The 72,089-nt window shown below is 39.9% G+C and overlaps 1 protein-coding gene across 1 annotated transcript; it reads left to right on the top strand.

Moving 5' to 3' along the window:
- Positions 1–14,829: 14,829 nt before the first annotated feature.
- Positions 14,830–54,593, top strand: LOC108436859 (histamine H3 receptor). Its single transcript, XM_017713577.2, has 3 exons — positions 14,830–15,076; positions 28,428–28,594; positions 52,061–54,593. Exons 1-3 carry the CDS (start codon positions 14,830–14,832, stop codon positions 52,838–52,840), a joined length of 1,194 nt encoding a protein of 397 aa, XP_017569066.1. The 3' UTR covers positions 52,841–54,593.
- Positions 54,594–72,089: the final 17,496 nt, after the last annotated feature.

Below are 72,089 nucleotides of genomic sequence, written 5' to 3'. Positions count from 1 at the left end.
TAGGCACATTATCACATATTTAGCGATGACTCTTCATTATGTAAGAAATACGCTAAAGTGCTGGGGCTGCCTTGTTGTTCACAAATTTGATGTTGATTTTACTGTTTATATTTCATTTTGGATGTAAACTCAAAGTGTTATGATCTCTGGTTTGACTATGTATCAAAATTATGTTAGTATATAATGAAAATAGTGTCTAATACTGGTCTGTGGAATAGGCCGGTCATTCCCCTGGAGTCCACCCTGCATAGTTCCAACCCTAATCTAACATGCCTGATCCAGCTAATCAAGAGTTCCAGGAGCACCTAACATATTAGAGCCAGTGTGATTAACGTTGGAGGTAATGCTCTGCAGGGTGGTAGGTGTCTAGAAGCAGGGTTAATCAAGCAGGCCTGCAGTAGGCTACTTTCCATGCAATGTTCAACATCCGGTGTTCTTTTTTCATGAAGCTTTTAATAATTAAAAACATCATGATTTGCAAAAAGTAGGCTGTTCTCCATTATAGAGGTTTTGATTAGAGGACCAAATTACTATATATTCCATAAAGGTCTTCACAGCATATTAGTGATCAAGCCGCATTCAGGAAATCAAGCTCATTCAGAGCCCGCTTCATGCTAATTAGGTTAGCAATTATTATAAGCCGTTACAGTTCTTTAAAGCCGGACTTCAATGTTTAATCCTTTTCAAATGACAAGATAATGGAGGCGAACAGAAATCTCAAAGGAAACTTGGAGATAGAAACCTCAACAGGGACCTTTTAGAGAGACAGACGGCGTGCGGGGCTAGCGGGGGAGCAGACACCATATTAGCCTTTGTCAAAGGCTCCATAAGAGATTTTAGCCTATTCACAACCCATTCACTGCTCTCTAAAGTTAAAGTGAATGGGCAATACAGAGCGGCTACCGTTATCATTAAAGCAGCTGCACCTGAGTACCTTTTCTATGGAAGAGGGGCTTGTTTGTGATGTTCCTGAATGGTTGAATCAGTTCAAATCCTACATGTTTACATGGTTCACGTAGCTTTAAAGTATGACATATTCAACGCGTGGGTTAGGTCTTGCAAAGAAAGTCTGTGAAGCCCAGATAAGGAGAGTGGGTGTGGTCTACTGGCATTAAACGTTGGTCAGGCTCAAGTGAACGAATGGTCTGTGCAAGGGCAGCTACTGTTGTTATTCCAGCAGATGTTCCTGAATATCTTTTCTTTTTTACAACAAAAGGCTTGGTTATTTACGAAGAGATGGCCTTTCTCCCACAGTCCATCAATGCAGGCCCTTACAAAAAACGTGTGACAAAAATGTGATCACACATGAAGATGTGCTTCGGGCATGAAAAAATATGTGAATACATATGAAAATCTGTTTCACATGTGAAAAAATATGTGATCATATGTTTCACACGTGATGAAAAACATATGATTACGTGTAAAAACTTGTGAAAAAAACATGATTACTTGAGTTATTTGTTATGGTTGTGTGTGTTATTTGCACACTTGACATGTGAAACAAATGTGCCTTAGTTCAAAAAGTTGAATTAGCTCAAATCTTACATATTTACATGGTTTGTGGGCCTTTTTGTAATGATGAATGAGGCAGATGGACGCAAGTCTGAAATTTTTCTGGAAAACAAACAAAACACTATGATAAACAAAAGACAAGCAGACCAGGGATCCGTCCAACAAAGTAGCATTTCTTGCTTATTCAGCTAACTGTAAGCTTAGATCTAACCCTGGGTTTTCTGTCTCATGATGGTGTACTGCTTTTACCAGACTACATCACCATAGCAACTTATGCTGCATGCCTCGCCTGCTCAGGAGTGGTTGAGTTCAGGATTTCTAATCATGAACAGCCCTTTGACCGATCAGTGCCGGCTTCTGACCAATCAGCAGCAGCTGTCTGATGGAAGTGGACCTTTCCGGGCCTTCTCCAGTTTTTTTTTTTTGTATTTGTGACATTTATGGTGTCAATCAAATGAAAAATATCATTTTTCAGTGGCAGAAAAAATGTTATTACATAGAATATAAATAAAAAGAATGTAAAGCAAACAAATAGAAGAATATAAATTACTCCAATAAGCACAAACATGGTGGTGGCAACTTCTATTTCACACAACTGGCTGACGTCATAAGCGTCATGTTGCACGCACAAGGATTTTTCATAGCTGAGTATGTAAACCTGGGCTAACAGAGAAAGTTGTTAAATGCCACTGTTTACTGCAGGTGCGTTTGTTTACCTGAATAACTGAAAGAATAAACAGGAATCCAAAACCATGTGGCAAACACAAGACCTGACAAGGCCACAAGGAGAAATAAGCAGCGTCTAATTTGTACTGGAACAAACAAAATCTGGATCCAGCACCTCCCAGATTGGATTCGACACCTATTTCAGTTGTTCTGGCACTGTGTCACGTTGTAAAGACATATTCGTACGAAGATCTGCACAGATGTATCAAGAGAGAGTGTAGTAATATTTTCTATAAGCAGCTCAAAAGTCTTAAAAAATGTGGGAAAATCAATTATAAAGTTGCACCTCATTCCATAGATTGCACACACTTTCACTTTCAGCTCCTGTCTGGGCATGCAGAGATAACAGCCACAAACACACTGTTTATTACTTGCATAAGCGCCACTACTGCTGTGAATGTTCAGCCCTCAAAAGGTTTTAGTTACATTGGGCCTGTTCGCTAACATCTCCCCATGTTCTTCTTTGAATTTGTTCTTAGGCAAGGTCCTGAAGACAAAATCCACGTCTGGTTCATGACGTGTTCTTGAGCTGCAGATTCATTCACACCTTTGTGCTCTTGAGTATGTGTAGATTCTCTTCTTACCTAAAAACTAATTCCAAATGGAAAACCCTGGTGAATGTCAGAATCTTCACAAAAACTGCTTAAGTTGGTTTTAAGAAGAAATTTCTTCTTAAGAACATTTGGTGAAGGAGGCCCATTGAGCTAAACCACTGGTTTGTGAGTAGAAGCACTGGTTCGCTCCAGGAGCTCCCCTGGGCCCATCAACCTGCCAGATCCATCACTATTCAGTGCCACAAGGTTGCGATGGGCTCAACCTTGTATTTCACTCCTGCAATGAAGTAGTAACAACTTGACCATATCTATGAGGTGTGGGCTGTGGGTCAACCTCAGAATGGAATGAAGTGAAACTGAGATGCACAAAATTCAGAACCCAAGTTAAACTCACTTTGAGCCATCAGGTTTGACAGAACTTGTGATGATTTTTCTCTGTTATTCTGGTGTTTCTGTGCTTTCAGAATTGGTTAGCTGTTTGTAGTTGTTGTGTTTCTTGATTTTATGTTGTGTGCTTAGTAAGTTTCATGCTTTGAATAAGGCGTTGTTCCCACGTCCAGTCCATCGGAGGCTGTGATTATGTTGGAAAAGGATTTTTTCTTTGATGAGCTTTTGTCTCACTGCTATGAGGTGTTTGCTGAGCATGAACAACTATCTAGTAGTGATTATTTGTTCAATTTGATGTTTAAATTTGTTCAAATTTAAAACATGTATGAAATATTTTGTGTGTTTTTTGTCTTGATCTTGTAAGATCTACCTGTATAGGGAAACCCTTTCAATTTTCGCTCCAGGACCTCCCCCGGGCCCATCAACCTGCCAGATCCATCACCATTCAGTGGTCCGGGACCTAATCATAAACAAATTATGTGCAGAAAATATGGGTTACTCTTACACACAAACTAACAAGACAGAGGTGAACACACTGACACAACAGAGGGAGGCAGAGCTTGACACTTTGTTATATAAAATACTGAATGTATGTGCTAGATCTCACAAATATGGACTGTAGAGAAGGTATGAAAAGGAGCGGTCTGCTGTTGTTTAAGCTTAAAGCTGGTCAGAAGGAAGATAAAGAATGCTCAGTATAAAAGCAGCTACTGTTATTAGTGAAGCATCTGCGCTGGAGTACCTTTCGTGACTTTGTGCTACTGCTTTCTCCCACCGTCAATCGACAAAGGTAGACAGCAAATGGTTCAACCATTTAACATCTTACACGCACACAAAGTTCATGTGAGTTTAAAGTATAACAAATTGAACGCATAAGGTCTGTGAAGGTCAGATAAAAAGGGTGTGGTCCACTGATGTTTAAGCTGAAAGCTGGTCAGTAAGAACCTGAATATCTTTTAATCAAAAATGCCATGTGACGCTGCTGCTTTCTGAAGAGACCATCTTTCTCCAACCATCCATCAGCGCAGCCATGCAAAGAATGTTCGAACCCTGTCAAATCTTACTCGGCTACACTTTTCATGTGGCTTTATAAAATGAAGTATTTAACATTTCTCCCCCAAAAAGGCCAGATAAAGAGGAGATGGCGTAGTCCACCAGTGTTCAAGCCCAAAGCAGCAGGAGACAGTGACATTTAGTCATCAGAAACGTGCAGAAAACATTGTCATCATGCCCTTAAATCTAATTATGATCAGCTCCTGTAGAATCCCTCGGGAACTGGGCGAAATGTCAGCACCTCAGCCCGCACCGGGTGGTCCCGTGGGTCGACGAGGGCACCACGAAGCCACATCCAACGTAGCTGTGTCTCATTAGCTCATCAAACTGTGATGACTGGAAGGAAGTGGACTCCAGAGGACAGCATCATTTGCTGACATGATAAATTATTGACAAACAGTGTTGCTCCCATGTCAAAACAAGCTAGTCGTCTTCATTTACTGTATATTGTTTTACTTGCTGGTCTTATAGGTCATTCAGTCCTTTTGAATTCATAGGGTACTGTTGATCAAGTGTGGGTAATCAACTAGTGTCGATTGCTTTATGGTGGTCATGTGGCCATTGATGAACAGGGTAATGGAGGGCTAACAAGTATACAGAGCAACAGATGGACTGTGAACAGATGGAAAGTGCATCTATTTGTAGAACTACAAAGTGCATCTATTTACAAAGGGGAGCTGATAAAATGGACAAAGTGTGTAGGTAGTGTAAATCCAAGGAGGTGTACTTAATGAAGTGGCTGGTTGGTGTATTACCAAGGAACATAAACCACTTTTCACTCAGTTTTGTTGTGAGATAGTGATCTACCATGAAGCTAACACAGCATTCAACAATAAGGACATCATACTGACAGTCAAACATGATGGTGGCAGGAGTGGAAACAGGCTGGAACCCTGTTAACTAACTATTAACTTAACTATTTAAGTTAATTGATACTTTTTAATCCCACAAACGGGGAAATTCAACCTCCGCATTTAACCCATCCATGAAGTGAAACACCACATACACACTAGTGAATACACACACACTAGGGGGCAGTGAGCACACTTGCCCGGAGTGGTGGGCAACCTACGTCGCCCGGCGAGCAATTGGGGGTTAGGTGTCTTGCTCAAGGACACCTCAGTCAAGGACTGTTGGCACTGAGAATTGAACCGTCAACCTTCCGTTCACAGGCCAGTTCACTACCTTCCAGCCCACGACTGCCCCTATTATTATAAAGAAACCACATATAGTTGTTTGGCCCGTTCTCTCAACTTCATCCTACAGCCTGTTCAACCAAGGGAACTTCATAATGCTGCAGCAAGATCCAACTACCTTGAGTCCAAGGTGTTGACAGTATTTGGAACGTGGAGGCAGCCTAGAAAGTCTACAATCAGTAATAAACGTGATGTTACGCTTTCGTTGATGGCACTCATTTGGATATAATTAATATCATTTGATGATTTGTGCGTTCGTTGATGAAAATTTCAGTCAGTGGGCTCGTTTTAAAATGTCCTGTATAGTTTAATATGTTCGTAAATGCAACTTGAACGTAAGGTATTATAATGACGGAAACCCAGCTAGCTGACCTGCTGATGTCGGCCACTCACTGTGAGCTATGAATCTTAATAGAAACACATCTAATGGAAAGGTAATAGACAGTGACCGCTTTTGACAGATCACGTCAGCAAAGAGGTAGTTTTTCTCATGCAACAGTGTTTGTTTTGGGAAGTGTTTAATGATTTGCTTTGTAGACTTCCCTAACCTATGCACAGCTCAACAGGTTGCACTGAAGTCCCTATAGTTAGTGAATAATAAGCCTTAGTCTGTATTGTAAGGCTGGGATTTTAAGGGGGTTAATGTATTGGACCGGTCCTACTGAGTGCCATGGCAGGACCTCAAATGGCCAGTTTATGTTCAAAAGTCCTCCAATGTGTCTGAATTTTGCAAAGAATGGGCCAAAAGTCCTACACTGCGATAGGAAAGATGCATCTCCAATGATAAGTGTTTGATTGTAGCTGCTGTAGCTAAAAGAGGCACAAGTTTATAGGTTTGGGGGGGGGGGGGGGGGGGGGTACTTACTTTTTCACATGGACGACATAGGTGTTGCAAATCTTTTTTCTTTCAATAAATGAAAAAAACATCTATTTTGCAATTCCTTGTGTTCTCATTTAATGTAACAAATATGCAAAAATAGAGGAATTCAGGAGGGGGCTACCTGGGAGTTCCACTAATTTTCTATGAATTCCTCAATCTTTGAAAGGTTTTTGGGCCATTTTATACATTTATACTCCTAAGCTATTTTTGCTAGGCTACCTCTGCTTCTACTTGAGTCATGGTTTTATTTAACCCTCCTGTTATGTTCATTTGTCAGGAACAGCAATGGTGCTCCTGGGTCAATTTGGCACGGTGGCGTGGTGGGTAGCGCTGTCGCCTCACAGTGAGGAGGGCCTGGGATCGATTCCCCAGCCGGGTGACCAGGGTTTCCACCGGGTTCTCCGGTTTCCTCCCACAGTCCAGAGACATGCAGTCAGGCCAATTGGACATGCTACATTGCCCCTAGGTGTGAGTGTGTGAGTGACTGTCTGTCTGTCTGCCCTGCGATGGACTGGCGACCTGTCCAGGGTGTATCCTGCCTTCCGGCCGATGACTGCTGGGATAGGCTCCAGCACCCCCTTGCGACCCTCACGGAGAAGTGGCTTAGAAAATGGATGGATGGATGGATGGATGTCTGAAACCAAAAAAATCCAGTGTGAATATTTAATTACTAACTCCACTACTAATTATTCTACCAATATTTAGTGCAATGGTGTTCTTTACCTCTAACAGGTAATTGTTCAATTAGGATAATTCTTTCGTTTTTCATAAAAAAAATACATGTTCAAACTTTTTTTAATGTTTCACTAGTTTATTACTTTTGAAATGTAGTTTTACATGCATGCACTATGAACCAGGAATGAACAAAATCGCAATACAACAAACAAGCAATCGCAATATGAACGTGTGCGTGTGTCTGTACATCTACACAGCACACGAGTGACATGTCATCACACTGTGCTTTGTGCAAATGAATTTTGCACATTTCACACAGGTCATGCTTGTCTTGACATCGTCAGATGGCCTGCAGACCTGGCACCTCTTCCTCCTTCTTTTTCCCTCAGCAGCAACCTAGAAACAAGAGGACCATGGTTACTTTACTATGATGTCTTTTTTGCTGATACCGAGACACACACAACACACTCTCATACACTTATACACACACATGCACACACACCCACACATATACACCACATACACACATACACTGACTTACTTACTTACCTCACGCACTGGTGTAGTACTTGGTGCAGTCCTCTCCTGGATCTCTCTCACCGTGGCTGCAGTGGCTGGGGTCCTCGGCAGGTGCTGCCTCCGTTGGATGTGCGGTGTCACAAGCGACTTCCCCAGCTCTTCAAGAAAGATACGCCTCTTGTACAGCTTTGACAAACACACCTCCCTTCTAGATTTGTCATTTCCAGAATGATTTTTTGTGTTGAATCTGGCATGACCAGCTCAAAAGCTGACTTGATGTCAGTCACACGACTCACTGCCATCCTAGTGGGCCCTGGCACTGTCTTTATTATGTTTTCTGCAGACAGTTTTGCCTGATGCATAATTGGGGATGAAGACCACTGTATTTCACCATTTTTTGACACGAATGTCTTGCTTGGAGGAATGGGAATAGCAATTCCCTCATCTGGTTCAAAATCAGAATCATCAGAATCAGAATTTAGCTCAAGATAGTCTTCGTCTTCAGACACATCCTCCTCTATTTCACTGTCATGATCAATGATGACTTCCAGAGCCTCCTGGACTGTCATCCTTTTGCTTCGGCTGCTCAGTTTGTAAAGGTCTGGTCTGCTTGACAGAGTGTAATGTTGGGAGTACTCCCATGCAGAGGATCTTATATTTTGCCCCTCCCCTGTTCCCAGTGTCCACTGATTGTGGGTGGAGTTTACGCGCAAGAACATGAATGGTTTCTGTAAGTCATAACATCTGCACCTCTCTCTCTCTCTCTCTCGTTCTCTGTGTGTGTGTGATTGGGGTGAAATATGTCTCACAGTTGCAAAGAAAGAAATACTCTGACATTTTTGACACCCTTTTACCTCCAGTTTGACTGCTGGGTCATATTGACCTGAACAGTATCTATGTGATATAAGCATGCAGGGGGTGGTTGCGAATATGTGAGATGAACCATTTTCATATTATATGTTGATTACACTATTTAAGGCAAGCAGAAGAAGTTTCATGCTGAAAAAATACTTTTAACTATTTTTCCTAGATCTTCAAGCTTAGAAACGGGTCAATTTGACCCGAAACATAATAGGAGGGAACTTGAACTGATGATGGATTTAGGCTTCTCTGCCAAACATGGGCAAAGATGCCTTGAACAAATGGCATTACAGAAAGCTGCAGTACGGTCTTCTGAAACCTTCTCTAGGAAAGTAAAGTTACTGCAGCTCCAGATGCACAAACCTCTCAAACAAATGAATAATAATGTGCACAGCTCTCTGTGGTTAGACCAGGATTAGTGTGCAGAATGAATATAAATGAGTAATTCTCACGTAAGTGTTTCTGCACTTGTACAATCTTAGTCCAGAGCTAGCTGGAGAAACATAAGTGAGTTCTGGACCACAGAAGCTTTTGCCTCGTTCCCATGTGCATTAGGGCTGAATGGTATAGTAGCATAGTAATGTCATAGAAGTTAGGAGGCCTAATGCTATTAAATCCTCTTCTATTATTTAGGCAAAGGCCCTCAAAGCTTCTCCCACTTTAGGAAAACAAATCATTGGATGAACTTAATTCAATTATGCCACACATTTCCATTCAATCAAACAGAGTAGACTCAGCACATACAGACTTTGTTGTCTCAGCAAAAACAAAAGTAGTTACAATTAATATTGACATATTTTCCATTTATAAACCAACCCCCGTGATTCATTTTTGAATGCACAGAAACTTCAGAAGCTTTTTGAGCCAGTGGTGATAATTAAATAATGGCATTGTATGTGGCTATGAATCCCAGAACTCACATCCGCTGCTAGGAAGTGTAAACAGTCCTTTCTGTAATCGCTCATACAAGCTAAGAGACGCATGTGATGTTGAGTAGGACTGTTAAAGGCCATTTTAAGCAAGTTTTTCAAAATATCTGCGTAAGTAAATACAACCCCATTTCCAGAAAAGTTGGGACGCTGTGCAAAATGTAAATAAAAACAAAATGTAATGATGTGCAAATCATTTAAACCCTATATTGCACTGAATATAGTATAACGAGAACATACCAAATGTTGAAACTGAGAAATTCTATTGTTTTTTGAAAAATATTTGCACAGTTTGAATTTGATGCCAACAACACATTCCAAAAAAGTCGTTTTCCAAAATCCTTCTGAGTCGCAGGGAGTTAATACTATAATTAAATCTAATTATTACAAACTGAAATCCTTTACCTAATATAATTTATATATCTAGTCACCCAAATATTGTATTCCACTGTTGTTCTGGCTGCTCCCTCAGTGACTGCTATGCTCAAATACGCTAGGCTATCTGCTAATCTGCTAATATATCATAGTATGTTACACCCAAATCCACATATTCTCAGTAACGTGTACTGCCTGTTCTCTTTCTGTAACGCCGTGGAGTGATGACGAGGCGGACGCACATGCTGAGAGAAGGGAGATTTATTAGGGGTAAATCCAGAATCAGGGTCAAAACGATCCAGGGTCAGACAGCCAACATGGATAGATGGAGGGACAAACATAACAAAAAGGAAAACAGGCTAAATGCAAAGACAGAGACTAGGACAAATAACGGAGGCCAGAAGATACTACACCAAACAACACAATACAATACACTACAAAGACCAGCAACCAACTAGGGAAAAACACAGGGCTTAAATACAGAGACAATGAGGGTTAATAAGACACAGGTGATAAACACAGCTGGTATAGTTAAGGGCAGGGTCTGGAAACAAGGGGGCAGGACCAGGAAAAAACAAGGACAAAAGCACATGGAGGACTGGAATCGTGACAGTTTTGTACTTATTGTCAGTCTTTTGTATTTATTGTACTGTGTTGTCTGCACTATGTATATTGTATTGTTTCGGACTTGTATTCCTGTGTTGTTCCATGATCCAGGAGGAATGTTGTTTCATTTTACTGTACATGATAAAACCTCTTGAACTTCTCAATGTTACCTCACAGAAAGTTATTACTTGAAATGAATGCAGAAACACTGCCTGATGACTCAGACACTGTTTTATGACAATTTTGAGAGAAGATTCTGCTCTAAAACATATTTTTAAAATTCATACATAAGAGTACATGCAGGGCATTGAGAGACAAAACAGTCCCACAAAGAAAGTGTATTCATCCAGATTTGCCACTATTTTGCATTCATCAACATTACTAATAAAAACTCATAAAAAAGAGGTGTATATTCACTGGTGGTTGTGGATAGTAAATAAAATGCCTATGTGTGTGTTGTAGACATCACAACCTCTGGTGCCTATCAGCACTACTGTAAAGAAATCTGAAACAGTGAGTTTCTTGACAATGAATCATTTGACATAAAAATAGATCATTCATGTAGATCATTTGGGAAAAAAAGTGGAATTTCCCTTTAAATATTCCCCAACACAAAAAAAAATCACAGCTAACCTGCATGGAATCACTGACCAGTGAATGACAAAGCCTGAGTGCAGTGAGTCATTTCCAAATCTGCAGTCTTCCTATGAAGGTTAATGTTTAGATGATTCAATTCATTAGCTAATTATTAAGCTCTGTGTGATGAATCAGGAATGTAAGAGCAGAGAAACAAAAAACAGTGCATATATAAATATATATACACACACACACACACACACACTCTCTCTCATCGGCCACTTTATTAGGTGCACCTGTTCAGTTGCTTGTTAACACAAATAGCTAATCAGCCAATCACACGGCCACAACTCAGTGCATTTAGACATGTAGAGGTGGTCAAGACAACTTGCTGAAGTGCAGACCGAGCATCAGAACGGGGGAAGAAAGGGGATTTAAGTGACTTTGAACATGGCGTGGTTGTTGGTGCCAGACGGGCTGGTCTGAGTATTTCAGAAACTGCTGATCTACTGGGATTTTCACACTCAACCATCTCTAGGGTTTACAGAGAACGGTCCGAAAAAGAGGAAATATCCAGTGAGCGGTCAGTTGTGTGGACGAAAATGCCTTGTTGATGTGAGAGGTCAGAGGAGAATGGGCAGAGTGGTTTGAGGTCAAATAACCAACCAAAATCTCTGAGGAACGTTTCCAACACCTTGTTGAAAGTCTGCCATGAAGAATTAAGGCAGCTCTGAAGGCAAAAAGGGGTCCAACCTTTTACTTTATTACCTAATAAAGTGGCCAGTGAGTGTGTGTGTGTGCGTGTATATATACATACACAAAACACAACAAAAAGTATGTAGTCGTCTGCCTTCACAAAACATCCCCACACCATAATCCCCCCTCCACCAAACTTTACTCTTGGCACAACGCAGTCAGACAAGTACTGTTCTCCTGGCAACTGCCAAACTCAGACTCGTCCATCAGATTACCAGATGGAGAAGCGTGATTCGTCACTCCAGAGAACACGTTTCCACTGCTCTAGAGTCCAGTGGTGGCGCTTTACACCACTGCTTTTGATGCTTAGCATTGCGCTTGGTGATGTAAGGCTTGGATGCAGCTGCTCGGCCATATAAACTCATTCCATGAAGCTCTCTACACTGTTCTTGAGCTAATGTGAAGACCACATGAAGTTTGGAGGTCTGTTACAATTGACTCTTCAGAAAGTTGGTGACCTCTGCGCACTATGCACCTCAGCATCCGTTGACCCTGCTCTGTCATTTTACATGGCCCACCACTTCGTGGCTGAGTTGCTGTCATTCCCAGTTGCTTCCACTTTGTGGTAAATGTTTGTAGAAGCAGTCTTCAGTAAACTGAAGTGGAATAGAAAAACAAAACAAGCCTGACAAACTAAATGAAAGGGAAATTCCACTGAAGTTCTGCCTACCTCAGTGTTTGAGATGTGAACAAAGTTATTCAGAATGGTTTAATGTTAAATAGTTTACTGTAGAGACACTCATAGACTCAGTTCCTTGGGACTATTTTTCTGCACATTGCCCTGCTTGTATCCCTCCGCAATGGACTTTCTGAAACTTTCGATAAACTACTGTAAAACAGTGTGTCAGGCATCAAGCTGAGTATTCACAACCATTTCATATAATAACTTTTTGTGAGGGAGTTTTGAGAGGCATTAAACTCTTCAGATGTCTGGTTCCCATCATCACCACTGTGAAAAACTCAGACTTGATTTTTTCTCTAGAACAGAGCATTTCACACCAAACCTCTTCAAATGATACGGAGCTCTGCTGGTGAAGTCTTGCTTAAATAAAAATCATAAAAATATAAATGTGTGGGAACAAGAGCCCTACTGGTGACATCCCATATAAATAAAAATAATGTGTGGCCACGCCTTGTTAACACGTGGGAATGAGGTACACTATATTGTTAAAAGTATTTGCTCGCCAATCCAAATAATTGAATTTATGTGTTCATGGTACCGTGATCAGACGCCACCTGTGGAACAAGTCCAGTCGTGATATTTCCTCTTTATTAAATGTTCCACAGTCTACTGTCAGTGGTATTATAACAAAGATTGGGAATGACGGCCACAAATTGGTCGGCCACATGAAATGACAGAGCGGGGTCAGCTGAGGCGCATTGTCTGCAGAGGTCGCCAACTTTCTGCAGAGTCAATCGTTACAGACCACCAAACTTCATGTGGCCTTCAGATTAGCTCAAGAACAGCGTAGAGAGCTTCATGGAATGGGTTTCCATGGCTGAGCAGCTGCATCCAACCCTTACATCACCAAGTGTAATGCAAAGCATCAAATGCAGTGGTGTAAAGCGCCACCACTGGACAGAGCAGTGGAGACGTGTTCTCTGGTGTGACGAATCACGCTTCTCTGTCTGGAAATCCGATGGACGAGTCTGAGTTTGGCAGTTGCCAGGAGACGATACTTGTCTGACTGCGTTGTGCCAAGAGTAAAGTTTGGTGGAGGGGGGATTATGGTGTGGGGATGTTTTTCAGGAGGTGGGCTTAGCCCCTTAGTTATAGTGAAAGGAACTCTTAATGCTTCAGTAGACCAAAAGATATTGGACAATTTCATGCTCCCAACTTTGTGGGAACAGTTTGGGGACGGCCCCTTCCTGTTCCAACATGACTGCGCTCCAGTGCACAAAGCAAGGCCCATAAAGACATGGATGAGCGAGTTTGGTGTGGAAGAACTTGACTGGCCTGCACAGAGTCCTGACCTCAACCTGATAGAACACCTTTGGGATGAATTAGAGTGGAGACTGTGAGCCAGGCCTTCTTGTCCAGCATCAGTGTCTGATCTCACAAATGTGCTTCTGGAAGAACGGTCAAAAATTCCCATAAACACACTCCTAACCTTGTGGAAAGCCTTCCCAGAAGAGAAGAGAGAAGCTGTTATAGCTGCAAAGGGTGGACCAAAATCATATTAAACTCTATGGATTAAGAATGGGATGTCACTCAATTCATATGCGACCACAGATGAGCAAATACTTTTGACAATATAGTGTAATTAAGTCATGGCCACAAATTAGTAAGACGTGGGAACAAAAACATCACATTTTGTAAAGTTATGTTATGTTATATAATTTACAGGCCATACAAGGAAACATTTACTGCCTTAATATACCCAGTCTGGGAGCAGCACAGCATCGCTAGCAGAGCAGCACCTGAGGGCTCAGCTGGGGGGTGAGGTGCTTTGCCTAAGGGCACAATCAGGTATACCTAGTCAGGTCACAGGACTTGAACCCACAACCTTCACAGTTGACGTCTTACTTCTCCTGCCACTAGGCTACCAGCCACCCAAGCTGTGGTTAAGGCTTAATTATCCTGTGACCACGCCATACTGAGACTTACTAAGTCGCATTATTTTTGTTTATGTCACCAGCAGGGATCCATAGAATGACTTAGTTTACATCTTAACCATTTACTCTCCAGAAATTTTGAAAAAATTGGTGGAATTCCCCTTTAACTATGCCAAAAAATATGGCCACTTTGAAAGAACTCCTCAGAACATCCAACCATCCACCTCTCTTTTCCCTCAGAAGTCAAACCGTCAGTCTACAGGGTTTGAGTTTCAAGCTAAAAGTCAGCCACAATATTATTAATGTATTATTTATTTCCCCTAATTTTATTATTCGCCACCTCTATTCCGACAAGCCCCGCCTCCTGATTGGTTAGTAGTCCATGATCGCGGGGAGGCCCCCTACGGGTTGACCAATCGTGGAGCTGGAGGGCGGGGCCTGTCTGAATACGGGTGGGGAATAATAAAATTAGGCGGTATTTTCAGACGAGCTGCTGCTGTGGCTTCAGTTCAGTTGAGCTGTGCGGACGCAGCTCAGAGGAGTTCCTTCAGCTGCTGGAAGCGGCTCTTCAAATCATGAGTGACGCTCCACAGGTTCGGCTGAGAGGCCAGCTTTGCTGTGAACGCAGATAAAGTCGTTACAGTGCAGCCGTTTAGTTAAATGAGCAAATGGGTAACAGTGTGTTGGAGGTCAACATCAGCCGGGACTACGTCCAGAACAGCTCGGCGAAGATCAGGCAGGACTTCGCCTTCACTGCGCCCGTTCTGGCGCTGCTCATCGCCGTCATGGTGGTGCTGATCGGGGTCATCGTACTGGGCAACGCGCTGGTCATCTTCGCCTTCAAGATGGACAGGAGTCTGAGGAGGCAGAGCAACTACTTCTTACTAAACCTGGCCATCTCTGATTTTCTCGTTGGTAAGTGCGGTTTGCTTTAGCTGACCTCCCTCTGCCCCCTCTGGAAAACTGAGCTGTCTCACAGGGTCAGCTATGCTTCCTGTCTGATCTTCTGGGAAAAAAACCAAAACATCAGTTTTAATCATTTTCTGGCTAAAAAGGCGCAGATAAAGGTTGTTTTGCACTTGCTGCCTAAAATATGACTGATCTTGTTCAGGTCACTCAGGAGTTCTCAGCTCTTGTTATTTTGTTATTGTCCAAGCAAATTGGTTCAGTGCAGTCCTGTGTAAAACATAGAGACCACCCTTCCTGTTCAGTCAGTGGTCAAGTACAAGCAATTCATTTTAGTTTAGATATGAAATAATACACTCGCATAAGGAAGAAGAAGGGGAAAGTGAAAAGTTTAAAAAAAAGAGGAGGAATTTCATAAACTGGTGTTTAAAAAGCGATTAAAATCTACAGAGAAAATGAGGCTTCAAACAACCGTGCAAGACCTGGCAGACCCCCAAAACTGTCCCCATCAGGTAAACGGCGCTTACAGCTTTCCGCTCTGAGAGAGGAGAAAATCAAGCTGCTTCAGATCTGAAAACATCCACAGGTGTGTCTGTCCATCCTCCCGATCCTGCGAGAAGACGACTCAGACGCTACGGGTCTGAAAGGACGTGTCGCTGATCAAGAAGAACCTCGCTGAGAAAATGAGAAGCTGCTGCTCTTCTTGGAATAATGGACTGACCACCCCAGAGTCCAGACCTCAGCATCACTGAATGTGTTTGATTATTCGGATCGTGAGAAGCAGAAAACGTTGAACCAGCGGCTAAGACTGAACTTTGGAGTTGTGGAAAAATATCCCTGCAGATTTCCGTGAAAAACGGAAAGTCAACTGAAAAGAATGGAAACTGGAATAAAGGTTAAAAAAAAAAAGTGCACACAACAAATACGGAAAAAAAGAGAAAATATTATCTCCAGCTGTGGAAGCTTCTGTGGGGCTCTCTGTATTTATGTGTTTTCTTAAAAATAAAAACGCGTACTGTGGTTTTGAATAAGATTAACTCAATGAAACGGGATCTCTGACTTTTGCACAGTACAGTATTACCCATGGTATTTTATTATATTAGTAAATCATTGCATTGAGTTAGTTTCATTATATTTAAATGTAAATCTTTCCAGGAAGGAAGCAGCAAAGCAAAGTAAGTTGCCAAAAAAAGTCTTATAATCATATGTGCAAATGTATGCAGGAGTGCCTGTTGTGCCTGGGCTGGGTAATTACACGCCTTTACAGCGTTAAATGTTAGACTGAGTATTTTTGTACCGTGTTTCAGTGTGTCAGGGAGGGGTCCTGCTGTCATTTCCCCCCGGCTCTCTGTTTCATGATTGAATCGACGCTGAGTAATTTACTGCAGCATCCTTGTTCAGGATCTACCGCAGGAGTGGATGAGGGGAGCTGTCAAAGCCTGTCCAGTGTGAAAATTCAAATCGTCCAGTTTAGTGACGTCATTCTTTTTATTTCCATGTTGATGGGTTTATGTGGGAAGCTAATGTTCAAAAATGCGTAGATTGTTATTTTTGTCAAGAGACTGTTGCCCAAAGAAGTGATTTAATCCGTATAGTCAGTAACCCTGGAGGCTTTGGTTCCAGAGTGCTTTCCACTTCATTAATGCTTTCAATTTTCTGTGTTTTCCACACTGAGGAATGTAATGTGGAATTAAACCTCCTCTTGAGAAAACACCGGAAAATGGAACTAAACTGGAATCGCACCATAGAATAGAATAGAATAGAATGGAATGGAATGGAATGGAATGCCTTATTGTCACTGCATAAAATATACAACCAAATTAAGAGTGCTGCTCTTAATCAGTGCAAACCAAGACAAACAAACAAGATAAGAAATAAAAAAAAACATATAGCACTAAAATATATTCATAATATATAAAATTAGCAAAAGGAAAAAAAAAACCCTTTTCCTAATAAACTAAGCCCAACAGGTGCCGGTAGTCCTCATATCTTTTGTGCTGAATCCAGAGTTTACTGCTTTTAGAACTCAGTATGTGTGAAATTTAAAGTTCTGATGGGAAAGAAACCACACTTAAATCTGTTTGCCTGGCTTTTAATGCACTAGTACCATCTGCCAGATGGCAGGAGACTGAACAGTTGGTGTCCAGGATGGTTGGGGTCCATGGTTATTGTCCTGGCTCTGCTGAGGCCCCGGGAGCTGGAGATGTCGTCCAGAGAGGGCAGAGGGCAGCCCATGATTTTTTTGAGCGGTATTAATGACCTTCTGTAGAGTTCTCCGGTCGGCTACTGAGCTGAGCAGCCAGTGTACCACGCTGTACTGCAGTACACCAGTGCACTCTCATAAGGGATGCCAGTGTACGGCAGTACGGTCTCAGAAGAATTCCATGAAATTCCAAAGTAGTATAGAGTGTTTAAGCCGCTCAGACTGATTTGGCACTTTGAGTACAGTTGATGCACAAGCAGTAGTTGGTTAGTTTAGTGGGTAACACCTCTGCCTTCTACATTGTAGACTGGGGTTCAATCCCCCACCTGGGTAAACACCCTACACTACACCAATAAGAGTCCTTGGGCAAGATTCCTAACACCACCTTCGCCTATCAGTGTAAAATGATCAAATTATAAGTCGCTCTGGATAAGAGCGTCAGCCAAATGTAATGTAAATGCAGAGATGTCAAAACTGCTAGTTCTACCTTTAACTATTAAAGAATTCAATTGATCATTCCCTTGAATGCAGTAATATCTGCATCTCTTGAGAAGCTTATGTCAAGCTGTATTCATCACCGTGTGTAGTACATATGGGGATTGTGTGTCAACATTCATACTTTTCATGTGCGTATCTGTTGATACTAATAGATAATATATAATGTAGAAATAGGGAATAAAACCACCTGGCAGAGAATTCCAGAGAAGTATTACGTTTATTTGTAAAGGGTTAAAGTGCAATAAAATGAATACAATGCAGATATTTTAGCATATTAGTCCAGCATCACGTGAACATTCTTCTCTTTCAAAGTAAAATATATATGTTACCAAATATTGGTTTGAAATATAGGTCAAATGTAAACGTCTGTCCGATGCTGATCATTTTTTACGTTATTATCTGCCAATAGCAATACTCTGTTGTTATTGTGCACCATTAGTGTGTAGTGTAAGACGATATGCTATAGCTATTGGTGACCTTAAGCTAAGTTCTTTGTGTAACTTCATAGTTTTATGTTTTTTAATAGAATGGTATGTTTTAGGGTGGCACAGTGGGCAAGAAGGGCCTGGGTTGGATTCCCAGCCAGGTGACCAGAGTCTCCCTATGTCTGCATGGATTTCCTCCTACAGTCCAAAGACTTGCAGTCAGACCAAGTGGGCAGGCGAAATTGCCCCTGAGTGTGAGTGTGTGATTGTATACGTCTGTCTGCCCTGTGATGCACTGGCGACCTGTCCAGGATGTATCCTGCCTTCCGTCCAGTGACTTCTGGGATAGACTCCAGCTCCCCTGTGACCTAGAAGGATAAGCAGCTTAGAAAAGGTGTGTGAAATTTGTTTTAGGGAAAAACACTTTTAACACAACACCAAACTGATGATAGATTCTTTCTGTGGAGCACTGCACTATAGAGTGCTATGATGCTCAGAGGTGGAGGCGTCAAAGACGGGCTCTGGTTTTCTTACATGGGCATCAGTGAGCTTGAGATCATGAACTCAGAAGTGTGCGAAGACGTTTTAATGCAAACCTGTAGAAGATAAACCGATCAGACGACAAAGAACATAGAATAAATGCCTCTTGCTTTAATGCCTCTTTTTGTGGACCAGTGTACCTTCCACTCACAGGCCATTTTGTGAGCCTCACCTACCTTCTAGTTCCACTGTGTGGGTGTGCTAAAATTGACTGACATCCACCTTTTGCCACACAATCCCCCAACCCCCCCATTTATTATATCATATGGGTTGGCTGCTGACCACAGGACAGATGATGTCCAGATATTGTTTGGGTGGCAGATCAATTTCAGCACAGCAGTGACCCTGATATGGCTGTGTGTGTACCAGACACAGTGTGCTTGAAGTGTTCGAGTGTATCAGACACAGCAGTGTTTCTGTTTCTTTACACATCAGTGTCACTTCTAGATTCAGAGGGAACTAGTATCCTAATAATATCTGGACAACAGAGGTCTTGTGGTAAGAAACTGGCCAATGATGAAGGGCCAGAGGTTGGCTAGCACATACCGTGCATCTAAATATACGCTAGCTAGGGGAAATGCAGTACTGTGCAAAAGTCATTTCCAATAAAAGTGGACATTAAGTGTGTTATTCAACATCAAAATTTAAGAGCTTTTTTTCATTTACTACTTCCCTTCTTTTCAGGAGACTTGCTTTCAGTTTTCACAGAAATCTGCAGGGATAGTTTTTCCACGTCTTCAAAGTTCAGTCTTAGAAGTTGGTTGCATTTTCTGCTTCTTGCAATCCAAATAATCCCAAACACATTCAGTGATGTTGAGGTCTGGACTCTGGGGTGGCCACTCCATTGCTGAGAACACCAGCAGCTTCTATGTTTGATTTGAAAAGGTTTTTTTATGTGTTTTTCTCAGTAAAGTCTTTCTGTCAGCTACAAACCCTTTTATATTAATCTCCTCAATAATACCTCCTGATATATGAATAACTAGTACTTGCAATGGAGCTTTTGAGTGGAAATGAAATAAGTGAATTGTGGTCTCTGACACAGTTTTACAAATTACTGCATATATATATATGAAGCTATGGGATGTGATGCTGGGCATCAACTATAATCTAACATGGCAATAAGGAATTATAAACAGTTCTCTTACATAATAAACATGTTTTCTCTTTCATTTTATTTTGTGCATACGCTCCGCTTCAAGGCTACAACTGCTGTAACTATGGCTGTGCTGTCACTGACTGAAGAGGTTATTGTCGGGGGTGGTGTACCTACTGAAGTGCCTGGTCATTGTTTGCTTATGCAATCCAAGTAATTAGCATATGCCCTATTAATATATGTGTTTGCATAAGCTGAATAAAGACACCTAATGAGGGCCTGTTCATGAAGACAGTGAATGGAATCTGACCAGTACAACGCATGCAACAGTATAGTCTCTGTACAGCTGCGGACCAGAAATTGGTGATTTTAATTAAAACCACAAAAGTTGTTGTTATTATGGCACCAAGGGCTAAACAATATTGGGGAAAAGTCACATTGTGATATTTTATGTTTTTGCGATAAATATTGTAGTAAAAACCTAAAAAAAAAAGTCTAAAAACGGAAAGAAAAATAAATAAATAAATAAATAAATAAATTGCGGTTAACCTTCTAATAGACATGTGCCTGTACTGGAAATTCTGCATAATGCCATATTTAACGTGCATGCTAACATTGTGGTAGACCCTTCAAAATAGAGCTGAGAAGGCTGAGCATTTATGAGAACATTTAAACAGCTAGTATGGCTCACGGTGGGAACTTTACTAGTGGAATTGTGTTACAGCCGATTCCATTCCTTTTATGCACATTTCAGCAAGTTTTAATTTATGTCATCTTCACTGGAGTGAATGTTAGTTGTCAAGAACAGCCACATGCTTCATAAGGATGTGTTGCATTGGTTGTTGGGTTTATATGAACTTGTGCACTTTTCAATATGTGTGCATATTGTTTTATCTTGATTGGGGGAAAAAATCCTTGATGCCAAACACTGTGCTTAGTATGCTGCCATAACGGTGCAATAGGCCTCATTACTTAATATCTAGTGCACAGGGACCTGTTATTTGATGATCTGGGTCTGATTTTTAACCAACTGGTTTGGCACCAGAAAACATGAAGTGGTGTCCATCGAGTAGCTGCATGCTTTTTCATCGACAGACATGATGTGTTTTTAGGAGAAGAGAGTTCAGAGGGAGGAAGTCAGGCTGTGGAGTGCAGTGCAGTTTTTTTTAACAAGCAGGTTGCTGGTTCTATTAGAACCAAATAAAAAGTCTGGATAATACAGGGTTACGGTGGATTTTTGAAGCCAAATATTCAGTAGCTTACAGCCGGCAATCAAGAACTTCACAAAGACCAATTGATCACGATGGACTGCTGCACAAAACAAGAACCATGTAGACAACAAGACCGTCTGTTCTTTTCTGTAGTACTGCAAATTAATTACATGTAGTGTAAACAGTGACTTTTGTTTTCCAGATTTGGCTATGATTTGTTTCAAGAATGATAAGGAAATACAGGGAGATTCGCTCAAAATAGGCCCAGAATATTCTTTTGTAACTCCCGTTAGGATGAAGCAATGCGTGACATACCTTGACGTATGTGTAATCAATTGCATTACATGCGATGCTGGAAGTGATCTCCATTTTCTGCCAGACACATGAAGGGAAGTTGCAAATGGAGGTCAAACATCGCAACAACTGTCCAGTGCCTACCTCATCGCTCCGACACAGGGGCATTCTGGCTTGTTCAAAGCTCCATATAGTGAGGAGCCCATTGCATGCTGGTTGGTTCAGATTGCTTCAGAGTTTTGACAGAGTTTTTACAGAATATTCGGGGCCTCTTTCAAGTGAATCTCCCTGTATTTTGTGAGTATATACCACTGGCGACTGAAGAACAAATGTTTGCAGAAAAGTTGGAAATGAAAAAAAAAAAAAACAGATTTGGTTTAGAAATTAAGGCAAACACTCTATATTTACATTTACGGCATTTGGCTGACGCTCTTATCCAGAGCGACTTACAATTTGATCATTTTACACAGGGAGGCGAAGGCGGTGTTGGGAGTCTTGCCCAAGGACTCTTATTGGTGTAGTGTAGGGTGCCGACCCAGGTGGGGATTGAACCCCAGTCTACAGTGTAGAAGGCAGAGGTGTTACCCACTTCATCTCTTCCCTCCTCAATTTATTTATTACCTTCTCTTCACTCTTCTGTTTGCTTTTCTCTCCCTCTCCTTCTGTCCTACAGTGACTTCTCTACAGATTAAGCACAGATAAAGAACGTAATCTCATACATAATTATCCTCATGGCTTAAGATAATCACACATTATTATAATGTTAAAGATTCTACACACTTCAAGTTTCCTTTTGGTAATTATATTTGTCCTTTGAGTAAAATAATGGGATGGTTCATGTGAGCATTAATAATTCTCATAGTTGGGTTTTTCATAGTGTTCACTGTACCATGACTGCTAAACAAATAAAGAATAAAGAATCCATGAAAACAGAAAGGCAAAAAACACAGACTATAAAAGGCTTTGTGCATATAACTATAATTTAGCATTGATTACAAAACACAAATACAAACTCAGTTTTTAAGAAGGTGTGAATTTTCCTGCTCCGCCTTGCAGCAGTTATATACTGGCACCTGAGGTGTTGTAACAATTGCTGCACCATTTAAGGTAGAATGGGAAAATTCAACCAAGCAGCTAGCGAAAAAGAAGATGAGCTCAGCTTCATGAAGAGTTGTACGAGGTGCAAAATGACCAGGTTACTCTGTTTCTGTTTGACAGCTGAGTAACATTTACTTGCTTTTATTGTTTCACAAAACCAGCAGGTCATTATTGTTTTGCTAATGCAGGTCATATCTGTTTGCTAATGTTTATAATTCAATGTTTATAATTCAGAGGAACCAATGATATTCAGAAGAAAAACGTACACAGAACAAAACGTATCGAGTTCTGAACATTTTTATTTGACATAGACATTTGGGATAGAGATGATTCTTTGTAAACCCTGTTCGTTCTGACCATAGAGAAATTGAGCTTAGACCCGGAGTTCCAGTCATTGGTGTTGTCATGTTGAAATAAGCATGGATGTCCCTGAAAAATACGGCATCTAAAAGGCAGCATTTGTTTCTTGTTCAATGTTAACGGTCCTTCACAGATGTTCAGGTTTCCCATGAATACCCCCCCACATCCACCATGACAGATGCTGGCTTTTGAACTTTACACTGGTAACGATCTGCATGGTCCTTTTCTTCTCTGACTCCTGAGAACACAATAGCCATTATTTTCATTAACCGCCTGAAAGGCTAACTCATCTGACTGCAGTACAGGTTTCCACTGTGCATCAGTTTATTTCAATTGAGCTCAAACCCAGAGAAGTCAATGGCGTTTCTGCTGTACTTGGTCCAGTCTTAACTTGTATTTGCTGTTTATTGACAACGGGCTGTCAAAGTATTCCTGAGCCCATGTGGTTCTGGTTTTCTCCCTTGCCCTTTACGTATAGAGATTAATCTGGTTTCCTTGAAACTTCTGAGTTTATTATGTACTGAGTGCATATGAAATACTTAAAATCCTTGCAGTTACACACTGAAGAAAGTTGTTCCTAAACTGCTGGATTTTTTGCTGATGCAGTTTTGGCAAAATGGCAAGCCTCAACCTGTCCTTGCTTTTATACCAGTGCATGATTGCATGACCTGTTTAAGATACATTTCAGAATGGTCCTAGTTTTAGTCTTAGGTGACCAAAAATTGTCTTGGAATGCACCAAGGAAAAATAACAGAATCTTCGTTTACAAAGTACCAGATATACAGGGAATTTTGCTTGGTGCAGGTGTCAAAATGAAATAGAATAAAATAAATATAGAAAAAAGAGTTGCAATCCAAATAGTTATTGAAATACTGAAGCACACATGAAACCAAAATATACCCATGAGCATTAGATGGTAAATCATTAGCTTGATGCTAACTTAACGTGTAAACCATACAGCATCAGTAGAAATCAGCATTAAGATACTGGCAAATGCTACATAGTACAAAAAGAGACCTCTACATTAAGCACTCTTATATAATGGCGTATGTGGCTGTCACCTGTTTATGCTTTGATATTGTTGGTATAATCCATGGTTCACTCGATGTTGAAGCATTTTCACAGCTCTTGGTAAAGGGTTGCAGTGCACTATATCAGGGGCTATTAACTCCAGTCCTAGGCCTATATGATCTTTATACAAACAGCGGGCATAAGTATGTGGAAAGCTTTTATTTACTTTATTTTTAAATGAAAATTTGTTTTACATATTATACGTGTATGGCATGACCTTGGATATAAAATGAGATTATGCCAAATGTGTTGTGCAAATAGGAGAGGAAAAGGTGAACTCACATTGCACAAAAAGCAGTCTTTATGGTAATTTTGATTTCAACACTGCTTCAAGTGTATTGATGGTGTAATATCTGTCTCACTGATTTAAGTGAGCTTTTTCAAAAGCAGCAATTAGGAAGAAGAGTGTAGTGCTACCATAACAGAGTGGATAGCGGGTTACTCTGGGTGATACTGTACTTAAGACGGCTTGGTTCAGATTCTCCCGTAGACCAGGGATCTATAATTAAAGTTTAGTAAGGTCCAGTTAAAGAAAATCTCTTCAAGCAAAGGTCCAGAACATCATAATATATTGCTTGCAATATGATTCAGTACCAAATGCTGTTTACTGAAGTAGCTTAGTAGGTCAAAAACTGAACGTCAAATCAAATCAAATGAAGTACAATTCAGTAATATTTTAACATTTATTGCCAGTTTTCTCTTTTTAGAGCACAACGTAAAATAATCTGGCTCACTTTCTTCTCTGACTGCTGTTTCTCGCCTCGTCCCTCCCCTGTGTGTGCGTCACTCAGTCCAGTCTCAGTGCTCAGTGTAATGGACAGATCTGATTGGCTGAGTAGTGTCATGTGTGATATTTACAGTTTGGTCTGTGAGTCTCCCGGGACACTAAATCTACCGTAATGACTAGAAATGATATGCCGATTAAAATACAGGGAGAAAAAATAAATTATCTGTACTTTATCGGTTGTATTCCAGGTCTGTATAGGACAGCACCTGGGTCTGGACTTGGACCATGGAGCACTTATTAGTAACCTCTGCCTTAGACACTCAACACGGCTGTTCAGCTTAATTAAGTTATTAAGTTAAGTTAAGTGATACTTTTTTGATCCCACAATCGGGGAAATTCCACCTCCGCATTTAACCCATCCATGAAGTGAAACACCACATAAACACCAGTGAACACACACACTAGGGGGCAGTGAGCACACTTGCCCGGAGCGGTGGGCAGCCCTATCCACGGTGCCCGGGGAGCAGTTGGGGGTTAGGTGTCTTGCTCAAGGATACTTCAGTCATGGACTGTCAGCCCTGGGGATCGAACCAGCAACCTTCCGGTTACAGGGCCAGATCCCTAACCTCCAGCCCATGACTGCCCCCTATGCTATACTGCTTTATTCTTCATGAGCATATCAATGGCAAGTAGACATTCAATAATATGGTATGTCATTCAGCTCATAAGACACTGTGAAGACCTGTTACTGTAGAGGTTCCAGATTGTTACTATGTATCAGGAAATGTTGCACTTTCTCCATTTCCAAGGAAGTGATTGAATTCGTACAGACACTAATTTGGAGAGTTTGATCCCAGAATTGAGGTCAGTTAATGAATGCTTTCCATTTCATTAGTGTTATCCATTTCCAGTGTTTCTGACACCAAGAATCTGAAGTGAAATTGGAAAAAGCCCTCAAGGAAACACAGGGGATGGGAACTACACTGGAAGTATGTCTGTATTTAAATGAAATTTCACAGATCTTTTTGAATTCCAGCATATTTCAGTTTCTGAGATGTACACAAAATCATTCAGAGTGGTTTGATGTGTTGGGCAATATTGAGAAATAGGGGTGGGAATCTCTAGGCACCTCAAGATTCGATTAGATTCGATTATGATTCAGAGGGCTGCGATGTGATTATAAAACGATTATCGATGCATCTTGATGCGTCTCTTTTACTGTACAGGATTTCTGTTTTCCTACTGTCTGAGGACTTGGTCCTTTTAAAGCAAAGTATTTGTAATGATCTGTAATGAATTTACTTCTGATATCTTTTATGAATAAAACAGATAGAAGTGATGAGGCAAGTGAACTAGAAGGCTTTCATTCCCTGCTATTGCTTAGAGCACATGAGACGCTGCTGCCGCTCATCTGCGATAAAATGCGCGGTTACAGTGAAATAAGACCCAATGGTGGTGGATGTCCACGCAGCATGTTACAGCCGTCCTGCCTGTTTTCTTTAGTGATTTTATAGCTTAGGTTTTGGTCTCGTTGTAGAGAGTGGGGGTGTCAGTAAAATATCTGCGGAATGGGACGTGAGCAACACAGCGCGAAAGCCCTGTTTCACAACGACTGAGACCCAGACTGAAGGTCACCTAGCAACGAGGCGTGATTCGCGTTCATAAGCGGCGCTGTTGGTTTCCTGGCAAGTTAAATCTGCAACGAGAGACTGTCAAACACTAAAAGGTTGCGAAGAGGAAGTCAGCTTCTCTTTCAAATTTTCCTGTTCCACCTTAAATGGTGCCGCAATTACATTTGCTGCCTCAGTCAGAATTTAAGGTGGAGCGACTTCAAGAAGCGACTTCAGCCTTGTAAAACATTCGAACGTTGAGAGACATTTTACAAGAAACTGATCTACTTTAGAGGAAAAGTTTTGTGGCAGAGACAGGAGGAAAGCGGCTCTAGCTAAAGCTGAAAGCAGAGCAAATTAAATCCGTGTTTTCGTTTATATTTTTAACCTAACTTTTACTAGGACATTATCACACACTGAGACACCAAGATGCACCTCACGGAGTGTCCGGACGCCGCTCTTCCGGGCTTCCAGGTTCCGCCTTTTGCGTTCCCTCAACATTATAAATTAAATATACAGAAAATCGATTTTTGACATTTGTGAATCGATTCAGAATCGTTTAGGTCCGCATCACGATACCTCTAAGAATCGATTATTTCCCGCACCCCTATTGAGAAACTTACCAAGTCAGAATTTTAAAAAGACCCTTTACAGACATTAAACTCTTCAGATCTGTGGTTCCTATCACCACCTCTGTGAACAGTTCTGACTCAGTAAGTTTCTCTAAAACAGCACATTTCACACCAAACCACTCTGAATGACTTTAATTAATATTCAGTTCAGGAATTTGGAAAAAACTTTGGAATTCCCCTTTAAATTTTAATTTCCCAACAATCATGAAATAGTCTAAACCATTCCTAGATAAACTATTTCCAAATAGATCTGGTTATCACTTTAGCTCACATTTACATTATTTGGCAGATGCTCATCCATATTTCCTCATTTTTACACAGGTAGATGAAGGTAGTGTTAGGAGTCCAAGAGCCCAAAGACTCTTATTGGTATAGTGTAGGGCGTTTGCCCAGGCCAGGGATTGAATCCCACTCTACAGCGTAGAAGGCAGAGGTGTGACCCACTACACTACACCAACTACACCTTTAGCAGCTGAAAGGGTGTGTTTATCCCCCTAATTAAGGCAGTAGTTTAATACTCTACTTTGTACTGTGGTCCTGATTTATCTTCTTGAAAACAAATGAATGCACCCATGATGTAAAATGTTTCAGGACTTGCCTGCATTTTGACTGAAATGATCTATGTTTGCTGAATCATGTGAATGCTTTGATTCATCAAAACACTTCAGGAATGTCTGTGATTGGTCAGATGTTATTTTGCATAGTGCACACTTCACTGATATCAGTACTGGGAAGGCCAGTGTTGATATAACAACTAAAGAATAATTTGTCATGCATCCCTGATTGTGGTCCTTTAGGAGCACTTGTAAAGTGTATTCTCTAGAAAATGTAATTCTCTAGAATCTCTGCTCCATTTATTATGACTGGAATTACATTTTAAATAGCAGTACAGTGATCTCGCTCAGTGAGACCTCATTCATGTGAATGGTGAATGTTCTTTCTATAAGACTGAGCTTAACCTCTGCATCTCCTTGAGACCACCAGTGGTTCCAAAATGCACTTCATCATGTTCTTTATAACTTTAATATTTCATAAGCTACATTCAAAATGTGGGTGTCGGATGAGGCTGTAACTGTCTTTTTTCCAGTCAAATAGATGGTAATTTTAAACCCTTATAACAAAAGAAGCTGAAAGTTTTTTTCTACTGAAAGTCGACCCATTTTTCCATCCCTAATCTGGGCTATAAACTATAAACAGACGCCGTCTCTTCAGTGATCTGCTCTGTAAAAATAATTTTTATAAAATAACACAAAGAACGTATAAGATTTTTGGCTTTCAGCAGTAAATTATAAGCATATAGCTATATGTGTGATCATAAAACACATTTAATTCAGTTCATTTGAGGGGAGCTTTTAAAGAAATAAATAAAATAAAATTTTGTGTTTATTTCATGCAGTTACTCAATAATTTGCCTTACGATTTGGTCATGAAAATTCAGATGGACAAACCAAAATATACCCAGCAGAATAAGAGGTTAAAGTTATGTAGATCACAGCATAGTAAGAAGTGGAATTGAGATTAAAACATCAGGTAATTTGTTGTCTTTACCTTGAGGATTTTGCTGAAATTAATTTGTTTGGTGTTTTTTTTTTCTGCAGGGGCTTTTTGTATTCCAGTGTATTTGCCCTACATACTGACAGGCAAATGGATGCTGGGTCGAGGTCTCTGTAAACTGTGGCTGGTTATGGACTACCTCCTCTGCACTGCCTCCGTCTTCAACATCGTTCTGATCAGCTACGATCGCTTTCTTTCCGTCACCAGAGCGGTGAGCCACTGTACATCTTGGTATCTTTTTTTTAGAAGGTGTGCTGAGTAATCCATGTATTTTTGTGTGCGATTCTCTGTTTTCTTGCATTGACTACATATGCGGTGAGTCATGCAGTAATGTAAGTAAGATAATGCCTAAAATGGTATTCACAGTCTTTCACAGCAGTTTGGCCGGTTCAGGACAGTTAATTGCACTTTATTATTTTAAACAAACAGAAAGCAGCCTTTTCTTTCACACTCTATATTATAGGCCTGTATTCTGTTTACATTTGTACATTTTTACATTTGAAGATGCAAGGAGTAGAGGTCGTGAACGTGGATGACTTCAAATATCTTGGGTCAACCATCCAGAGCAATGGACAGTGTAGAAAAGAGGTGAAGAAGAGGGTGCAGGCAGGATGGAGTGGGTGGAGACGGGTGTCAGGGCTGATGTGTGACAGAAGGATAGCAGCAAGAGTGAAAGGGAAGGTTTACAAGACAGTAGTGTGTCCTGCTATGATGTATGGTTTGGAGACTGTGGCTCTGACTAAAAGACAGGAGGCTGAGCTGGAGGTGGCAGAGATGAAGATGCTGAGATTTTCGTTGGGAGTGACGAGGCTGGACAAGATTAGAAATGAGCAGATCAGAGGGACAGTGAAGGTGGAGCAGTTTGGAGATAAAGCCAGAGAGGCCAGGTTGAGATGGTTTGGATGTGTTGAGGAGGAATAGTGGATATTTTGGGCAAAGAATGTTGGAGATGGAGCTGCCGGGTAGAAGGAGAAGAGGTAGACCTCAGAGAAGGTTTATGGATGTAGTGAAGGTGGACATGGAGATGGTTGGTGTGAAAGTAGAGGAGGCAATGGATAGGGCAAGATGGAGGCAGATGATCCGCTGTGGCGACCCCTAAAGGGAGCAGCCGAAAGATGAAGAAGATTCTGTTTACATTTGTAGTTTGGTCCCTTACTGTTCACACAGATGTATTTGACATTGAATTAAAGATGTAAGCAAAAATGGTCTGGACAAAAATTTACCACAAACATTTGGCAACAGAATTGGAATAATATTCAAAGAGCTTTCCGAATCATGCTGCTCTCTGGCTGAACTGAGCTTGTGGGTTTTGTGTTGGTCTTGTGATATTCTATGCCATCAAAAGCCACGAGGGGCCACAGGTTACTATGCATTTTTTCATGAGTGTGAAGAGAGTGAAATCACTGTAAAAACATACACCATCGAATGTCTTGCTACTTTTATAAAACGTCATGAACTACAGACGTCTGGTTCCTTTCCTCATCACTGTGAGCAATTCTGACTTCTTAAGTTTCTCTAGAACAGCAAACCACTATGAATAACATCATAACTAGTCAATTATGTGCAAATTTTTGAAAATCGTTGGAATTCCCTTTAAGATATTGCCATGAATATCCAAAAATAATTACCTATTATAATAATAATTATTATTATAATTATAATTATAATTACTAATAATTAACTATTCCCATATAAACTATTTCCAATCAGAAAGTGAAAAGGCAGTTTTGCTTACAGACTTTTTCACTCACTCACTCACTCACTCACTCACTCACTCACTCACTCACTCACTCAATCACTCACTCACTCACTCACATGGAAATAATGAGGCACCTTCGCATTTCTTAAAGGTACAATACTCAATTTTTTCCCAAACACATTTGACATTACAACCTTAATCACAATATTTTACTATTGTTGTTACTTTGGTTCAGTCTCTTCTATTCATATTGACTGCTACTTAAATGCTGCTTCTACTGCTGACTGAATGTGAGTAATGCACCCGGAAGTATAGCCAACATTTGTGTTTATCCTGATTTAGTCTATTACTGTGGCCATTTAGAACTGACAGTCACATCTGTCAGTAAACCACTGTTTAATTAAAACTATTCAAATCTATAATGAAAATTCCTTAGTTATTGGTTATCTAATCCTGATATGATTTTCCGCACCAAAACCAATCTCTAACATTAGCTAACTTCAGCAGCGTTCACCAATATCACAGTTATGTCAATTAGTTAATAGAGGAATCTCAAAAATTGTAATTGTGATTAAATATGATTAATTGTGCAGTCCTTCTGTGCTGGTATGCTGGACATCAAACACAGGGCACCACCAGCTCTGTGGCCTCTGAACATTATGCATTGGCTGTTCCACTCAGAGTGATTAACAGAGGCACTTATCACATTAATCATGCAGTCTGCATGTAGAGAAGAGTTGAGGGGCTTTGTGAATTTGGCCCGTATTCAGCAAGTGACTCCGACAGCTGTAATCAGTGGCATCCAGTCAGCAGCTGTGCATGTCAACACCCAGAGCTCATATTTACCATAGCTCTCACACAGTGGGTGCTGATATGGCATCAGTTGTTTTGAGTGCACATCCTGTTGCATGCATTTATAAGAATAGTGAGGACAGATATATGATTAATAAACATCAGCTGCTCTTTCTCTGCCCAAAATATTATATTATTTATACGCAGCATGTTAAACATAATACACCCTCTCACTACAATACCCAGCATGCATGTGGGTGCAGCATCCACCACATGGAGGCTAATACATTTAGGCATGATATTTGGCTTCCTAGCTGTATCATTAACTATGTGGCTTCTTTCTGCTTTAGCCAGCTAGCAGATAAAGATAAACAGCACACCCCAAAAATCTACCCTCAAAACTTCTAGTGGCTACTACTGAACCAGTGTAGGTGAGTGGGCATTTTGACAACAGATGTAGTTCTGGTTACATTGTTAATTTTGGCCAGAGTGCCCCTTAAAATAAGAATGAAATTTAACAGCCAGTCTTTCTTGGGACACCATCAATGCTACACTATATGGACAAAAGTATTGGGACACACATCTTAATTATTAAGTTCGGGTGTTTTCATTCCATCTCGTTGCCACAGATATGTTAAATGAAGCACCTAGCCATGCAATCCACCTTTACAAACATTTGTGAAAGATTCTGAAGAGCTCACTGAATTCGAGCGTGATGCTGTAATGGGATGCCACCATTGCAACAAGTCAGTTTGTGAGCTTCTTTCCTCCTGGATATTCCACGACCAGCTGTGAGTGGTATTATTAAAAAAGGGGAAGCATTTAGGAACCACAGCAACTCCGCCACAAAGTGTCAGATCACGTAAAATTACTGAGTGGGTCGTCGATTGCTGAAGCATATAATCCATAAAAGTCACTAATGCTCTGCTGACTTAATAACTGCAGAGGTCCAAACCTCCTCTGGCATTAACATCAGCACAAAAACTGTGTGCCAAGCGTGAGATGGAGTGGTATAAAGCTGCCACAGGACTCTGGAGTACTGGAAACGTATTCCATGGAGTGATGATCACACTTCTCTATCTGTCAGTCTGATGGACGAGTCTGCATTTGGCGAATGCCAGGAGAACGTTACCTTTCTGACTACATTGTGCCAGCTGTAAAGTTTGGTAGAGGAGGGATAATGCTATTGGGTTGTTTTTCAGGGGTTGGCCTAGGACTCGTGGTTCCAGTGAAGGGAAATCCTAATACTTCAGCATAAGAAGACACTTTGACAATTGTAAGCTTCCAACTTTGTGGGAACAGTTTGGGGAAGAACCTTTTCTGTTCCAGTGTGACCGTACCCCAGTGTACAAAGCAAGGTCCATAAAGGCATGACTGGGTGAGTTTGGTGTATAAGACCTTCACTGGCCCTCACAGAGCCCTGACTCCAAATCCATCTTTGGGATGAGCTAGAACGGAGATTGTGAGCCAGGCCCTCTCATCCAACATCAGTGTCTGACCTCACAAATGCTCTTCTGGATGAATGGCCAAAAATTCCCACACTCTCCTAAATCTTGTCGAAGGCTTATGAGACGAGTGGAAGCTGTTATAGCTGTAAAGGAGGGACCATCTCCATATTAATGCCTATAGATGTAGAATGGGGTGTCAGAAAAGCTTCCAGTGTCCCAACGTATCCCAGTGCTTTTGTCCAAATAGTGTATGTTGTTTTGTTGTAGTTAAAAAGAATGTGGGCAAAACAAATTTAAGGCTACAAGTCAGTCCACTTGACTGAACATTGTAGATATGCAGACTTGTGTTGCATGAGTATGGGGCAATGAACAGAGTATTTAATTAAGGTGTAGCTGAAGATATTAAAGAAAATCTGAACTTCTGGACATAAGAATGGCAAGCAGCCTTCTGTCAGACTGCATGTCATTCATTTCATGAAAAATTCTGTCAATTGAATAGGAAAATAGGAAAATACTGATTTAGGTGAAGGGTTGACTGTGAGCCGTTATATTTGTTCACTGATGCCGTTCCTGTATCACTGATACTATGAAGGATGTTCTCAGGCTCAGCCACTCTCACTTAAACATGGGAAAGCACTACTTACCCGTAGCATGTTCAACCGTACCTGGTATCTTCCCGACTTCTTGGAAATGAAGGTTATATAAGGGAGAGTGCCTGTTTGATATTGTGAGATCTTTTTTCAAGGTGTCACATGCCTGCACCCTCCTACTACCAGGAAGTGCATCCTATGCTTCAGAGCGTAAATGGACTGAACGCTATACAACATAAAGGTGATTTCAGGTGAAATAGAAAATAATGAAAGCAGTTTTATCATTTTGGATTCGTCTAATAAAATATATACAGTTGTCACCCTAAAGACTTATAAGTAAATGTAAATTCAAAGAAAATATTTGATTAAGAATTTGATTAAGAATACTTAATCAGGAAATTCCTATCCAAAGTAGTGGTAATGAATGGGGAAAAAGGACAAGAATGCCTGTTCAGTTAAATGATAATTGTTTGATAGGCAGTGAAAAACCTCCTCGATGTAATTTTCATTCACTTTCGCTTTCTAAAAACAGCTGAACGCTAACTTATGCATTCATGTTTACTTTCAGCCATCCAGTTGTGGACAGTCGACACAGGCAAGTGTAGAGACTGAGCAGTGTGGATTATTCCAGTGTACACCTCTGTTTAGTCTTTCAATGTGAAGTTTTCAGCTCTGGCATCTGGCATGTATTGAATTCTCCTTATTTCTGAGAATATGTCTCCACTCAGCTATAATTCTTATCAAATATTTTCCAGGTAAATACCTGGAACCTGGTGAACTGTACACAGACGCATTTTGATTTCAGGAGTGGTGTCAGTTTACAAAACACTGCACTGATGTGTGTGGAAGGAACAGGAAGAAGCCAAAGGAAGGAGTGAGGAAATTGTCAGCTGAGGAGATGTTTTTTTTTTTTTTCCTTCTTATGCGTGAAAATCACGAGGATAGGAAGCAAAAAGCGGGGAGGAGTAGGTAGGCAGGTCTTCAGTGGGCTCCTTCGGTTTGAAGAAACAATATTTTCTCAGAAGGGTGAACGTGGGTGACCGGCTATGTTCTGTTCAGTTTTGTTTTGACAGTATTATATGAGATTATCAAAACATCATGTGGCGATAGCCGGCGTACAGGCCCCCGAGAAATATTTCGCATATATACAGCCTATGATGTGACACAGGCGTGGACTGACCCTTAGTGAGTATAAAACAAATGCAGTTATAATCAAAAGTGTACACTTTGATTTAGTTGAAATAGATTTGTCATTATAATTAAGGCTTTAAAATGTATGCGTTTTAATAATCACTTGGTGAACTTTTTTGATATATTTGTTCATGTAAGTATGTGACAGTTATTAAATTGGAATCTAAATCATGCATTTGAAATGGATGGAAGGAGATTTTAAATAAATAAGTTAAATAATTAAACTTTTTTTGTTTGAGGGTTTACACAAATGTATTATTACAGTCATATATATATTCCACATTTTACATCATAACCAGAACTTTAATAAAAAAATAATGTAATACACACAATAAATGATTATATATATATATATATATAAAATGTATGTATATGTATCCAAAATGAACAAAAATCCACAAATACATACATGTCTTCATAGTATTGACTGGGTCAGGAAAAGCTTGTACCTTTTTCAAAATTTGACTAATACTTAGAAAGAAAACAATATGCATTCAGGGTCATATGACTGTACATACAGATACTGAGATCATAGTTATTTAAGCCAAAGAGTATTCTTAACATCGAAGAGGGGGGGGGGGGGGTATGCTAATTAGTGGGGAGACTTTCCAGCTTCTCAAAATAAGCAATCAAAAGATTCCAAGTCCTATGGAATTTCACAGAAGCCTTTCTAGATACAAACTTAATCTTTTCTAGTTGTAAGCCAGAAGGGATGCAAAGGCCAAGGCCTCCTTAATCCTATTTGGAATTTTTGAGTCTGTGTTAATCAGCCCAAATAAACATAATTCAAACTTGGCACAATTTCTAGGTTTAATACTTCTGATAAACAGTTAATAATTGCCAAAGAAAAACTTGATAAAGCAGGACAAGTCCAAAACATATGCTTTAGGTCAGCTTTCTCCAGATGGCAACGATCACACAGCTCATTTACCCCATGCTGAATTTTTGCCAGGTTCACTTTGCAGTAATGAACTGAATAAGGTTGATTCGTGCACATGACGAAGAGCTGTTGATTATGTTCATAGCTGATTTCCCAGTTTCTTCAGGTATAGTCAGACCCAACTCTTCATTCCAAGCTGTGTGAACTTTCTCTAAACGAGTATTGTGTGGGGGAGCGATTTCATTATAAATTCTTGAAATGAAACCTTTATTTATCATGCGTAATTCAAGAATATCTTCCAGGGGAGGTTTTGGTGGCAGAGAAGGAAAATAAGAGCATTGTTTACGCATAAACGGCTGCTCTGTTTTTGAGTTGTCGGGCTTTCTCTCCATGTGTGGGGAAGGGCATGTTGAATATTGCTGAGATATTAGATATATCATTAATTAACTGTTGTTGTTATATTTGTTTTTTTAAGCCATGCAGAATGGGCAATAATCTCCCCTCTAATCACTGCCTTCAAAGTCTCCCATAAAACTGAGGGAGAGATTGATTTGATTGTTTTACTTTCCTGGATAAAATTATCTATAGCAGTTGACACTAATGAGTTTTAGTCTGATAGTAATGGGGTATTTAGTCACCATGGAAGTCATGTCTTATGAGATGTGGGGAGCATTAAATCTAAGGAAACAGGAGCATGGTCAGATTCTACAATCTATTCTGGAGTAAGAATGGTGAACATGTGGGGAAATAAAGAAAAAGCCTTTTTATCCGGATAAAAGAAACACCAAGGCTCAGTGCAGCCTGTTTGAGAAAAAAACAATGAGAAAGTTTGAGCAAATTTTTAAATGTTAAATGTTTTTGGATTAGAACGGTCCAACAGAGGGTCCATCACAATTTAGATCTCCTCCAAAAATTAATATGTGGGTATTTATTTCAGGTATTGAAGAAATTATTGAATATATAATTATTTAATATTACTTTATATATAAAGTCAACGTTGTCCCAGTTAGGGGCGTAAATCTCGTACAAGGAATACTGGAGTATGGAACAGAAAACCAGCCACTATAATGAATCTTCCCTGAGGGTCAGAGACGATGTTTTGGCTGAAAGCAGTACCTTTTTGTGAAACAGAATAGCAGTACCCCGATTTCTTGCATTGAAACTGGAATGAAAAATCCATGTTTTTAAGTCTAATATGATCTGTGCTGCGTAAATGCATTTCTTGCAAAAAAATAACTTCTCAATGCTTTAAGATGTGTAAATATCCTGGTACTTTTAACAGGTCCATTTAAGCCCTTAATGCTCCAGCTAACAAAATGGATAGTGCCCCCTACTGACTTTGTCTCAGTAATTACTCTATTAGCCATATGTAAAATATAAACAAAAAAAGGTATTCATCGATCCTAAAAAGAAGATGCAAGCCTGCAAAGAAGAGTACGCATAAGTAGCATTTTCCTGACCATGAAGTAACATATAAGACTTAATCCCACCCCAAACGAAAAAATGATTAGAAAAAAACAATTTAACAAAATGAACCATTGTCTATGATAACCTCCTACTGCTTGGTCAACTGCAGGCTGTATGCCACCTAACTATACTCCAATATATATCCAATATATTCCACACACCGGCTAATCCTCAGCAGAGGAGACCGTTGAAAAGATAACAAATCTTGACGTCTAGAACATCCAACTTATTTTCAAACATTTTTTTTTGGAAACTTTGCAGCAAGAAAACTAATTCAAATGGCACACCTTTAAGGCAAACCAGATGGCCTCTGTGTCCGCCCACACCACTCCGAACATGCAATCGTTTTACAATTGCAAAGTCAATGTTCCAGCGGGCCCAGACTGCACCTATATGAGTCAGCTGTCTCTTCGCTCAAACGCTGAAACGTTCTTACTGTCCTGGAGAAAAACGCTCGCGATAGAATTTCAAAGCCTCCTCTGGGCTGTCGAAGGTGAGAGTCTCGTTGTTGTAGTTTAGTCGCAGTCGAGCTGGGTACAGAAGCTGTAAACGAACGCCTTTCTCAAATAGCGCGTTTGTAGGCTGCTCGTTTTCTCGACAGAGCCACGCTCAGATCTGGGTAGACTCCTAGCTTGCTTCCTCTGTAGGTTAGGCCGTGTTCTCTTACCCATCTAAGCACCTTCTCTTTCTCCCTGTACCACACCACAAAAGGTCTGGGCAGTCGATCCGCTGTTGGTTTCAATCCAAGCGAACTCTCTCCAGCTTCGGGGGCTTAACAAAAGCATTCTGTCCCATCGCCTCCACCAGCATATTCGAGATAAACTGAGTGTTATGTTGACCTTCTTCACTGCCTTCTGGTATGTTGAGATTTTGAAGATTGGATATGCGAGACCTATTTTCTAGGTTGTCCACACGATCCAGGAGCGTAGCGTTTTCTTTGTTTAAACACTCAATGGTAGCCTCAGCCCGGGAGAGTCTCTCGAAGTTTGCACCAGCTAGAGTTTTGACGAAAACAAGGCGCTCTTAGAAGCAATTCACTGTATCTCGCATCGCATCCACTGCAGTCTGCAATGGCCTGATAGAATCTCATATTAGGGTTGAAATGTCTTCCAAGAGGGTCACACGATTTTTAGCAAGTTCGGTGACTAACAGGTTCATTGAGAGAAAATCAGAAGAGTCGCTCTCACTGTGGTCCACTCTTTCCCTCTCCTTCTCCCTAGCCAAGGCCGATGTAACGTGGAGGAGGCTCTGGTTGCAGGAGGTTGAGCGTTCGACTGTTTCTGTTTTTTTGCGCTGCTCATGTTAGACAGGACTTATGATCAAGGTTTATTAACTGATTATCTATACCTTTTAGGTGTCAAATTTGTCTTGAAATATAGTGGGAAAAAGAGATTGGTCGAGAGCTCCTCCCTCACACGTCTTTGCTCTAGAGCGCCATACCGGAAGTCTCGATGGAAGGAGATTTTACTCTGAAAAGCCTGAAACGTGTATAATAGGATGTTACTAAGACTAAATATAAAACCAACAGGTTAATCATTAAGTGGCCCACTTAGCAGGTTAGAGATCTGAAGATGCCAAAGTACATTCGACAAAGCAGAAAAAATAAGTGGATCTTAAAGATAAATGTTGTGATAAATGTATCTTAAATACTGAGTTCTGTTCTGACATTTTCTTCCTTTTCTAAATTTCAGGAAAAAAGGCAACTAATTGCATGTCAGGTCCATGGTCTGTCCCTGGGATGGTACCCTCAAGCGTACATCTTTATTACCTTTAAGACGCCAGGCTTTTTATTTTCCTGTTTAAAAAAGTTTTAAAGTAATAGGCACAAATATGCACATTTTTCAAGGAAGGTGAATGAATCACCTGTAGGTGAATCACCTGTAATCACTTGTAGGTAGTTTGACCAGAGGAGGTTGGGTCCCCCCTGGTGAGCCTGGTTCCTCCCAAGGTTCTTCCTCAGATCTGAGGGAGTTTTTCCTTGCCACTGTTGCCCCTGGCTTGCCCGCCAGGGGGTTTCTGTACATTCTTACAGTCCTGTTGAAACTTTGTCTTTTCCGAAATTCTGTAAAGCTGCTTTGTGACAACATCCGTTGCAAAAAGCGCTACAAATAAATTTGATTTGATGATTTGATTTGAGTGAAGTAAACCCATTAAGGACATTTCGGCTGTGAAGTTTAAGAGCTTAAAATGTTATTCATCGTGTTATGCAGTATCCCTCAACAATTTGTCAAAATTGAAGATTTTATATCATTTTCATGTTTTCGTTCATCAGTGTTAATGCATTAATGCAGATCAAACAGCCATTGGGAATCCCTGTTGTGTGTCAACCAATTTTGACTGCCAGCTCCAGCCACTGAGCTGTAGGCTATCAAAGACAACCAAGCTAGCATTGCGTTACATCAGTCGTTGAACAAAATCAGAAGAAAACAATTTTTTAATTTATATATATACATACACAAACACAAACACACACACACACACACACACACACACACACACACATATATATACATATATATAATTTATCCAGCACAGAATGGATTTCACAGAGATTTTTTACCCTTTCAGTCAGAGAACAGAACCCAAACTGACAAAGTGGCTAGATAGTCAGCTACACTGCTCACTTTAGCTTTTAGCCTGTGGTCCTCCACTTCTGATGAGTCATTTCTGACCATTCTTCTAGCTTGCTAGAAGATGCTAGACAGACAGACAGACGGAAAGACAGATGGAAAGATGGACAGACAGACAGATAGATGTTTCCCCACCACAAATCAGCTGGCTTGATAGCACAGACAGCAGCACAAAACTCTTGGATTTTTTTCTAAAGTTCCTTCCAACTTCAAGATACATAATCAGAAGGAGGGATTTGCTAGTCTTTAAATCAGGAAATCTTAAGTCTAGCAACTACCGCTCTACTAAAAGTAAACAAATTTACAGGAGATGTAGCAATGGTAGAATCTTTACATTGTTTTAAATTTACATTGTTTCTGACTTGAGGGACAAAATGTACCTGCACTGTCTCATTTTATCTGACAGTGTGATCATAAGAACTTTGCAAGTGTCTGTAACCCCTGTGGCCAAGACCATCACTTTGAAAACTGTGATGTTTGAGGATTGAAACAGTCAGGCCTTCTAAAGGTGACTTCACACAAACCAGACAGATAAGATATGGAGGTCAGCCTCAGGAACTGATCATTTAAAGATGGAGATATTTGGATCTATATTTTGCCTTTGAACACCTGAGAGGATGGATGAATCACACATGGAGGAGGCAATGGCCTCAAGTTATTTTGATACTTAACTTGGTGGGAGAGCCAGTACACCTGTCATCATAGCATCCTTCAGAGGAAAAGTCGGAGCAGCACAGCTTGACTAATGATAGTTTCAGCCCAATCTTCAGGCCTCAGTCCCATCAAATTTGTATGGGATGAATTAGACAGAGTTGAAGCAAAGCTAGTGCCCTACATTGCTGGGATTTTCTGAATAAGGGCTGCGAAAGGATGTCAAGTGATTTCCTGCTCCAGCCTCGTAATTGGATGTCTGGTTTTTGTGGAGCTGTTGTGATGAGCAGAGGGTGACAGTTTTGAAGGATGCGTGATTTCAGGGCTTTACACACAAAGCCAAATTTATTTGTGCAGTTCATTCAGCCGTCACTAAATTAATTACAGCTGACAAACTTATTATACACACCAAATATGATTTTTCAGGTGGTAAAAATGCAGCATTATAATATCTGCCCCCTGTTTGTTTTTGTGAGCTCTCACAGGTGGCATAAACTCACTCCATGAAACACTATTGTCTCTGGCTTTGGTGCAATGCTAACCAAGATGTGCCTGTGTCCCAGTAACTGGAACTTTATGACAAACGTTAGAATCCTCTGTTTTGTCATGTGTGGTGCTGCATTTCTTTAATAGTCCTTGTGTAAAATGTTGAATACTGTGACTGTGAATATTTACTTAAAAATTGTAGGTTAGTGTTAATTATTGATAATACTATAGGAAAAAATTAGACATTAAGAAATCTACCAAATATTTCGATGAGAAGAAATCAGAGGTTTAAGAAATATACAGTATTGAGCAAAGCTCAGAGACCCCCATTCGATTATTTACCGTACAAGACCTGGTAGACACCAAAACGGTCCCCATCAGATAAACAGCACTTACATTTTTCATCTTTGAGACAGAGGAGGAAATCAAGCTGCTTCAGATCTAAAAACATCCACAGGTGTTTGTGTCCATCCTTCCACTGTGAGAAGATGACTCAGCGCTATGGGTCTGAAAGGATGTGTACCTGACAAGACGCTCTTAAAGGAGATGGACACATCAAACGAAGAAGCAGAACAATGGACTGACCACTCCAGACTCCAGACCTTAACACTGAGTGCTGAATGCTTGTGATTACTTGGATCATGAGGAGCAGAAAATGTAACCAACCAAGACTGAACTGAACTGGAGGTGTTGAAAAATATCCCTGCAGATTTCTTTGAGTCTCCTGAAAAAGAATAAAGACTGTGATGCAGGTACTGGATGGACACTATCTAACCTGCTCAGAAATATCTTCTGAAATTTCTGATGCTCCAGCACCCTCCTAGCTGCGACACAGAAGGATAACCGGTTTACATATTGTGTGTGTGTGTGTGTGTGTGTGTGTGTGTGTGTGTGTGTGTGTGTGTGCGCAAGTTTTGGTGGCCTTCTGCCTGATGGCCACTGGGACACGCTCCAGCACCCTCTCATTGCGACCCAGAAGAATAAGCGGTTTAGAAAATGTGTGTGTGTGACAATTCCTTTCCAAAACTGGATTTCAAAATATGATTGAAAGACACAGAGAAAATAAGACCTAACAGCCATGCAAGACCTGGTAGACCACCAAAACTGCCCCATCAGATAAATAGTATTTAACCCTTGTGTGGTTTTGATGTGTTAAAATCAATACAGCCATAAGAATTTATGTTCAATAAAAATATCAGATGTTTAAAACATCACAAGTGGTTCTCCTTTAGCAGCTGTAGCCAGTCAGCAGCCTGTCCATGTTGTTCACCCTTACATGCACGTACACACACACACACACACACACACACACAAACAGCAGGCCAATACTGGATACATATATTTTTTTAAGTTGTTGAGGCATTCTGTGTAATTTAATGTTAAATGTTTGTTTTCTACCTTTTTCAATGAAAAATGAACAATTCATACTTAATGGCTGTTTCTGTAATAGATTTAACTGAACAATAACACTATAAATAGCTTTTTCAATTGTTCTGCAATTTGTCATGCAAATTGCAAACTAGTCAAAGCAGATTCAATGGGCATTTTAATTTCATGAAAAACAGTAATATATTAACATAGTCTTTGTAGTGGGTACATGCCATGGCAGTGAAACATTTCTGTTATGGTTACTGATGCAAATTGTCCAGCCCACAACATGAATAAAACATGCTTGTAACAGCCTGTTTTCTGCATGTATTGTTTTAGTCTGAAGGTTACTATTTGTAGACATTATAGAAAATGTAGTAGAATAAAAAGTAGATGCGTTTTAACAATGACAGTTTGTACCAGAGTAAAAGGTACTTGTAAGAAGAGCAAGAACCAGAACATGCCAATGTTAAGCACTGAGGTAAATATTCTCATCACCACTGTTCTGCCATAACTGTGACCTGCATCATGTTAATGTATCATCTAAGTGGTCCACCCACTGATCTAATGGACTGCAGGAATATAAATGAACCATGTTCTTGCTGAAGTGTGACAGAGCATCAAAGCTCTCGTAGGAGGTCCGTCTGAGCAGACGACCCGGCCGCCCCGACAACGCCTGCTTTTGTTTGGTCCTTTCTCCGTCTCACATACACGCACACAAACACTTAACATCAGAGCAGTGAATCCAAACCACACAGGCGTAATCTCAGCCTTTAATCTGGCTCTATGTGCTATTTGATCTCACAAACTCTGCCTTTGTCCATTCCACTCTACTTTAGATTATAGCTTCAGTCAAAGGCGGGGAAGGAGGCCGAGTGCAAGTGGAAAAAAACAGAAGGCCGCAAGGTTCTGGATGCTAGTTTTGAGGTTACTGTGAGACAGAAGACCTGTTTAATGAGTGCAAATGAGGGAGGAGTGTTGAAAATCGTGGGAAAATCTGATTCATGGCTGCAAGCAGCAAAGGTCCAAGGTCCAGAAGTTGACTAATAAAGAGTGGTGCATAACAATTTGGCAAAAATCTCATGCAACCAGTGCATACAGACACTTTTTTGTGTTTTTCTTAGAAAGTTAGTGAAGCAGATCATCCACCCCCCAGGTTATAAATGAAACCTGAACCCAGGAAATGCAGCGCATCAGCTTCAAGGAATATATTTAGTTTTTATTTTTGGCCAAAAATTTTAGGCCCAGTACAGTAACACATTCCTTTGGAGTTTAATTATTAATCCAGAATAAAACCTTTATTCCTGTGACTATTGACTTGTAGTAATGAACAATACCAGAAGAGCTTTTTCTTTGAATGTCATGTTTGTAAGCATCTATAAACACATTTATAACAAGTTATAATGCATTCATAAGGCACTATAAACATGGTTATAAATCTTTATTAAAAAGAAATTGCACGTTATAGCCATGTTTATTATACATTATGAATTATTAATATAATGCATTATAAGTAGTGTTAACATGTTATACTGTCAGCTTGGAGAGTGTAAACTAAAGACAAATACAATGTTTATTTTTACCCTGGGATTTCCAGCATTATATATCCCACCATTGTTGCTGTCAGGGCTTTTCGGGGCTTCAGTCCTGAATATTCAGAAGCTCCAAACAGGCTGTCCAGCCTAGAATTACTGCTACAATGTGCTTTTCTTAACCAGCATCTCACTTTAAATGTTACATTACGTCACAGCAAACCAAGTACAACACATTAATGATGGCATCACTAGTTTAAAGTCTGACATTTGAGGCCTGTAATGTGCTTTATTGTGTGTTTTAGTGTTTCAGTAAATCCTTTAACTGGAAGCCTCACTCTTAACACTGGAGGAGGCTTTAGTACCGTATGCTTCACTTTACTTATAGTGGACTAATACAACTTACGAGCTCTTATAATTTGTTATGAACAGTACTTATAATGCATTAGCAATTCATAATGCATATGAAGCATGGCTATAACATGTAATGCATTTTATGAATATTTATAGCCATGGTTATGATGCCTTATGAATGCATTATAACATGTTATAAGCTTTCAGTTATAAGAAGCACTCAGCACTCTTTTATAACCTGGCTGGAATCTTTTATATAAGACGGAATCAGATCAAATGGAGCAAACAGAGTCAGTGAAGCATATTGCCAGTTAATCAAATATAACATTATTCTGCGACACTCTTTAATATGTTGATATTGATAAAACCTTCCATATTTGTACTCCTTTGAGACGAGGTCTGTGAGACTGTGTTTTGAACTCCCTTAGCTGCCATTATAAATAAAGCTGGAAGAAAGATCAGCTTGGCTAAGTTTCAAGCAGATAAATACGTATTACTCTGTGAACGTGTTATAACATATTTACTGCATGTCAAACAATTGAAATATGAAGTTAGTTGCTAGGTCATCTCACTTGACTCAGTTTATCAAAACACTGTATAAGCATTATCCCAAATTTGGTGGTAAATGGCTTTGCTGTCCCCATACCCCTAGCATACCGTACATAGCAGAAACATGTGAACTGAATCAAAAGTTCATCCACTTCAGCTACAGTGCTGTGCAAATGTGTGACGCCATTCTTCATTTGTTTAATTTATAGTCAAAACAAATGGCCACTAAGTACCACCAAGTTACTAATTTTTCAGAAGATATTTTAGATATGAAGATAATTCATTTCTTCTTAGCTAACCTGTTCAGAAATATCTTCTGAAATATCTGATGGGGGCAGTTTTGGTGGCCTTCTGCCTGATGACCACTGGGACAGGCTCCAGCACCCCCACTCACTGCGAATCAGAAGGATAAGCAGTTTAGAAGATATGTGTGTGTGTGTGTGTGTGTGTGTGTGTGTGTGATAATTAATTTCCAAAACTGGATTTAAAAAAAATTTAAAAGAAACAGACAAAATTAGAGTCTTGACAGCTGTGCAGGACCTGATAGACCACCAAAACTGGCCCCGTCAGATAAACAGTACTTAACCCCTGTGTGGTGATGTGTGGTGACCACTGAGTTTGTTACTCAGTGGTCTGCTGGACCAACCACATTGTTGTTTTTTTTTTTTTTTTTTATCATCAATACAGCCATATCAATTTATGTAAGAATACCAGATGTTTAAAATATCACAAGTGTCCAGCATAGGGACAGATGTAGCCAGTCATCAGCCTGTCCATGTTGTCCACCCTCACCCTCACACACACACATATACATATACAAACACACACACACACACACACACACACACACACACACAGACACACACACACACACACACACACACACACACACACACACACACACACACACATACACACACACACACAGCAGGTCATGTAGGAGGAGAACAGAGTGAAGGACACAGCACCTCCACACTTTCATTCCCCGCAGGTTCAGCCCAACACCACATGTAGTATAAATGTGTAGGGGATGAACAGAGTGAAGACAAAGACACTGAAAATGGGTTATTGTATATGTTCTTCACAGAAAATGTGCGACAGCCAAGGAATCGGAGGTTGAAATGATAATAAAACGCATCATTTTTTCTTTGAATTGAAAATGGGTCCTCAGACCTGAACACCACGCAAGGGTTAAAGCTTTCATCTTTGGGAGAGTGGAGAAAATCAAGCTCCACTCTAAAAGAACTAAATTTGCAAATCAAACAAAGAAGCTACTGGTGTTCTCAGAACAATGCACTGGCCGTCCCACCCACTGAGTGTGTTTGAGATTACCTGGATCATGGGAAGCAGAAGATGCAACCATCTTCTAAGATTGAACTTCGTAAGAATATCCCTGCAAGTTTCCAAACTTTTTTTTTGTTTGCGAACTGCCATCATTGGACAGCTGAACACACGCTGAGGAAAGCGCCAACCACCAGGTCTGTTTCACGCCAGCTAACAGACGACTGCACTGACTACCATCGCGTTGAGTGATGGGGAAGAAGAGGGGGCCATCCAACCCACCCAGAGAGTGAGGCCAATTGTGCTGTCTTCTACTCCTGGCCATGGATGGCTGGAGCATCACCAGGGATTGAACTCACAATCTCCTGATGACTTAATGGCTATTTTGATTGGAAGTTGAAATAAGGGTGGTCTCTGACTTTTACACAGTACTGTAATTCGTCTCTGTAATAGTCCTAGAGTATCAACTCTCATTGTTTAAAAACTATTGTGAGTCCTTTTAAAATACCACATTTTAGGACAAAATATAATCCACAAGCCAAAATCTAATAACACTGCTTTTGAAGAAACAGCCTGGGGGTGCGGGTGACACTGCTGATGTCACATTAGCTTTTTAAGGCATGGAAACAATGATAACTAAAAGATGCATTTTGCATCACATGTGAACGATTTCCAGTCTTTTTGAGTTCTGCAAATGCATTTTGATAAGTTTCATTGTGGAATAACAGTTCATTACTTTGCCTAGAAAGCAAAGCCAAGCATGCCATGGCCATGACATTGCCATTATCATGTTGTGTGCACTAGATCAAAAGGTGACCGATACCTAATAGGCCACCAAGTTAAGCTAAAAAAAGAAGTATCTTTGCACTCAGAAGGTGATCTACACTCATTGGCTTTAGCCTCAGATACTCCACCTACAGAGGAACATAGACTGCCGGATTTAGATTTTGCACTAAGGTGGCCACAACTGGATTTTGACAGTTGCATTCTCATTCGTCTTGCAAGCCAGATTTTGTTTAGTCTCAGAAAGTATGGTGCCTTTCATCCCTTGACTACGGTGGTGTGATGCAAATTCAGAAAACACTGTCATCAATTTGACTAGACCCGAACTACATTTCACAGACATCACACTCAGAAAAGACTTTCATCAACATGAACTGCATTTAACGAACATGCTGCAAGTACAGAAAACACTGCAATGCCAGTCACAACACAACGCAAGTGAGCCACAGCACTACGGAGGTGAACCTAATATGATGGGAGTGAGACACACAACAATGGAATTGAACCACAACACAACATAAATGAGCAACAGCATGACAGTTCTTTCAGGAACTGGTTGTAAAGACCCTGCATTGACTTCTGGAATCAACTTTTATTCACAAGCCGTGAAACGCTGATGAGAATTTGGTGTAGACTGGGATTTTTGACACCGCTGGTCAACCCGTATGACCATATGCTTTGATATACCTGCAGATTCAAAAAGTTTAAATGGCTCCATGTTCTGTGAAAGTCCTCCAGAAACATTTCTGTTATGTGTGACTGACTCTGCAGCTCGTCTGAAGTTGCATGTGTTTTCTGTATGTGCAGCTCATTTGTGAAATGTACCGTTGGGGTCATCACTTTGATAAGTGCTTTCTGAGTTTGCAGAGCCTCTATGAATTTACAGTGTGTTTTGTTATTCAGTTGAGTGCAGTGCATGTTTTCATTTTGATTAAAGTGTTTTCTGCTTTTGTAGCTCTTTTTTTGTTATTTGCAGTATGTTGTATCTATCAATCAATCAATCAATCAATCAATCAATCAATCAATCAATCAATCAGTCAGTCAGTCAGTCAGTCAGTCAGTCAGTCAGTCAGTCAGTCAGTCAGTCAGTCAGTCAGTCAGTCTATCTATCTATCTATCTATCTATCTATCTATCTATCTATCTATCTATCTATCTAGCTTCTTAGTGTGTCTAAGAACTGCGTCTACTTTGACACAACATAGTCACTTGTGAGAATTCTTGGCCACAAGTTATGAAAAGTATACTCATAATTTGTGGCTACAGGTTTAAAAGATTTAGCTACATCATGCACAGCATATTTTAGTAGCTGTAATATGTGGGCGCAACATATTAATAGTCATTTGCCATGCCAGTTCCCCAGGCTCCATAGGGGTCAGGCAGGCAGCATGAATAAGAATTTGAAATGGCCGACAGATCTACGGGGATCATCAGGTAACGCACTAATTTGGCGCCCAGCAGCTGCCGCTCTTTAATATGTTCATTAGGCGGGGGCTCCTTTGAGCAAGTGCTTCAGCTCGAGAGCTCTTCAATCAACAGCCTGAGATTTTTGCTTTCTCTCTGTGTGTGTCCCTCATCTCTCAGCTTGCTTTTCACTCAGCTCTGTACACACCGCCAGAACGCAAATAATTTCTAGTATTGTGTTGGAGATTGGACGCTTTGTTTGGCCTGTTTTTGTCACAGGTTGTACAGAGGCTTTCAAGACGGCTACTGCGTGTTGAGGTCTTCCCAGTCTTCTGTAAGATGTGGTGGTGCAAACAGATTAGCACTTAGTCATGCTGTTTCAGTCGTGAGTAGAGTGGTTTTCCTGTCTTTCCTGCGTTGGTCTTTGGCTTTAAGGCACATCTTTTAAACATCAGTGTGGATAAGGCTAGTATTAGAGTCAGGGTCGCGTTAGAAGTAAAATTGAGGTCAGATGACGTCATAAATGCACTATTCATTCAAGCTACCTCAGCCTGTTTACAAAAAATATCTGGTGGTTTTCCAGTCGTGACCAAATTCAGCCGTGCTACTAGTATCTCACTCTACTACGAATATAAAACACTAAGCTTTAATATTCATGTGCTTCCAGAGCCCTTTATTAGCTGCACAGTTTGATGTGAAATGCTTTGCTTCAGAATTGTTCACGGCGGTGGTGGTAGGAACCAGACGTCTGAAGCATTTAAAGCCACTAAGAGCTCCTTTACAGAAAGACATTACTAGGAAATGGGTCTGATGTCTGAGGCATTGTTTGTTTAATATGTTATCTGTAACCAGGGAGCAAAATCCAGACGTGTGCAGATTAGGATAATAAGATGAGGTTTATTCTCACCTTACAAGGAGTACAAGGATGGGTCAAACCCAGAAGGTGCAGCAGGATCACAAGGGTGATCATAACATCTAGCGGTCAAAACAAAAGGGGCAGGCAGAAGACGTAGTCACAGGTCAGGCAAAAGGGTTCCAAAAGCTCACAGCAATGGTCCAAGGCAAAGATACAAAAAGGGGCAATCAGAAAACGAGATAACGTGTGAACACAATCAGAAAAACCACTCAGTAAATTCAGCAAGAATCAATACTTCACACTGACTGATTCTAAAGCCTGGGCTTATAAACTGTCTGCTTAGAACATGTGATATACAGACACAGGTGAAGCACATCAGTAATCTGGTGATTGTGATCGCTGATAAGTCAGCATAACAGAGTCATGTATAACAGAATTCATGTGATCCCCATTGGGATTGTGGGTGGTGTGGTCCGATTCGGACTCCGAGTCAAAGGGAAGGTACGCAGCCACGTCCTGGAGGAGTTTGGGAAATGCAGTCCGTTTCGATCTGCGATTTGGTCTGAGGTGTGACATTATGATCATTTTAAGATCAGATTTTGGCCTGAAATACATTTTAGAAGGCAAAGAAGTACACCTTCATGTAAAGAAAAGAGTCCCCTCAAAAAAAAAAAAAAATTCAGATGAAACACTATTTTACCATTACCAATTTAAAAAATGCAAAATTCACTGGCCAGTAAATTGGTAGTAAATAAAGTGGCTGTATTTGTGTTATAAATGTCGAGACCCCGGGTTCCTGTCAGCACCACTGTAAAGAAATCAGAGTCAGCTTCTCTACAGTGAACTTCAAATCAAATTACTTTGAATGACTTTGTTTCTCAGCATTTGAATTATGCAGACATTTTCTAAAATTTCTTAGATGGTTTCTGACACTGTATGACATACTGTTATCAATAAAAATGGACAAAAATTTGGACAAAATTCACTCCAAATGGCTCCTACTACCGTTTGTAGCTTTGCAGCATAATTTTGTTCATTTTTATGGATTTGTAATTATGCATGTTTTTTTACGCTTGCCGTAAACCACATGAGCATATTTAATTAATACCCATGTATTGTGTGAACACCAGGGGTTCTCAACCTTTTCCACCAGTGGGCTCATCTGTTTATGACTACAAAGCACAGAGCACTTTTCCACTTATGTTTTTAGTTGACACTACTGGCCCAGTACGAAGTACTGCCTCCCCTCCAGTACAGGACCACTAGAGGGTGCTTCACGGCCCACTGGTGGTCCGTGGCCCACAGGTTAAGAAACACTGATTTAGCCAGGCAGTTTTTACTATAGAAGGAGGGGGGCTTTCTTTTGTCTTAGTTCTGTGTTGGTGGTCGACCGAAGGCCAAAAAGACAGTATGGAAATAAAGAAGAAAACTGCATTTGAAATCCAGCTTTTTAAAATGTATTTTATAACATCACACAGTATTTTGTTCCTGAAATACTGTCAGAATACAGTGTTAGAAGGAAAATAAGAATTTATTTAATGCACAGTATAAAAACACTAGTTGAGGGCGTTGGTTTAAGGTTACTTTCTGGTGGGCCAAATCAAAGCTCACGAGCCCATGTTGGCCAGTGGGTGACACTTTGGGCAGCCCTGCACTGTAATAACTGGTGGAGAATAAGCTTCCTGTACTTGTTAGCTACATTAGCCTCATAGCTCCATGCAAAACTCCGAGCAAACCCTCCAACAAGTAGTAATCAGCAGCAACAAGGTCCCAGCATGTTTGCATTTTCTTTGGTCCACAAACCCAGGTGGCTCCTCATGAAGCTGCTTGAGACGAACATCAAGAGTGTGTAAAACTGCATCAAGGCTAAAGGGGGCTACTCTGAGGAGCCTGGAATAGGTTCCAAAATAGAAGATAATTTTGCCATTCTTAGCTTTCATGTCTGAAGAATCTACTGCTGACGGCCTTCGCAACTGCCAACACTGTAGTGAAATGTTGGAACTAGGCCTGCAGCAAACGCCTGTTTTCATTACTAATTAGCTGGCCCTTTATGACCTCAATTAATCAATTAGTTGGGAAATAAAAACCTGCAGATATTAGTCTGGTAATAATGTTTCATTTAACGAGTTAAACACACAAGGACAGTTCTTTCTTTATAAAAACACACATCCAGCATATCTTCGTATTCATATGAAAGGGCACAGCAACCGATTTTCAGCATTGCTTCTGAAAACTCTACTCTTGAATGGTGGCAGTCCAAGATAGGCTGCTTCTGTATTTCTCCTCTGAGGATCAATCGAAAAAATGAATGAAAAGGCTTCTGTGTGATCAGTAGCATCATGTAATGACATTTGATATTACAGATAACACACTAACAGTGTAGACATCAGCCCTGTCAGATGCAGAGACCTAAGGCAGCTCATCACATGTAAAATGGTGATAACCACACGTGTGATGTTGGTGTTTTCAAGTATAAACGTTATCAGTTCACCTTCAGAAACTGAAACAGAGTCTTAAACGTCTCATTGACCTAAAGCTTTGTGTTCATGCGGACGTGAGGCCAAAACCTGGGGGAAATACTAAAGATGTCCCAGCTAGTCTGGGTGCATTAGCATACAGGTTAACTGTTCAGCCACGCAGTTCAGACCAGCGGTTTCACAGTTCAGCTCATCTTTCAGCCAGCGCTGCTTATTCCATCTGCTACACTAAAACACAGCTGAAAAACAGCCTTTTGACAGTTTTATTAAGATATTAGTATCTCACCAATCATCTCTGGGTTTCTGGCATGAATGTTTTACTCTTTCACATACTCACACCTGAAAGTTGTGTTGCCAACTGATCTCGGTTTTATGGGAATATGGGAAATCATCTTTTTAGATGACATCAAAGTGAAGTGTTTTCATGGTTTGAATTTTTGGGGTATTGCACGGCACTGTAATGCAGGTTCTGTCAACTGTATTGGCAGGTGATGTAAATGGGAAGCAAAGGTGTCAAGACGACTGATCAATCACATGATTTATTGCCAACAATTTTTTTACTATCAGTGTTATTGATTCCATATTTATGAATTTACTTATTTTTTCTCATCACTCTTGTCTACCATGTTTGTGATATTATATTTAATGGGTGGCAGTGTGGGTGATGGGTTTATATGGACCATGCTGCAATCCTACTGTAAAAAAATAAATATTCGGATCTTATATACATATATATACTTATATTTACAAGGGTTATGCTATAATCTGTTTAAACTCAAGGCAGAAATCATCATTTATAGAGTACTTTCTATTGAGAGGTGTCTGTCACGAACCCTAACAGTAAGAGTTTATTTGGATAGTCCACTTTAGATGCTTCGGTGATACCGAAGTTTACTTTGAAGTTACATCCAACTAAATGTCTACTAAATTGATATCATTTTCTTTAACCCTGGCTCTAATCCTAACCCTAACGTTAAGCTCAACCCAAACCCTAAACCCAACCCAGGGTGGTCCAAATCCTAACCCTATCCCCACCACTGTTCAGAATCAACTGAGTTTCAACAGATAGTTTAACAATTTGAAGATCTATAGATAATCTATTGGTGGCTGTAGTGGATTATCCAAATAAAATGACACCGAACCCCAAATTTATTTTATAAGATATGAAAAATAGTAAAGACTGTCTGTCATGAAGTCACTCACATTACTTTTTACTTCTTCTCTTTTGCTCATGATTTGAGGTGTCGTACCGGGCCAGGCAGGGGATGACGCGCTGTGCCCTCGGGAAGATGGCAGCTGTGTGGGTTTTAGCCTTCCTCCTCTACGGCCCCGCCATACTGCTGTGGGAGAAAGTCACTGGGGAGAGCCATGTGCCGGAAGACGAGTGCTTTGCCGAGTTCTTCTACACCTGGTACTTCTTGCTCTGCGCCTCCACGCTGGAGTTTTTCTTCCCTTTCCTGTCCGTGGCCTTCTTCAACCTCAGCATCTACCGCAGCATCCGGGAGAGGAGGCTGCGGCACCAGCAAGAGATGGGTTCAACGCAGACTACTGTGACGTCTACGAAGCGAGAGAGACTCCGCTTGGCCACCTACATCTGCCGAAGCTCTTTCATTCTCAAAAAGAAAAAGGCCAGTGAGGATGGAGACAAAAGCTCTGAACTCTGCTCCTCTTCCACTGCGGTGGGACACAGCGACAGTCTGTCCGTGCGAAGCAGTCAGTGTACCCGCCTAATACAGGATAAGAAAATTGCCAAATCCCTGGCTATAATCGTCTGTGTGTTCGCCGTGTGCTGGGCACCGTACACACTCTTGATGATCATACGTGCTGCCTGCAGGGGGCAGTGCGTTTCACACCACTGGTATGAGGTGACCTTCTGGTTGCTTTGGTTGAACTCAGCCATCAACCCCTTCCTCTACCCTCTCTGCCACAGCAGCTTCCGCAGGGCCTTTGCTAAGATCCTTTGTCCCAAGCAGAGGTCCACTCAGGCTCCATCAGATCATCATTTGAACACTCCGAGATAGTCTGCGACAGGACACACGTTTCAGGCCGAGGACACAATAGCTACCTTTTCTTATAAACTAAAGGATCAACAGCCGGCCTGTACGTTTTGTTACATTTGATGTTGACAAGATTTAAAGCAAGTCTGGTAGAAAATGAAATGCTGCCAAATGCCTAATGTAGCTAATCAGCCAAGACACATTTGTTGTCTGAAGTTTGCTTCTTTAGTTTTGCACTTGAGCTACGAGGCCAGTATAGCTAACAATCCGCAAGGTTAGCAGTGTGTGAGTCAACGATGCATAGATCATGATTTTTTTTATGGCCGAATCCAAATTCTTTACAGACTTTTTTTAAACCAAAGTTCACACTCTATAAAAACGATTCACTATTTAAAATAAATAAGTAGCTACAGCCAGATGGGAGTCCAAGAGAACACAGTTGGCCTCTCTTAGCCAGCACAGGGGTCTGTTAGCTGACATAACGGATTTGGTGCCTTTTTAGCGCTGGTGGTATCGTGTGCTTGGGAGAATCCTAACTAGTGGGTGAAATTGGATATGACTAAATTGTGGAGAAAACTGGGGAATAAATGAATAAATAAATAAAGAAGTTTGTTAAAGTTTGAGCTGTTTTACATTTTACAACATGACTTTTACATTCGGTTAACTTATTATTCAATGTTCAATGCACTCAAAACAGTATCGCAAACTGGCATTTTAATTTCTGAAACGAAAAATCATAAAGACGACTCAGACCTTTAATTCAGTGTTATCAAACTCCAGGCTTGGAGCCACTGCACTGTATAGCTTAGTGTTTTTCTCTGCTGTTCACACCTCGTTCAGCTCATGAAGGGATTAATTAGCTGATAATATCAGAAACCAGGGAAACCACAATCATGCAGTGCAGGGGTCGCAGGACTGGAGCTGAACTCTGCACTAACTGCACTAGCAAGCTTACAGAATCACGTCTGTCGAAACACGGCGTAGTTTTCCGACCTCGACAGCCAGTCTTATATTTAACGTTTCTGTTCCTCCATTCAAACGTCATGTAAATCTCCAGAAACAGAGAGTAAAGTTACACCGGCTGTTTGCAGCTCCGTTAGCGGGACGACTGATCATCTCTCGACTGTGAACATTAGTTAAAGTTCTCTAAAGGCTTGCATTGTTCACATCTCTGTTAATTAGCTGATGTCGTTACCTTCCTATGATGACAGAGTGTTTTCTCCTCCTTAATCAGCACCATGGGATCCTTGACTCACCCTGACGTGAAGAGCCGGTGGGCTTCTGTGCTTTTAAATGCTTTGAGGGACACTTCAGAATAGGGAGAGGGGCTGTGTAGGAGATAAATATAAACGTCAGAAAAAACACTGATTAGGTTGCTTTTCTACCAGTTTAAGTGGAACCAGGAGTTCTAGGTAAACTGTATATAACTTTTTTTATCTAAGCCAGAAATTCAGTCCCAAATATGGCGGCCACAACAGAGAAATCACGTGAATGAACCACTAGGATATTTAGTAAAGTTAAAACAGTGGTTGTTGTATGTCTTGATGAGAAAAGTTGTTTATACTTTAGTCTATATTCAAGTGTGTTATAGTGACAGAAACTCCATAAGCATTTCTATTTGGGACTACTTAACATCTACATGCAGCTTGAGGCAAGCATGTAACTACTAATGCTAATGAAATCTATATAGACAAAGGTAATTTAGCATAGCTAAAAAACTGTAGCAGTCATCTTCACTGTTAGAAATAAACGTACTGCTCAGGTACGTGATTCATTCATCAAGGTACAAACACTGTAAGTGTACCCTAAAGGTACAGCAGTGGTTTTAAGGTCCGAGGGTTGACCTTACATGAGTTTTTCCCAGTGGAAACGTAGATATTTGTACCTTTTCATAACCAAATGTTTTAAATCAGACCATTAAAATAAAAGCCTGGAGGTGAGACGGGAAGTGTGGAGTCAGTACATCTTGGATTCTGGTTCAGTTATGTTCCCTGACCAAAGGTACTGGGATGTACCCCTGAGGGTACCACTACAGTGACAAGGGGGGTACTGCCCAGTGACAGTCTCATACCTTTTTTTTGAGTGTTGAAGCCTGAATGTTGTATGTACTTTTGTCTGTTTGAGATGTCCTAACAACTCCAGCGTGTGACGATTTAGGCCTGCAATTTGCAGTGAATAGACAGACTAAGCTCCCATTACATGTTAGCTTCGTTAGCCTCGTAACTCGGGTACAAAACTACAGAAGCAAACTTCAGACACCACATATGTCTTGGCTGATCAACTCTATTTGGGGTGGAAGGAAACTTGTATACTTGATTGTTCACCAAACTAATGATTAGTCTTGTTTTGCAACAGCTAAAATAAAACCTCTGTGTTGTCACATGCATGTACATATTATAAAACAGGATTACCAAATACCTATTAGCATTATCTTGCTTTTAGAGATAGCATAGAGTCTGAGATCTCCAGCATGCACTGTATTGTTCGTTCCTTATGTTACATCTCTTTGAGTTCAGCTGTCCGTTGTTGGCAGTGTGTTAAATGCTAACACTTGACTAGTTGAAACAGAAGGAGTCCTATGGCACACTTCTGTCTGCAAATGCACTTTATTTATGTATTTTTGAGGCCCTAGTTGATGTATTTGGGATAAATCATCAGTGCTGATGATTTACTGTTTAAATCCTAATCGATTCAGCATTTTAGGAAGTGAAATTTATTTATTGCAAATATTATTAAAATATGACCTATTAGATTATTTTTGTCGAGTCAAAAATCAATCTACACTTAAATGAATAAGACCTGTCTGTATGTAATGTTCACTTAGTATAAAATAATGTTCAAATTACACAGATTAATGTTTATTCAGGTCTGTGAAAACTATGTTTGGAGGACCCTGACCGAGTCCAGTGTTTTTAAGTGTAGTCTGTGATTGTATCGCCACCTTGTGGTGGAGTGATGTTCACATGCTGTACTGAATTTGTGTGCTGTAGGGTTGGCTGCGCTTTCCAAACTCCGTAGGTCCTCTGAAAACGCTGGTTTCTTAATCACCCGCTTCTGTTCCACCTTAAGTGGTGGAGCACATAACTGCTGCACCATTTAAGGTGGAACGGAAAAGTCTAATTAGAAGCTGGCGATTAAGAAGCCAGTTTCAGCCTTGTTTATTCTGCTGTGTACATTGTTATGCAGTATTATTATGTGGTTAATGTATTAATGTGCTTGCTTATAAAATCCTGTGTAATGCGTCTGGTTGAGGACTTACAACATTTCATATGTGCTTCATATGAGTGCGTTTGAGTGGCTTTACATGAGTACAGATGCATTCAGTCATGTGTGTAAGCAAACAGGGCGAATAGTAAAGTCGATTTCTCACGATTACAACAGTCCAAAGTGGATTTGTTATTCAGTATTTCTGTCCACTTGACTTTATTTTACCATTAGCCCAATCTGACCCTTGCTCCTCTGGTCTGTGGGTTTGGCATTTAGGAACTTGAAATCACTTCGAGCATTTGTTTGGATGATTTTTTGCCATTTCATCTAAATTATCCGCATTGATTCAAGGGGCCCAAGGACAGACTTATTCCAGGGCCGCTGGTTATCAAGTATCTGCGAGTGGCAAATCAGCCATAACAGCTTGAGAATATTGATGCAGATGTGGTCGTGCTTGTGTGCATGTGATTGAAAGCAAGGCATCGAGTTTGCTAGCGGGTAAGGGTGCTCCTATTGGCACGCTGATTTAGGAGATGTCGAGAGATGTCCTGAGTGCAAGCCATGAGAGGAGAGTGGAGACACATGCGTTTCAGAAGAGGATGAAAACATATATTAGAATCTGGATTGGTTTTATTAGCCAAGGAAGATATTACTTATAAGGAATGTATCTTGGCAGTTGCCCATATTAGGCCAAGCATAGCAACAAGTAAATGAATGGAATATAGGAGGATATATACTCTTTATTAGGTAATGTATGTGCATTATGCACATTAGGACTACAGGCAGTAATTACATTGGTACACATTTGTGTTGATGTGCATTTGATTTGTTTCTTGTTTTGAGAATAAACAGATTTAGCCTTGTTATTGTGCAGTTTTCTGTTGTGCTTTTCATACAAATCAGAAAGCAAAATCGAAAGCAGTCAGAGAGCGCAGTCAAAGGATGAATCATCAAAAGATCAAGATACAGATTGGGGGAGATGGAAGGTGAAACATGCTAAAAAATATTTGAGGTTATAGCCCTGGAAGCGCAGACCAGGCAACACTCCTGGTGAAAGCTAACACTGCTATCACTCTCTGTCTAAAACATCCCGTTTAAAACCCCATTAATCAATAATAATAATATAAAAATATGTAAAACTGGGGGCCAAAAAAGATAACACTTCTTCATTTTTTCCCCTTTATTTAGTGTTTTGTACACATTCAGAGTCTTTTTTGTTCATCTAATGTTTCTGTCTGCAGTGGCAGCTGGGCCAGTCAGTAATCTGTCCCTGGTGTTGGTCCACTGCCAACCCAGCAGCGATACTGAAGTGTTTAACACGGCTGTATCTGAACACTCGTACCCCAACACTCACTAGAATGATGTACCATGTCAGTGTTACTGCTTTGTTAAGAATGGTCCACCACCCAAGTATTATCTGCTCAGTGGTGGTGCTGTGGGGGTCCTTTTCCACAGATGGATGTGGAAGAGTGCAGCTGATTAATTGTGCAGGAAAAAAAAATCAGAATGAAACAAATGGACTATAGTTAGCAATTGTACCTACAAAGAGCAACTATAGTGGTTATGATAAAAAAAAGTAGTGTAGGGATAAAGTGGGTATACCTAATGAATGGTTTTCCTCATTATGTAAAATTTAGCAAATAAAAATAAATTGTGTGTGTTTATCCCTGTTGTCGGAATACAACCTTGTATCTCCCAAATAGTAACTTTACAGGAGAAGGAAAAAAACATACTTTACTTTTACTGTAAGTTAATGAAACCAGACTTTTTGTCCAAGTAATATTGAGCCATTTCTTTTGGTCCAATGATCATGAAATTTACATGTAATGTAAAGGGCAACAGGCACTTTCAAATTATGTCAAAAACATCTATATTTCAAATTATGTCATATATATATATATATATATATATATGAATGACACACATGCATAGTTTCTGGTTTTAATTTAATATACTGGGGAAAAAAGGTTAAAGTCAACAAATAAACAGAGATTGTGCCTTAAAATTAGCCTAAAAAAGAATTTTCACTTAGAAAATCAACAAAATATTAACTGATTGGGGGTACCTAAAGTTTTGCAAACAAATGAACTACAGCTAGTAAGTGCATCGTACAAGGAACAAATACATGGCAGTTTTACCTGATGAAATGACTAATAAATATCAGACCAGGTGCCTAATAAACTGGCAGTTTAGTGCCCAGTTGTATGCAAATGTTTGGGCACACCTGGTCAAATGACATGTTCTGCTGAATTTCTGAATGAAAATAAGTGCAAAACCTTCAGAGGGAACAAACTTCTGCACAGTAGTGCATCATTACTGTCAGCATACTAAAAAAAAACAAAACCTTCGTAAATAAATAGAAATTGTGCACTAAATACCATATTTAGGTTGGTTATTCTTAGAGGATTTCATCTTAGAAAATTAACAAAAAAGTCATTTGACTAGATCAGGGGTCTTTAATTAAAATTCAGTATGGTCCAGTTAGAGAAAATCCTAAACATCCCAATGTCTAACTTGTGTCATGATTCTGTGCCATATACTGTTTACTGAAGTAGCCTAGTAGGTATACTAACATCTTATCCAGTCAACAACTGGATGTTAAATCAACTAAAGTACAATTCAGTAATATTTTAAAAATATTTGTCAGTTTTTTTTTTTGTTTTTTTTTTTAGAGCACACCAATAAATAACTCATTTTCTTCTCTGCCTGCTGTTTCTCGCCTTGTCCCTCCCCTGTGTGTGCTCACTGGGCTTTCAGTGCTCATCGTAATGCGCAGAATCTGATTGGCTGAGTAGCATCACATGTGATATATACAACCCATGCGATTGGTCTGTGAGTTTCCCAGGCCGCTAAAGCTACAGTAAAGGGTAGAAAAGCTACCCCGATTAAAATAGGACCTGTCGAAATTAAATAATTATCCATAGTTTGTCGGTTATAGGCACGGTCCAGGTCCTCTTGACTAGAGCATTCAAACTTTTGCATACGTTTGGTTATAAATCTAAAATAAAACTACTAACAATAATACAACGATAATATGAATGACTTTAACTCTTATATGGTTAAATACTATATAAATAATACTGTGACTTGAGTGCTCTGAGCTTTTGAAATCATGCTGCTTGTACAGTGCACCTCATAAGCGATGCCATTGCTCCATCACATAATGAAGTTAGCCCTTCAGAAATGAAAGTTATTGTCGTTTTAATGCTTCTTGGCATAAGTGCGGAAATCAGCGGTAGGCTGTTTTATGGTGACGAGCTGTGGGGGCTCTACATGAAGGCCTCATGGTTTCAATTTCAAAATGAATGTCTTGTGTCCCTGGTAAGCTGCTAATGCTCATCAGTGCCAGTGTCTTTCCTGGTGGCAGTTTAATGTTGTTTTACTGAGCTTGAAGAAATATCACAGACAAGAATGCAAATTAAAAGCTGAAATTTATTCACCTAGATATCAAGTGACTGTACTGTTTTAGGCCTTATTTGTCAAGGACATGAAAAATAGCCATTTAAGTAATAATTACTTGTTTTTTATCGTTATCATAACTGAAGTATATTTACCATTAGAGATAGCAGATATTTCTGAGATGAGATACTCAAGATACTCCACTTACATAAAGAAGAGGAAAGTCAAAGTAAAAAAAAATGGACTTAAAAAAAAAAAAAAAAAAAAAAATATATATATATATATATATATATATATATATATATATATATATATTATATACAGAGAAACTGAGGCTCAGGCAATCATGCAAGACCTTGTTGACCACCACAACTGTCCCCTCAGATAAACAATGCATAAAGCTTTCATCAAGCTCCGCTCTTACTTTTAAAAAAATCTGCAGAGAAAGAAAAGGAGATCAAATCTAACAAAGAAGCTGCTGGTGCTCTCAGAACAATGGACTGACCATCCCAGGGTCCAGGCCTCAACATCACTCAATGTGTTTGGGATTACTTTAATTGTGAGAAGCAGAAAATACAACCAGCTTCTAGGACTGAACTTTTGAGCTGTGGAAAATTACTTCTGCAGATTTCTTTGAAAAACTGAAAGTAAGTCTCATGAAAAAGAGTGGAAGCTATAATAAATGAAAATGTGGACACACTAAATACAGAAATAATAAATTATTTTATATATTTATGTTTATATATAAAAATATATTATATATTTATTCATTGAATCTTCTGTGTAATTTTCTGTTGCATATCTTGGTTCTGCATTATTTTTTTTCTGATGCAGAAGAATGAACAACTTGTACTTAATGGCTGTTTTGACTGGAAATTAAATAAATGAAAGGTGGTCTTTGACTTTTGTGCATTTTGTACTACAAAATCATACAAAAACAACACAAATAACAAAGATAAAACATGACTATCAACATGTGAGTAAATCTAAACATAAACTAAACATTGATTGAAAACCAGAACTAAATAAGAAGTCTAATGGTAACTGGCATCGCAAATATGGGTAATTTGGTAAATTTGGCACCACTGACTGCAAATCTAAAGTTTTAACATATATTGTTGATTTTTTGATGAGAATAAGTTAACATACACTATATTTCCAAAAGTATTTAGTCATCTGTCTTCACAAGCATATGAAATTGAGTGACATCTCATTCTTAATCCATAGGGTTTAATATGATGTCGGCCCACCCTTTGCAGCTATAACAGCTTCAACTCTTCTGAGAAGGCTTTCCACAAGGGTTAGGAGGGTGTTTATGGGAATTTTTGGCCGTTCTTCCAGAAGCGCATTTGTGAGGTCAGACACTGATGTTGGACGAGAAGGTCTGGCTCGCAGTCTCCACTCTAATTCATCCCAAAGGTGTTGTATCAGGTTGAGGTCAGGACTCTGTGCAGGCCACTCAAGTTCTTCCACACCAAACTTGCTCATCCATGTCTTTGTGGACCTTGCTTTGTGCACTGGTGCGCAGTCATGTTGGAACAGGAAGGGGCCGTCCCCAAACTGTTCCCACAAAGTTGGGAACAAAGTTGTCCAAAATCTCTTGGTCTGCTGAAGCATTAAGAGCTCCTTTCACTGGAACTAAGGGGCCGAGCCCAACTCCTGAAAAACAACCCCACACCATAATCCTCCCTACACCAAACTTTACACTTGGCACAATGCAGTCAGACAAGTACCGTTCTCCTGGCAACTGCCAAACTCAGACTCGTCCATCATATTGCCAGATGGAGAAGCGTGATTCGTCACTCCATAGAACACGTCTCCTCTAGAGTCCAGTGCCGGTGCTTTACACCACTGCATTCCACGCTTTGCATCGCGCTTGGTGATGTAAGGCTAAGATGCAGCTGCTCGGCCATGGAAACCCATTCCATGAAGCTCTCTACACTGTTCTTGAGCTGGTCTGAAGGCCACATGAAGTTTGGAGGTCTGTAGTGATTGACTCTGCAGAAAGTTTGTGACCGCTGCGCACTATGCCCCTCAGCATCCGCTGACCCCGCTCTGTCATTTTACGTGGCCGACCACTTTATGGCTGAGCTGCTGTCGTTCCCAATCGCTTCCACTTTGTTATAAGACCACTGATAGTTGACTGTGGAATATTTAGTAGTGACCCATGAGAGCGACCCATTCTTTCACTAATGTCTGTAGAAGCAGTCTGCAGGCCTACGGGCTTGGCTTTAAACACCTGTGGCCATGGAAGTCATTGTAACAGATGAATTCAATGATTTGTATGGGTGAGTGAATACTTTTGGCAATATAGTGTATCCTCTACAGGGATTTGACATTCATTAATTTTAGTGCACAATTTGTATTTATTAGCTCAGTTTAACACCTAATATAACAATACATTTAATGTGCCGTAACTTTTGTACAGGCCACATTTTTTATTTTTCCCAATACATTCAATTCATCAAAGAAACAATAATTTTGTATTAAAATATGAAGAAATGCTGCGATGGACTGGCGACCTGTCCAGGGTGTATCCTGCCTTCCGCCCGATGACTGCTGGGATAGGCTCCAGCACCCCCCTGAGACCCTGACGGAGAAGCGGCTTAGAAAATGGATGGATGGATGGATGTAAAGAAATGTGTTCTCTGTAGAGGATGTGCACCTTATTTTTACTTAATAAAAAAGGTCTTTTGACCAGGAGAGCCCAAATGTTACCATATGACTGTATGTCCAAGAAACCAACCCATATGCATTTTAAATGAATCCCGAACTCTTGACCCATTCACTGTTTTTAATTATGAGACTTTAGTTTAATAAACAGCTAAAATGGACTAAAATATTTTAGAATGTTACTTATTGAGGTAAAATAAGCCACTTCAGACCTATTAGTCTTTACTTTCAGCCCTGCTAGTCTTTACCTTCAGTCCTGTTGGCTTTACCTTCAGACCTGTTAGTCTTTACCCTCAGTCCTGTTAGTCTTTACTTTCAGTCCTGTTAGTCTTTACCTTCAGTCCTGTTAGTCTTTACTTTCAGTCCTGTTAGTCTTTACCTTCAGACCTGTTAGTCTTTACTATCAGTGCCATTAGTCTTCACCATCAGTCCTGTTAGTCTTTACCTTCAGTTCTGTTAGTCTTTACCTTCAGACCTGTTAGTCTTTACCTTCAGCCCTGTTAGTCTTTACCTTCCAACCTGTTAGTCTTTACCTTCAGACCTGTTAGTCTTTACCTTCAGCCCTGTTAGTCTTTACCTTCCAACCTGTTAGTCTTTACCACCAGCCCTGTTAGTCTTTACCTTCAGTTCTGTTAGTCTTTACCTTCAGACCTGTTAGTCTTTACCTTCAGCCCTGTTAGTCTTTACCTTCCAACCTGTTAGTCTTTACCATCAGTCCTGTTAGTCTTTACCTTCAGACCTGTTAGTCTTTACCTTCAGCCCTGTTAGTCTTTACCTTCAGCCCTGTTAGTCTTTACCATCAGTCCTGTTAGTCTTTACCTTCAGACCTGTTAGTCTTTACCTTCAGCCCTGCTAGTCTTTACCTTCAGTTCTGCTAGTCTTTACCTTCAGACCTGTTAGTCTTTACCTTCAGCCCTGTTAGTCTTTACCTTCAGTCCTGTTAGTCTTGTTGTGCTACCACCTTTTGAACATTAGATGTCACTGTTTCTCTTTCTGATCTGCTTTGTGTTCTGTGGCACCGTCTCACATGGATGACACATTGTGTGCTGTTGATTTGACTGTTTTTGTCTTGATCAGTCTGTGTTCTGTGTTCTACATGACTGGGAACTGTTTAACAGACCGTGTTCACATCTGAGGGTCAGTTTTTGGCCCTATATACTCAGACATGTCAGTGGCTACATTCTCACATGCTGAATGGTCATATTATTTCACAGTCCGTGCAGTAAATGAAAAGGTTTTTAAATGCTATTATAATCAGATTGATTCTAAAATCATATCATGTTAACCTGAATGCTGTTCAGTGCTGGAACCTGCAAATTAGACTAGAAATGTTGCACTGTTCTCGAAATGAACAGCTACTGATTAGATTGCCAGTCACGAAACGGTGACCTCAAAGCTGAAAATGTTGACCTCAAAATTTATGCATTTATGCAAGTGGAATACATTACATTTTTGGCAGCTTATTTTGTACTTCTGGCTCATACGTTTCAATATAGGCTTTTAGTTCATGGAAGATCAGTTCAATGTAAAGAGCAAGAAAGTAAGCATTTATGCAATTTGCCAGCTTGCGTCCACAGCTCGTCACTACTGGAAAGTAGAATGAATGGCCATTTCGAAATCCATTCAAAGATTTAAATATGTTTATTAAAACGTCTTGTTATGTTTCGAGGACTGACAGCTCACAAACAGGCCATGATGGAGAACAGATGAGTCAATCTGAGCTTCACTTCTGTGTCTGATATGCAGACGGAATGTCTTAAACATGGCAATTAAACCTTACCGGCATAGTGTTTTGAAAAATAGTGACATCCAATAATGGTTTAAAATCTCTGTCAAGGGACCAATAAGGAATCTGACAAGGCGTCATTAACGGCTGATGGAGACGCCCCATTAGGATACACTGTAAAAAAAAAACTTTTCCTCCATCCTCACATGTTCAGACTCCTGGTTTCTGCTGTGTTTGTTAAAATGCCATGAATCTAAAATTTTAAGGTGCCCAAGTTAGGTACTTTTATATGAAACAGCAAATGATTTTTGGTAACAATTTATTTGAAGGCTACCTACATAAGGCCTTCATAACACATGCTTAAAAAAACAGTACTTGCAAATTTTTGTATAACTTGTGTCAGAATTGGCTAGATATGAGATGATCTGTGAAGTATAACACTGCACTGATAAGGAAAAAAGTGTATGAAAATGATCAAAATCTTACACAGAGGGCTTAAGTGCTATTACAGGCATATGATGATTCATAACACTCTTGTAAATGGAACAAAGACCCATCACTTCAGTATAAATAGCTGCTTATCAATACAATGTCATTGACTTCATAAAACATCTTATGTAATCTTGAGAATATTGAAATAAGCTGTTCATAAATATTCAAATGCTTATTTCTTATTTTTTTTTACATAAAAAAATAACTATAAATTTGTACATGAGGCCATCCACTCTTAGGGCTTACATGTGGTCACTGCTACTTGGTGACCCTGTAAATTCTTTTCAGCTACATAATTGACGACTTAGTGCTGGTGCACTTTAATAGATCCACATGACCACCATGTTGTAGGTCAGGAGGGTGGAACAAGCTGCAGCATAGCATTTCTCTCTCTCTCTCTCTCTCTCTCTCTCTCTCTCTCTCTCTCTGAGTATGAGTGTCATGCTTTATGCAGCTTGTCTATTTATTTGTATGATTATATGCACATTTAAATGCACTGCTGCTCTAAACTTTGGAATCACTGTTTAATAATAAGGCATATCATTGTTAAATCATTCATATAAAGCCAAATTGGTTGCAGATGCCTGTATAAAAAACATTTTAATATGATTCCAGTGTTTTACAGTTTTACATGGTTAACACATCATCTGAAAGAGGCGTGATAAAATGACTATCCAGAATATTACATTTCAAAAGAGGTGATCAAGCCTTGAGGCAGATTAATAAACAGTAACAAAGTACAGTCAATTATTATATTTTATTGCATTGGTCCATTCATCATGACATGTTCACATAGCATTTTTGAATCATGTAGGAAAAAATCTATCTATCTATCTATCTATCTATCTATCTATCTATCTATCTATCTATCTATCTATCTATCTATCTATCTATCTATCTATCTATCTATCTATCTATCCATCCATCCATCCATCTATATATATATATATATATATATATATATATATTCTGTATGCATAAGTTTGGGCACTGTTACTGTTTATTTGCAACATAACATACAAAAAACAACAACAACAACATTAAACCTGACCTGTGCAGAAGTTATTGCCCTCAGCAAACACACAGAAACTGTGCGTTGAAATTAGCAGGAAGATATTTGTTTGCTCGCTGTAGAGAATCTCATTTTCATTATTAGTTATTTATGGTAGTGTCCAAACTCATACATGCGTGTGCGGTTCCAAATTCCAGACACAGGAAATTAGTTCTGCACAGGAAACTTTAACTTTCTGCTTAGAGTCTTTTCAAATTAGGTCTGATGGCTGACATCGCGTCCAATCAGATTCCACTCTGAAGACTGTAAGCAGACTGTAAGTCCTGCGCAGATGACCACCCAGAGAGCTTATCCCTCAAACAAGCTCGCAGAGTCAGCAGCGGTAGCTCTAGTATTATAGTTTGCATAGTTTGCTAAATGACCAGATTTCTATTTATTTATTTATGTATGTATTTATTTATTTAAATGTCTGCTTCTTCAGACGTCTGGTTCCTATTACCAGCACAGTGAACAATTTTGAGTCTGTAAGTTTTGCTAGAATGTAGCCTTACTCATCAAACCACTCTGAATGACTTTGTTTACATCTTGGAGAATAAATTACACAGAAATGTTTTAAAAATCAGTGAAATTCCCCTTTAAGATGTATAAAAATCTACATGATTTCTAAAGTATTGTGTAGTACTCATATAATACTTTTATTTCTGCATAATATCCTTGTAATATGGTTTTGTAGTAATGTATAATACTTGTGTATTATAGACGTCTATCATATTATCTCTAGCAGTTGATCGAATGTAGAATCCTGTAGAAGTTCCAGTAGTTTTATTTTAGATCTTGTTCATATGGGCTGTTTGAAACCCACCTCATTCTTTGAACCCACCCTTTATTGTTTTGATTTGCTGGGAAAACAATGACACACGTCCCTAAAGAAGAAGGGCTCATTCCACAGCAGTGGCTGCATGAATCCAGGTAATATCAGCTAGAGTTGGAGGCTTCACTCTTAATCTGTTGTTCCATGGAGTTAGCCAGGCCTGCTAAGCTGCTATACCTCCGCCACATGAATCTCACGTCTCTGTCCCCCCAGAGGGCCGTCTGAAGCTGTGACCCCTTATGGTGAACACCTGTGCCCCCAAAGTTTATGGAAGCCATTAGCTGAGGAGTCAAACACAGCTATAAGAAAGAAGAAACTGGGTCTAAATATCCCCTCAAGTGCCACAGTCAAGAGTCAGACCATTTCATTCTCTTTTTTTTCTCCTCCACAAGAAGTCAAGCTCTGTCAAGATAAGGGTAACTCCAGTCCAGGGCTAGATGGACCTCCTGGAAGGAGCTTGACTGACTGGAGGTACGGATAGCATGCGCAAAAACACCTGGGCAGCTCAGTCTCTCACCCATCTGAAAGGTGAAGTCAAAATCAATAGGTTCCATACAAAAGCCCACACACTTTATACGAGCAGGTCAGCGAACACGTTTGACAGTCCAACTTCTCCATTTTATTCCCTTCCTTCTATTTGTTACACGTAGACTACAGAACCTGAAACTAAAGGCTACAGAAGTTAAAAGCTCTCAAAGTTGAGGATCGTAGGCAGCAAAGTATGGTAGTTAGAGCACAAAGCTGTCTGCATTCAGAACTGAAGGGGGTCTATAACTGATCTTCCCAAATCTCTACACATTTCAATGGTTGAGATGGAAACAAAGTCATTCAGAGTGGTGTGATGTGAAATGATGCACTGCAGAGAACCTTACAGTCAGGTTTCTTTACAGTGGTGGTGATAGGAACCAGGCGTCACCAAGCCTATAACACCTATATATACACACACACACACACACACACACACACACACATACATACACTTTTGATACATCAGTGGAAATTCCTCTTTAAACATTTCATCATAAAGTATGCAGTCATGTTTGTTGATTTATGAAGGTCACTCTAAATAATTTGTCATGCCCCATGGGGATTAAGGTGGATATTACATGTTTAATTTACTTGTTATATTCCAGTGTTACTGCATGCAAATCGCCCCTGGACCCACAGCTGGAGGCCATACAGGTGAAAAAATGGTGGTTACAGATAAACAATGTTAGCCTGTTCTCTGTTCATATTGAAGGACGGGTTCCCCTTTTGAGTATTGGTTCCTCTCAAGGTTTCATCCTTTTGCTCTTAGGGAGCTTTTCTTGCCACTGTCACCACTGATTTTCTCATGGGGGCCCGGACCTGAACTGTTCTCTAAAGCTGTGATGAAGCCTGTTGTAAAAAAGCACTATATAAACTTTGACTTGACCTTGACTAACTATTGTCTGTATGCTCCCAGCAGGAATCACCTGTTAATCTGAATCTTAGTCCAATGTTTCCCACTGTTTGTGCTATTTTAGATTCCATCCTCATTGTGAAATCCAATACGGCATTACGCATCTCCAAAGAGCAAACCAGATTATGTCCAGTACCTGTAGAAAAATCCCCTCTACAAGAGCTGTTCCATCTCCTTGGACTTAAAAACAAAGTACAAAGTACAAAGTTGCTCTAATTAAGACTTTAACCTTCTCCTTATTCCTGTTCTTTGAAAAATTACATATTGAACAGTTTTGATAGTTGTATCGTAGGAGGCGACGAGGCTGGAGGCAAGTGCAAGTTGTTTTTATTTAAATCGGACTTAACAGAGTCCAAAAACTGAGTAGCAGAGGTTCAAAGGACAGATGTCCACGATGAAACAAACCAGAGGAAAACAGAACTGAACTAGAAATATAGCCAAGATCAGTGAAAACAAGCAACAGACTAACAGACAACGCAAGACAAAAGTACAGAGCAAAAACTTTTTAAATACATTGAGGGACTAATGAGAGGGTGGGGCTACAGACAGAAGGCAGGTGAAGCAGATGACTTGGGGGCAAGACTAGGGAAGAGACACATACCAAAACAACACAAGCACATGGCACAAGGAAACAAAGGCACATGGCAGAAGAAAACAAAGGCACATGGCAGAAGTAAACAAAAACACATGGCACCAGGAAACAAGAGAACCAATGGTTTGGGATTACATGAATCATGCAAATGCAAGCAACGTCTAAGACTAAACTTTGGAGGTGTGAAAAAACATCCCTGCAGATTTTTGGATGCACTAAATACTGAAAAATCTGGTATTATATATAATTGTTGTATTGAAGCTTTTATGTAATTTTTAAAGGTAAAAAAGGACTTTTGGATGGTACTGTATTAAAGTTGACCAAACTCTTACAAATTATTGTTAAGCTCCTTTGGCTGAAATATGGTTCATACACATGAAAGGTGTATGGCTGTATTGGTAAGGTGGGGCTTTTGCCAATGACTTATTCAGTTTTGCAGCCTTTGTGAAGAAAACTCTCAAAGATCTCAAGAGCTTTTGGAAAAGCTCAGGCTCCTGCATTATAGTCTCTCTACTTTCAGCAAGTCTTCCGCTCTTTTTGCCATGCGCTCTTCCAAACTTAAATACCTCCAGTAGAATCCTCTCAGGACGGGTCGCAGCACTTGGCAATTAAACAATTAGGCTCCATCAGCCGGGGGGCCGGTGCAGAGAGGCGCCCTCATTTCATTTAGCAATTAGAGCCAGTTCAGCTGTGGCTTTACAGCCTTCGCCTCAGAAGCCTGAGAGTTTGCACTGAGCGAGGACTGGACAGGGGCCGTTTCGTGAGCGAGAATAATGAGACGCGAGAGCGACAATAGAAAGACAATTGGAAAGCTCTAATACGCTCGAAAAGGCAAAGTTCAGCATCTCAATCAGTTGGTGTGTGATATTAAACAGCCCATATTATGATAAATCTAAATTTTCCTCTTGTTTTTAAAGGGCTTATATCCTATATTTGTTCTTGTGTTTTTATCTTTTCTTGCAGCACAATATTTCTGTGCCTTTATGTACCAAAAACATTACATAGCTTTACATTTTACATTTACAAACATTACATTTTCCAGCCTTCTCTTAAACAGGCTGTTTTTGTTGTTGCGCCTTCAAGGCTGATATCTGTAAATAGGCTCTGTTCTGACTGGCTGCCCCATTTTGTGCCTTATTCAGAAAGCTGTCTGGACTTATAACTGTAAAGTGAATAGGTGGATATATGTAAGTGGGTTGTTCTCTGTGAGTTGACAATAACAGTGAATTTGAAATGGGCTGTTTTTTTTGCAGTTCAGCTTTCCTTTATGGATTGTATGCACTGGGGAGTGAGTGATGTTCGAAAACATGTAAACATTGTTTACAAACTACATCAAACTCTTTTATTGTCCAAAAAAGCCATTACATTTTTTTTATTTAGTAGGTAAACATTGTTAAAGATTCAAAACATACTATTCATCCTCCAGTCCATACAGTCAATATATGAAAAGTGAAGTGTAAAACAGGCTGCTTTGAGTTCTGTGGTTTTGTGATGTCACAAAAACAAGACAGTTACAAAGCTCTGTTCATGTAGCCCACAGTAGTCTAGCTTTACCCACTCCCACTGAAGGTATAAGGAGTGCTTCAGCCTGGGTAGACAATATATTACTAATAATATAATACTAAACATTGCAGAACAATGCCATATTTAAATCTGCTCTCTGTAGAGGGGTTAGCTATATTTTCACTTTGAAAATCAACAAAATATATAATTTTGGGTTTGCAAGGTATTGCATATAACTGTGTATACATAAAAACTTTTTAAAAATCAGTTTTTAAGCCATTTTGGTTTTCAGAAGGTCACTTTATGCTGTTCTTTTACTTTTTATTATGGCACTAACACTCCACATTCACAAGCGTTTCATTAAGACAGTAAATGGTTGTTTGAACTTTTTGATAGTTAGTGTTTTCTACCCCTGTACATCGTGTAATTTGTCTTCATTCATAACATTTTTTATAGTTATCTTTCTTATGGGCAATTATATAGATGATGTTTATTAATCTAAATTGAAAGCATCTGTATAATGAATATTAATTTAAAGCACATGCTCATTCTTACCAGAGTAGAACTAGCAGGGGTTTGTGGGTGGTGGTTGGATGTTTACATGGTGGCCTATTTTTATCTGTTTTTAATGCAGTTTTTCTTTTTCTCCCACTTTAGCCATCACTCACTCTGCTACACTGTCAGTCTCTATAGCAGCAGGCTGAGAGTCTGTTGTCAAAATCTGTGGACATGCTACCTTCTAATTAAGTTTTCTGAGGTCCAGTCATGATATTCACATGGTGTTTGTTATGCACCAAAATATTCATTTTTGCCAGTGGTGGACAGTTATGCAGTACATGTATTTTTTTTACTGTACTTAGGTCATTGTATCTGTACTTTACTGAAGTTTTTCTATTGTGGTAACTTTTTACTTTCACTCCACGACATTTCAAAGTCAAATATCTTACTTTTTACTACACTACATTTTGTGAAATCTGTTGTTCCTTTTGGGTTATGAGTTTATAAAAATGTAACATGTCAAAACGAAAGAAGCGTGAAGGAAGAACACCAATCAGGGCCCAGCGGTCACTTTGTTTAGAGCTTGTTTTGACCTGTTGGTCATACCGACCCAGTGCAACACACGGTTCAATATCAGCATAGCAGCGTAAAGTTTTGAGAGACTCTGTTCATCATAAATGATGAACTAACCTAACTTTGTGTAAATAGAGCACAATATAGAAATATGTCCACATATGCAGTCGAGACTGACGCGGCTTTTTTCTGAATTTCTACAAACACCATTTCATTTTATAGTAAATTAGTTTGGGCTGGTTTATGTTTATGAACAGAGGCCTACAGATCAACATAGTAAAGTAAACTCATTCGTGAACCTGTGTATAAAAAAGTTTTTAACTTAAACTTGCAAAGTAATCTGAAACTGAAACTTTGCTTGTGTGTAAAAGTGATTTCAGAGCCACTCGGTTCTCCCTGATGGAAACTGTTTACCTTCAGTGTTTTGTGCTTCTGATCATTTTAATAGACGTCAGCGTCACTAATTAATGATGTTCTATTAAAAGACTGGTTTACCAAGAGATACGCTGGAGGACTTTCACCTAAATGAGTTCATGAAGCGAATCTTGTTACAAAAACATTATGATTTTAGAGTCATAATTAATTTTTTAGTACTTTCACTTTTTTCACTTTTGTACTTTTACTCAAGTGGAGGTCTAAAGGGAGGAACTTCTACTTTTACTGGAGTAAAATTTTACCTTGGGTATCTCTACTTTAACTCAAGTACATGATTTGTGTACTTTGTCTTCCACTGATTTTTGCATGACTATTTTCCAGCCTCTCTTTACCCCTTTTACTTAAACAGGCTATTTTGTTATTGTGCTTTTAAGACTGATATATGTAAATTACCACTTTTCTGATAGGCTGGCCTGTATTGTGCCTAATTAAAAAGGAGTCGAGGCTGAAACTCTTTAGAGTAAATGACTAAAGTTAAACTACTGCAGGCTTTTTTTTTCACAATGAATTCAGTGTTTTTGGTGAATAGTATACTTTGAGACTTTAAAACTTAATGTTTTCATACTGCGTCAAACTCAGAATGTGACCACCATGAATTTCCACACTATGCCAAAGATACCTGGATGACAATAGTAAAAAGTACAAGTAAAAATGTACAGTACGTGCAAAGTTGAAATAAAATTAAAGTTATAGGTGCATATGTGCAAATATGTAGAGCAGCTGTTCATAAAGTGCATCAAGTAACAGATGTAAACAGATGTAAACAGTAAACAGTAGTGTTCTGTGCTAGAACCCGTTACCTTTCACTGGATCTTTTGGAGTCTAGCCTAAAAGCTGAAGAGCAGCCCCAG

Source organism: Pygocentrus nattereri, chromosome 2 (genome assembly GCF_015220715.1).
Source record: "Pygocentrus nattereri isolate fPygNat1 chromosome 2, fPygNat1.pri, whole genome shotgun sequence".
NCBI lineage: Eukaryota > Metazoa > Chordata > Actinopteri > Characiformes > Serrasalmidae > Pygocentrus > Pygocentrus nattereri.
This window is presented reverse-complemented; position numbering and strand designations above follow the sequence as displayed.

Excerpts from the sequence above, each read along its gene's own strand:
- LOC108436859 (XM_017713577.2), top strand. The coding sequence starts at position 14,830 with ATGGGTAACAGTGTGTTGGAGGTCAACATCAGCCGGGACTACGTCCAG. Across the intron at positions 15,077-28,427 it reads CATCTCTGATTTTCTCGTTG|GGGCTTTTTGTATTCCAGTG; the intron begins GTAAGTGCGGTT and ends TTTTTTCTGCAG. Across the intron at positions 28,595-52,060 it reads TTCTTTCCGTCACCAGAGCG|GTGTCGTACCGGGCCAGGCA; the intron begins GTGAGCCACTGT and ends TCATGATTTGAG.